The 72,089-nt window shown below is 42.5% G+C and overlaps 3 protein-coding genes across 3 annotated transcripts; 2 read left to right on the plus strand and 1 right to left on the minus strand.

Moving 5' to 3' along the window:
- Positions 1–1,301: 1,301 nt before the first annotated feature.
- LOC311318900 (sodium- and chloride-dependent GABA transporter 2-like) lies at positions 1,302–20,077 on the minus strand (the record flags this gene model as incomplete). The annotated part of the gene is made up of 15 exons (XM_084450334.1): positions 1,302–1,334; positions 1,527–1,697; positions 1,777–1,877; positions 3,957–4,059; positions 4,222–4,359; positions 4,549–4,661; positions 9,290–9,414; positions 9,510–9,613; positions 9,734–9,868; positions 10,036–10,168; positions 10,278–10,365; positions 10,541–10,678; positions 10,918–11,052; positions 19,559–19,613; positions 19,988–20,077. The coding sequence occupies 15 exons, from the start codon at positions 20,075–20,077 to the stop codon at positions 1,302–1,304; spliced, it is 1,662 nt and encodes a 553-aa protein (XP_084306460.1).
- Positions 20,078–31,926: 11,849 nt separating this feature from the next.
- LOC311318901 (odorant receptor 131-2-like) lies at positions 31,927–32,895 on the plus strand (the record flags this gene model as incomplete). Its single annotated transcript, XM_084450335.1, has 1 exon — positions 31,927–32,895. One exon carries the CDS (start codon positions 31,927–31,929, stop codon positions 32,893–32,895), a length of 969 nt encoding a protein of 322 aa, XP_084306461.1.
- An 8,303-nt stretch (positions 32,896–41,198) lies between these two features.
- On the plus strand, positions 41,199–42,031 carry LOC311318902 (odorant receptor 131-2-like; the record flags this gene model as incomplete). The annotated part of the gene is made up of 3 exons (XM_084450336.1): positions 41,199–41,589; positions 41,719–41,861; positions 41,999–42,031. 3 exons carry the CDS (start codon positions 41,199–41,201, stop codon positions 42,029–42,031), a joined length of 567 nt encoding a protein of 188 aa, XP_084306462.1.
- Positions 42,032–72,089: the final 30,058 nt, after the last annotated feature.

The following is a 72,089-nucleotide window of genomic DNA, read 5'->3' on the forward strand; positions in this document are numbered from 1 at the left end:
TGGAGTGATCCAATCGCTCACATAACCGTGGTTACCTACGTAACCTTTGTTCTATGTCCAACCAAGACTTCTGGACTCTGGGACACTCCCAGAAAGCATGTATTAATGAGTCTTTAGTTCCACATTTTAAACAGTTGTCTGATACACTACTGTACTTATGGATACTTATGGATTTTATCTCATGTGTGGTAGATTCTATACATTATTTTATATTGGATTAAACAGTAATGTCATTTGTAATATTCCAACACTTTCCATTTTAGACCTATGTCTGTTCTTCCTAGTTCTCTATTCCACATCTCAATCCTACTTTCTAAAAGTTTTTCAGCCGCAAAGGTCTTCTGTAGTGTTCTGTAGATCTTACCTATCATATCCAATGCTGTCCTAATAATTTTAAGTCAGAGTTGATTATATTTTTATATTGATTATATTTTTATATTGATTATATTTTTATTTTTAAAAAGCACTTAATAATTTACTGAAGGCAGAAATCCACAATATTGTAATTTCTGACCATTCCCCAGTGTCCTGCTTAATGATCCCGACAGAAAATAAATTAGCTGATAGAATTTGGAGAATGAATACAGCTCATCTTCAAGATCCAGAATTTATGAAATATGTCAACGACATAATTTTATAAGTACAAATGTGGAAGTAGATGATATAGATAATCCATCACCTGATATAATTTGAGAGGCTTTCAAGGCATACATTAGAGGAATGATAATTTCATATTCAGCGAGAAAGAAAAATTAATTGGAGCTTAAAATAAAAGAAAAAGAACAACAACAACAACAACATTTTGGAACAATCCCAAAAGAATTCTGATCAAAATCTAGAAGACGAGTTAGCCAAAATTAAACAGGAATATGATGTGTTGCTGTTGAAGAGAGTTAATAATTATACTGTAGGTCAAACTCTAACAAGATGTATTATTTAACATCAAATAAAATACAAGCTAAGTACGATCATTTTAAAAGATAAGGACACAAATGCTTTAATCAGGAATAATAGTTCTATTAGTAATATATTTATAACTTTCTATGAAAATCTGTATAAATCAGAAATAATAGAACCGAATCCAACCTCCTTTCTGGATTCCATACAATTAAAACAAATCCCAATAGACAAAAAATAATTACTAATGATGGCCACCTTTACTTGGATATGAATTCAGACTGTTGTAATTTAACAGTCTGAATTCAAATGGTTGTCAGCTTCTAGCTCCTGTATTCTGAATGGTTCAGTCTCCATTCTTATGGCATCTTGATGTCTTCTTTCCTGTATGCTTCCTGATTGGATCACAGGAAGCCCATCTTCAGGGTGACAAAGGACTGACAGACGCTGTCAACATAAACAAAACAATGTGTACATGAGATGTGTGATAGTTTGCAAAAGCAGACATAGTATCAAACACCCCTCCTTTTCTGGTGCCTTGCCTGTTGACTTGTCAAATGTTTTGATAGCCTGTAGGACAAGGACATTCAAAATGTAACTGCAAAATTAGCATATCCAAAAGCACTAACCTCCCTTAGGCTGCCTGTGCCAGCACAGATCTTGACAATCCCCCATGCTGGCACCAGAAGGATGGAGGAGAGAGCCATGGCCCAGCCCAGCGCGTATGCCCAGTCTGGGTACACGTACCAGTGGTTAACCCTAAGAGGCTTGTAGTCCACCAGGGAGAAGATCAAGGAGCCCTGGCGAAAAGAGGACATTTCTAAAGTCTAATCTATAAAATGGCATCAAGGTAAGGACACAAAAACAGTTGAGACATACCAAACACGCCAGTGGGGTGAGGTAACGCCAGCACAGTCTGAAGAGAAAACCCGGCCGCTGTCCAGTCATGTCCTCCACGATGTCACACACGCGATCAGCACCTAATGGCAACAGGGAGAGGACAGAACAGCACACTCACTTATTTAAATCGTTTTTTATTGTCATGTCAAGAAAATACTTTGTTGTTATGAAGTGTCACACTGCTCTCTCTCTCTCTCATTCACACACACACACGGTTTACCGCACGGGGAAAAGGTGCACATGCCCAGGGCCCCGGAATCAATAAGGGCCCTTGGCTTACAATAATAATAATAATAATAATAATAATAATAATAATATTGTATGACTATGAAATTGTTTTAATGTTTTGTAAATTAGCCAGTTCTGTGGGCCTGGGCCCTTGACATTGTATTCAGCCGATGTAGGAGTGAATTAATCACCTCCAATGTATGCGGGGTACTACATGCTGCTCATCAACGTTCTGCCCAAAAATCTTTAGGCTATGTCATCATCAATCACTTGGCACGCATTGTTAAAGGAATAGTAAAGGAAAAATGCATGTTTAGCCCTGTTTTAAGGTTACTTATGATCATATACAATGGTTCAGATCAAAACGTTGACAAAACTAGCACTTTTGAGAAAGTCTGATAATTGCTCTACCACCGTTTTGGTCATACAATGGATGTGGGTGGGCACCTTGACAACTCATTCAAAAAACATGTTAAACTCTCAATTTCAAAGACAAGAAACTCACTGAGGTGTTAGTTGGCCTTCTGACATATAATTCGCCATAAAGTAAGATTCTAGTTAATCTGGAAAGGATTTTTAAAAAATATTTAGCATTGAACTATTTAGTTGCAGCACATACATGTGTAAACCTCCGCAAACTAGGTAGCCTAGCAACATAAACAATAACAGTAGCTACCGTAAGTAGTTCCGCTTCCTGAATCCCCTCTGCGGATTGATCTACACATCTACAACGGTCGCTTCAATACAAATCAATGGATTTCATAAAATGATCAATAAAACCCTACAGGATTCATACTTTGTGGCGAATTTGATGTCAGAACACCCACGGACACCAATTACCCCTTCGGTGAGCTTCTTGTCTTTGAAATCGAGAGTTTAACATCTTTTTGAATGATTTTTCAAGGTGCCCACCCACATCCATTGTATGACCAAAACAGTGGTAGAGCAATTATCAGACTTTCTCAAAAGTGCTAGTTTTGTCAACGTTTTGATCTGAACCATTGTATATGATCATAAGTAACCTTAAAACAGGGCTAAACATGCATTTTCCCTTTACTACTCCTTTAACTAGATAAAAAGTTCAATGAACAACATATGAGCAGATACTATAAACACAAAAGTGGAGCTCAAAAAACAAAAAGAAAAGAAAAATCTGGAACAAGGAAAATCCGAACTGCCAAAATTAGACATATTTTGCTGGCCATCATCAATCTGAGGTTTGCACGGCCTTTCTGCCATTTCTCACTCCCCATCGTGACTTCCGAGCGAGCGCTCATTCTCCAAACTAAAACTGGATTGGCCATATTATTATAAATTTCGATCGAAAATGACTGGGTGAAGAAGTTAGACATCGGGCGCAATGTGGATGACTTTGCACAGTGTAGGGCTTGCAGAGTGCCCTTCCAATAGTGGTGAATTGGGCTGCTTGATGAACTGGCTGCCCATACCTACTACAGACAGGTGAATTTTTATTTTTATTTATGCTATTAATACATGAGTGGTGCTCAACTGTTGGGTGCGTGCTGTTGTCTATGATTTGTGCTGTGTGTGCAGGCTAGCATGTGGTGTTATTTGATTCCCTTGTTCATTTAACCAATCAAACAAATAAGACTGATAAACCAAAATGGTCTAGCATTTAGTCAACTTATTCTAACAATTTATGTATAACTCCTGAGAAAAATGTAGCAATTAAAGCTTGTTAGTGCGAAGTAACAAAGGAAAAGGTTTACTTGTTCCGGGGGCTAACTTGTTCCGCCACTGTGTGTAGGCTACTTTTTGCGCATTTAAGGGCCCAAGGTGAATTTGTGTCCAGGGCCTGTGCTCATGATCCGTCCATGCAGACACACACACACACAGACACACACACTCACAAGGTGTAATTCTTGTCATTTGTGCTTTTGACTTAATTAGTATTTTAGACAAAAACTCACCAAAGATCCAGCCCATGACCAGAGACTCAAACATAGCCAAAAAGAAAACACAAGCACCATTGCAGGCGTAGTATTCAATGAACTGGAAGGCGTAGATTCCTCCCTGCAGAGAACCCATAGACATGTGTGTTAACTCTTGATCTGCTCAGACTGTTTGTTTACAATTCATTACATCTGCTGTATTTACTCAACTGCCTTTCTCTGTCAGTTTTGGCTCTGATAAAAAATCACATCCTCCTTTCAAGTCAATGTTTTCATGTCTAACCTGTGTGATGAAAATCAGGTTTGTGAGGAGGCAGGAGACACAGAAGAAGAGGGTGAAGAGTTCTCGCCAAACTCTTCTTCGCAGCAGCGTGGGGAACAAGTCAGTCACGGAGGTTATAATGCTGTCAAAGATTACAAACTAAAGAAAGAGAGAGAGAGACAGTGAGATACAGGGCACTAGTCGTCTTAAAGAGTTAATGAAAATGTTATCATCTTGAACGTCTGAGGATGAAGAAGACCTCACTTGAAATCAAAAATTGATCGAAAGAAACAAGACATTTTAATCACATTTTTGATTCCTACCACTGAAGTCATGTGTCATACTCACCTGTGAGTCCACGCCCAGCAGGAAAAGCATGATGAAGAAGCTGACAGCCCAGAGCTGAGGCAGGGGCATCATGGCTACTGCTTGGGGATATACAATGAACGCCAAACCAGGACCTATGCAATAAGAGTATACAGGATAATGAATGGTATACAAATGTTCAAAAACAAAGCCAATGTTTTGTTCTAAGACAATGGGACAACAGGAATATGTTTCATGTGTTGTGATGTGAGCTGATTTGATTGTATTATTGTAAAACCTACATTACATTTGTGAAAATGCTGTTCAGACTATTACAATTAATTAAGAATTTAGATAGATAGACAGATAGAAGCCTTTATTTAGACCTGCTACTGTATGTGCCCTGTTTACAGACAACATAATACAGAGTACAGAAAAATACAGGAACAGTGACAGCGTGGAGACAACAATGACAACGTACAAACCTACAGTCAACGAAAACAGTAATCAGTGGCGTCCTTTCAGCAAAAGCCAAGGTATGGCAAGGTACCGTGGAAATTTTTTTTTTCTTTTTCAAATCAGTTGTGCAATAGTCAATTTTGTGAGTCAATACAATTCATTTTATATGACATTAATTAATCAAGGTAATGAATGAAGGAGTCAACTACAGTATTGAAGTATACTTATTTTTTAATTGAATATGAACAACAAGTGCTTCAGGACCTCATCCGGGTAATGAGCACAGATTCTTGGTCACCTGAGTGGATAACAGTTCAGTGGAGATGGAGCAGGGGCAGGACAGGTGCCATGTGGGTTGATGCTAGAAAGCCTAAATAAAAGGTGCTAGAAAGCCTAATTAACAAATAAAAACAAGATTTTAGGTTGTAATTTTTTTTCCCTCCAGAAACAGAGCAGTGTAAGAAATGTGTTTTGCCTTTGTGAAATCTAATAATAACAATATGGATCATAATATTTCTATAATTACAGTATATCATAAAGATCACCTTATAACAGATAGATGCATCAATGCATCAGAGGGTAACGACGGAGTTTCATCTTGGCGAAGTCGTCCACCAGATCATCCATGTTAAGAGATTTAACTAACTTCTGCTCTACTGCCATGAGCATGAGGTGAGTCAGCCTCTCATCGCCCATGGTGGTCCTCAGGTATGTCTTCACGCGATTGAGCACAGAGAAGAAGCGTTCATTGGAGGCAGTAGAAACAGTTAAGGTGGCCACAATCCTGAAAAGCTTCACCACTTCTGAGAAGGCCTCAGGCAGGGTGTTAAGCTTCGAGAGAGAGGCAAGGATGCCATTACCATCACCATCTTCTTCATCCTCTTTCTCCATGGATAGGAATGCTTTTGCTGAGTGGCACTGGGCCTGGAGCAGTGTGGTGTCAATATGGCTCTCATACAGGTTGGCAAACTCTGCAATAGTAGATGCATCCATGAACATAGGAGAGTTAACATCAAATGCCTGGATGGAGGAGATGAGACCCTCATTCTCAGAAAACCGCCGTGTGAATTCAGTGACGAACCGATCAAGGATCTCAAAGAACATATTCCTATTCTCGTCACCCTCTTCTGTCTGTCTCTGGCCAGTGGTGGACTCCAGGAGGAAACCTACCAGTGCTTTACTGACTCTCTGCTGTCGGGGAATGGGGGCGTCAGTCTGTAGGCCTACTTTTGAGGCAAATGCCTTGGCATCATGCAGTGTGGCCTGCCACTCACTCTCTGACCTCATGGTCTCGAGTAGGGCTTTGGTACTCTTTATGAGAGTTGCGGCTCTGGAGATGACCAGACCTCCAGTCTGAAGCTGCTCTGACAACCCATCACCGATAGGACTCTCTCCAGGGCATGCAGGTGGAGGACAACAGGTGGAGGACTTTCAACTTCAGCCCTGCTGCTCCTACCGAGCCTTCTGCATGAGCCGCCATTGTTGCATCCAGCACTGCTAGTATAGCTTCATACCGCAGCTTGATCTTCTGGACAGCTCTGTACCAGTAGAGCCACCTGGTGGTACAGGTGCGCTCCAGTTGTAGTACTTTTTGGGCAAGATGTGTTTGTGCTTCAAGAAAAACGGTGTGCCTAGTATTACTGTTTGCAATTAAATTGAACAGTGTTTGTACAATATTTAAAAACTCAGACATTTGAGGTATGTCACTAATAGAATTCACCAGTACGAGGTTCAGTCTGTGGGCATGGCAGTGAATGTACACTGCATGTGGCACTTCTTCTCGAATCCTGGCCTGCACTCCTCTAACACTGCCTCTCATCACACTGGCCCCATCATAACACTGTCCCACACATAGCTGCATATCAATGCCTTGACTGGATAGTTCCTCACATATGGCTGATGCCAGAGACTTTGCAGAAAGGTCCTGCATATGATATTTGCCAATAGCCCTTTCTTTTATGTGACCATGCAGTGTGTAATGGATCAATATTGCTAGCTGCTCCTTTTTGGATAAATCTTTAGTCACATCAACTAAGATGGAAAAATATCCTGCTTCTTTCACTTCGTCAACAATTATCTTTTTGATCTTCTCTCCAAAAACCTTAATCATCTCATTTTGGGACTCTGGCGATAGTGTCCATAACGTCTGTCCTGCCTCAGTGCCCCCCCCACCCTTTTTGCCACTCTCTGCTACCAAGAGATCAATGACCTCAAGGAAATTCCCCTTGTTGTCTGCCTCATCCTCTTCACTGTGCCCTCGGATGGGAAGGCCCTGACGACCCAGCAGGGATGTTACATTGAGCAGTGCTTTAAGGTGATCTGTTCTTCCGAATCTCCTCTGACCTGTTGGAATCTATAGCAGTTGCTATAGACTGTCTGTGCCCTGCACTTATGGCTTTAAAATCAGCCCATCCCACAACTGCACTGATGTGCCGCTTGCTTTTGCTGTTCTCTCTAAGTTGGCTCTGTATATTCTTCCAGCAGGAAAACCCCTCGTCGATAAAGACTCTGTTTCCAAGCCTGTCCCCTTAGGCAGTTGACACCCCACCAAAGTGCCTGCACGTGAAACAAAATACACTGTCCTTTTGCATGGAGTACTCAATCCATTCATGTTCCTTGTAAATCTGTGTGTTAAACCTTCTCCCTTTCCTCATAGGGAATTGGCTCAAAATGGGTTGTACTGGGTTGTTGTTTTTCGATTTGCTTGCTATGTCTTCACTGCCTTCAACTGCACGGTCACACTCAGTAGGCCTACTGTCAGCTGAACCTGGTTCAATCTCCTTTGAAACAAAACAGATTTAGCTATTCTCAACTCTATCAAGTATGGGATTACTGAATTGTGAACTGCACTGTTAAAATCACCATTATTGTAAGACCTCATCGTTGTCCCTGGACTTGTCTTTCCTGCCTTTGGATCTCCTGCTGCCCTCTCCTGACCAAAGAAGGTCCTTATGTTCTTTTCTTTTTCTTTTTTACCTGCCATGCCTAGCAGTCACCTAGTAAAAGTGAGACATCAAAAGAATGTTTGCACTGCACACATAGGACTATAACTTACTCGTACACAAATTTGTGTTAGGCTACTGGCCTCAATTTAGTACAATTCCTACTGTAATTGTTGAGAATAGACATGGTTACCATACAAACGTGTTATTTAGTGAAGAACCGGACCAATTGTGAAGCTAAAAGCTAGCCAGTTAGCTAGCTAGCTTGTCAATGTTATCTAGCTAGCTAGCTAGTTTGTTAGCTTCAAATCGCAGGTGACATTAGGTCAGTTTTTTCACTAAATAACATATTAGAACATGTTTGCATGACATGGACTTGTTTATTATTACATTTGAACCAACAGTATTGGCGTGTATATCATTTGTTTACCCACCTGGACATCGCAGGTGACATTAGGTCAGTTTTTTCACTAAATAACATATTAGAACATGTTTGCATGACATGGACTTGTTTATTATTACATTTGAACCAACAGTATTGGCGTGTATATCATTTGTTTACCCACCTGGACAACAATGAGGCTTGTTAACTCCAATATAGCCAGAGCAGAAATCTTGAGTTTTCAAAACGGAGGCTGGCAGGGAAAGCTCATGAATATCCAAAATAGGCTATAGGCTGGCTGGTGGTAAGCAAAGTTCATGAATATTCATAAGAGGAACGCTCAACTACAGTGGCTGGCTGGTGGGTGGGCTGAGATAAAGCCAGAACTTTGTTGTTGTTGTTGTTGTTGTTTTTTTAAGCCAAGGTATGGCGAGTGCCATACCTTGCCATACCCAAACGACGCCACTGACAATAATACAGTAGGAGTACGAAAAATACAAAAGTAGTGATATGTACATGGGTACAGAGTAGAAGAATTATTAAAGTACAGTAAGGAAATGACTAGCATCAATGACATTTGCAAACTACAGTCCCATAGGTATAAGTGAATAACTATGTGTGTTTGCAGGGGAATAAGGGATGGGAGCTTGTTTTGTTGTGTTTTTCTAAAAGGAGTTCCTGAGTTTAGAGCCCATAATGTGAAAAGCAGCGTTTACCCAATTTGTTTTAACTGTAGGGATGTTTAATGCTAGTGGTACGTGTGAGCTGGTGGGATAGTTTGAAACATGAAATGAGAAGAGCAGAATAGGTACAGAGGTGCTTTGGCAATGAGGGCTCTATATTTAAATAAGACTCCATGTTGTATTCTCAGTTCAAGGGATGGCCACTCTAATTTTTGGTATTTACACTATAAGAATCTAATTTGTAAATGTCTTTAGGATTTACACTAACTGTCCTAACCTATCAGAACACCAAATCAGAGGTTATTTTATTGCAATACCTGACTCTGCCACCATTTCCATTGGAACACCCAGTTTCTGGGACATGAATCCAAGAACTGAGAAGATGGCAAACCCCGCAACAAAACTGGTGCCGCTGTTCAGCAAGCTCAGCCACAGACAGTCCCTACACACAAAAGACAGTAGGCTTGTTAAAATTCTAACTAATCACAAAATATCTGCACATAATCTGTGTTCAGACTCATGGTTGTGTGCACTCACTTGTAACAGTTGTTCTTGTTTTTGTTAAAACTCCCCAGAACTATTAGGCTTCCTCCTCTTACACTGTATGAGAAGAATACTTGATTTCCAGCCTCCAACCACACCTGTTGGGATTACAGTTCATCAAGTCAAAGTTCATAGCCAAGACCATAACTCCCAAAACGGAAGTTGTTAGTACCCAATTTGAGATCTTAATCAGTTATGCCTTCAGACAGATGGGTTACCTGAGGGTCTGCCAGACGAGCCAGGTCAGGATAGAGGTAAAAGTAAATGCCATCCCAAGCTCCTGGTAGAGTCAACCCTCTCACCAGCAGTATCAAGAGCATCACATAGGGAAACGTGGCTGTAAAATACACCACCTACAAATAAAAAGAGAATAGAGAGAATAGACTAGAATCACTGAAAATTAGGTGGGGAAGGTTACAGACATTTGACAGATTGTATGATGATATGATTTATACTTTTGGAAATCCAAGGTTAGTGTTTTTATTTTGACTTTAAGTCATTTGAATGCATGGTTCTGTACCTTGCCTGTGGACCGGACTCCCTTCCAGATGCTGAAGTAGCAAGCAGCCCAGCAGGCGATGAGACACAGCAGCAGCTCCCAGCTCACACTGCCCACCTCCTCTATGCCCCCAGACATGGCCAACACCCGACGCCTGCGCTTGAGAACAGATGGGTTATGTGTAAAAATGAACAAGGAAGGGTGAATAAGAGTCTGGGCGAGGATGTTAACAGCTGCACATCAGATTCCTGATGTGTACTCACTCCCAGAACTCTGTGGCAGCTGATGTGGTGTTGACTGCTAAGGTCCAGTTGACTGTGTGATTGGTTGCAGTGAGGTCCACACATGTATCTTAGATCAACAGGGAGAATAGGATAGGGTTAACTTAATCAATTCTGTCTCGGTTCGCATTTTGGTGCAACTATGGGCATCAATCCATATCAATTGATTCAGGCATTACTATTACTGTCATTTAATGTGAGGGGTTCGGCAGTGCACCAGTGTTCAACCTGGAATAATATACTACCTGAGTTCCAGGTGTTTCCACAGCTGGCCCAGGGTAGTAGGGTTCTGAAGGAGAACACCAGGTAGAAGAGAGTCCAGGCTAGGATGATGATGTAAGCACTGTCGTAGAAATGGATGAGTAGCCACGCATAGCCCAGCCCTGAGATATGAATACAGATGTAGATCAAGTTGAACTTTGCATTTTGTCTCATATTATCTTTTGTTCTTATCTGGACATTTGCTTTCCATCGTTCTTTGTTCAGAAATGAGTGGAGCTGTTTGCACTGATTAACTGTACCCTTATGGTGAGAGTAGAAATAAAGACTGGACTTCATGGCTGCTCAAACCAACTGAAAATACATTCTAGACAATAAAAGGTTCATGTGGATCTCAACTCACCTTGTGCAAGTGGACAAAGTTTCTTCCAACAGGTGACAATGCCCTCCTGGGTGTACTGACCAATTGTTGTGTTAAGAAGGAACAGAGGTATGCCCAACACCCCAACAGATACCACATAAGGTAGTAGAAAGGCCCCTGAATATCATCAAACAAAGACAAGTGCACATTTCAGAAACACATCATGAAGCGTTGGAAGTAAATACGTAGAAAACAAATGTTGGAACAAACACCTGAAACTGTCCAAGCCATTGTTGGAGCTGGTTTAGGGAGTGGTGGACTCTCCAGCCATTCGTGTGTATGTTTCGGCATTGCCGCCTACCCAGTGTGATGTGTCTGTCTCACTGCATGACTAATAAAGATGTTTGTTTTGGAATGTACAGTATGTAGTTCCCTGGGCCCGGTACTACGAAGCTAGTTCAACATAACCAGGATAACTTTTCGCTAGTTCGCTCGAGTAAACCAAACAACCACAATCACGGATAAACGGTACCACGACAGTGGCTGTGAACTCGTTAAGTAGTAATCGGGCCGATTCTGGCTAAGTGTCAGCGCACTCAGCTGTGTTCTGGCAGCAGCTCACCTAAACTGACCCAGATCTGGCCTAATAATGGCTGCCAGATTTGGCTAGGTTTTGGGTGTGTGGTCCGGATTTTTGCCATTATTGGGCCAAACCATTTTGGCTACCTAGGTACCCAGCTGGTCCAATCTAGCTATGAGCTTGTTCACGGTAAAAGGGGAGGTATTTGCACTAAATGATCAATCGCATACCTTAATGGGTATTCGGACGTGGCCATGGACAGGCAAACAATACGCAATTCCGTCCACCGCATTTTACACAAGAGGAGCAATGTTATAGAAATTGTTATGTCTGATATTCTATTAATCAAACAAAGCATTATTACTAACTGTTGTCTCTTTATTCACAGGTGCTGCGTGCGGACACATCCATGGAACCACCAACCGGCTCAGCGGGGAATGCTGGGAACTGTAGTTCTAATGTTATTAACTCATAACATCACAGAAATGTGACCTATATAATCCAGGTGCAACAGTCACTGCTGCCAAAGGCAGGAAGGAAAGCTGGAAAAATACTACAGACTGCCTATGTTTTATCAATATCCTCATGAACACGAGGGTGTTGGCTAGATCTTTGGGCTATGTGTATTCTTATGGCGTGTAAAGTAATTGTAGCCTACATTAGATACCTATTTATCTTATTCTTTCAGCTGCAACCCAGCGGGCCTTGCAAGGGGCGCTTAAATACAGAAATGTAGGCTATAATTTTTTAATAGTTTCAGGTTGGAGTAGACAATATTAAGATAAAACATATTAGGATGGAAAAAGTGAAGCTGGAGGTGGAGAAGTAAAAAAGGTATTTCTGAGAAAAAAGCTATTTCAGTAGTCCTAGGCCTAAAACGGCATTGATTGCCAGGCATTGGTGCTATAACAACTCAACTTAAATGTAGCCTACTTCTCTTTGTTTGTTTGTTTGTCTAGTCTAATAGATCAACAATAAAGACTTTGAATAAAAAATGATTGTTTTTAACACTGAATTTAAAAAAAATATTGTTTTACTTGGTTCTCCAGTGTGCAGGACTGTAAACGCACAAGTTATGGCAAAATATAGCTCAAGCAGCTGACTAAGTCATCTGCAATCTTGATATCAGGAAAAGCCAAAGAGGGTATTCTTGGTCTGTAAAAAGTCTTCTTAAAATAACCTCTCATTATTCGCGCACTTATTTTTAATTCACACACTGAAGTTCCTTATGGGATCTAAACATCCATTATGGCATGCCAAGTAAATTGGTCAGTCAAAGGGCAGTGCTTCATACGTTTTGAACTGTAATCCGGAACTTCCTGCTCCGGAGCAGGTTAGCTCGGTAGCATAAAGTTGTCGCTCTAACCCCGTAATCCTGTTTTGTAGTACAGGGCCCTGTTGTGGAGCCAATATTTAGTTGAAAGATGAGATATCTCCAAATAAATTCAGACTAGTTGTAATTTCCGTTGAGGGAATCTCAAACTGAATGGCAACAGTAGTTCCTCCAATCATGCATACAGAGACAGCTCTATGGTTTAGGGGGCCCTGAGTGGATTTGGGCCCCCCATTTTAAGAACAGGGGCATGCATGCATAGTATAGTATATAGGGGTGTGCCCGAATACGAATACGGTATTCGGATGAGCACAAATAGTAGCTTTTTCCCGAATAGTAAATTCGTACGAATATTGTAAAAAAAAAAAATCGGGAGGGGGGAGAACAGTCAAATACTGTATGAGCGAGCGTTCTGTCTGCTTGTTGACATGACACGACGAGGGAGAGAGAGAATGAGATAGAGAGAGAGAAAGAGGCGCACGCGCTTGCAGTCTCGCACCTAGACGTCTAGACGTCACACGGAGAGGGAGAGAACGTTTGGAGCGCGCTGAGAAGCCAGATAGTAGGCAGGCAACGAACGTTAGCAGCACCGAAGGCTTTTCTCCCTAGTTAACTGGTTTATTGAGACAGTTATTGGATTTTGTTTTCTTGTCGTAGCCTACCTGCTGCAATAGCCTATGTGAAGTGAACCGTAGCGTTTGTTTGAGCAGAGGAGGACCGGTAGCTAGCTTGTTAGCTCAGTGTAGTATATCTATATACTACACAAGAAGAGATGTGTTTACAATTGTAGTAGCCTAAATCAGACACCATGCAGTTAGATACATTTTTGAAAAAGCCAGTTGACAGAATATCAAGGCAACAGGAGGAGGATTTCAGATATTGTATAATGTCCTCCAGGGTTTTATGGTTGATTGGATAAAACTGTGTAATGATATTGATTTGAAGTGGACAGTGGGACAACACATATCCTGTACCTGATATGGAGGCACTGACGTGCATTTCTCAGCTCCAAATTATAAATGCGAAGTATCTCTTTATAGATGTCATAATTAACATGGAGATATGTTTTACGCCACCTGCGTTCAGCTTTACTCTTTTTTCTATTCTGACCAGCGTGGCGTTTCTCCATGGAGATAATTTCTTACCAGAGACCACCTTCACCTTAGTGGGCTTAATTGCATCAATAATAATTTTAATTTTATAATTGAAATTATCTACAAGCTCATTGACTGAAACCCAAGAAAGGGCAGGTGTGGATGAGAAAGCCTGAGTAAATATTTCACTGGTGTTTTCAGTACCGTTTTGTGATGACCTCTGAACTTTTGTGTGCATGGAGATAGTACTCTCAACAAAAACACAGGAATGATCAGAGAGCGCAACATCAGACACCTCAACCTTAGAAATATTCAGATCTTTGGTAATGATCAAGTCCAGAGTGTGTCCCTTGTTGTATGTGGGCTCCTTCACATGCTGAGTCAGTCCATAGTTATCAAGGACACAACATAGTTATTTAGCCCCTCTGTCCTGAGGGATGTCAACGTGGATGTTAAAATCACCAACAATAAACACACTGTCAAAGTCAATACAGATAATAGACAGCAGTTCAGCAAAGTCATCAAAAAAGTTTGGACAGTATTTAGGTGGCCTGTAGATGTTGATGCATGAAATATGGCTTGAGAAGAGGAGTTCAACTGAAGTGCCACATATTCAAAGGAACCAACATTTCTGTAACACATCTGCTTACATTGGAGGTAGTCATTAAACAAAATGGCAACTCCACCTCCTTTCTTATGCACTCTAGCCTCACTCATAAAGCTGAAGTTGGGAGGGGTTGACTCAATAAGAACAGCTGCACTATTACCTTGGTCTAACCAAGTTTCAGTTAAAAACATGAAATCAAGATTGTGCTTGATAATAAAATCATTGATTAAAAATGTCTTTCCTGCTAGAGACCTGACATTTAATAAAGCTAAATTTAGTGTTCTAAAGGTATTATCTGCCCAGTTTTATGTGATAGTTTGTGGCTAACGGAGACAAGGGTGAGTTGGATGGGGTCTGGGGGGGTGAGGGAGATGGATGCTCACAGGCTGGTGCCAGGGGGAGAGTGAGGACTCTTCCTTGTGGCTCGGGTGTCTCCTATAATCAAAACTTTGTTGAGGCAGGGGCCGAGGCAACTCTCCTTCAAGGTTTCTGCCATGTTGTGTTATGTCTTCCTCCTGTCTTGTTGCCTCTTGACCTTGGCAGAGGGAACAGATGGATGACGCAGGACAGAAAAGGTTGGAGGTAAACAGTTTTACTCCTGACTTGATAAGGCAGAGTCCATTTGCCTTAAAAAGATGTCTGCGCTCCCAGATAAAGTTGAAATTCTCAATGAAGTACACTGAATGGATGGTACATGCAGTTGAAAGCCACATGTTCAGTGCCAACAGTCTGCTGAATCGCTCAGCCCCTCTTCTGACTGGTGGTAGAGGACCACTGATAAACACCTCAGCCTTCAGAGAACTGACTGTGTTCAACAGATCAATAAAGTCTTGTTTGAGAACTTCAGACTGCTGTTTCACAACATAATTTGTCCCTACGTGCACTATGATGTTTTTCACATTTGGATGTGTTGCCCCGATATGAAAGATTCTTTCTGTCATGTCAGCGACCATATCCTTGGGAAAGCAGAGTATTTTGGTGTTTTTACTGCACATGCTTCTTACATGTTTTACAGTTTAGTCACCTACAATCAGAGTTTAGCCTTTTACTTTCTGATTTACTCTCAGTCCTTACCCTGCTGTGTGAAGATGAGATGTGATCCAGGTCATCAGACGGAGATGCAGGTTCCGGCAACAGTGGGGCAAATTTGTTCTCCAGTTGTACACTTGGTTGTCGGGGAGGTTTTTTGCTGGCTCTGCCTTTTGCAGCTGTCCACGGTTGTGTCCTACTAAGGACAGGGGTTGAAGAGGCACTCTGCCTAGATGATAATGCAGGCCAGCCAGTCTCATCACAAATCTCCGGGCGCTGGGCTCTACCTGTTACCCCTTGACCACATGTAGTGCTCATTCCAGATGGGGGAGCTGCGTGAAACATATTGTTAATAAATGCAGAATAAAGGATTAACCTTAATAATGCATTGTCTCGCTTTAGATCCACTACTGCAAAATTGCATAGTTAACTGTTAATAAGTGCATAATAAAGGATTTATTAACCTTAATAATGCATTGTCTTGCTTTAGATCCACTACTGCAAAATTGCATATGTGCATAATTAACTGTTAATAAATGCATAATAAGTGCATAATAGCAGACTATAAACAGTTAACAAGCTTCTTATAAGTGCTTATAAATATATTATAATCCAACAATAAACGTGTTTATTATGCTATTATTAAACACTTGTATAGTCTTATTTACGCATAATAATGTCTTATAAGAATGTTATAAGGATTTATAAGGTTCCTTATTTCCTATTAACTAACGTTTATAATCTATCAATAAGCGTGTTTATTATGCCATTATTAAACATTAATATAGTCTTATTAACACAATGTTTTATAAGCATCTTATAAGGACTTATAAGGTCCTTATTACCTATTAATTAACACTTATTACGGATGGTTACTATAAAGCGCTTCCCACAGCTCTCATGTTTCTTGGTAGTCTTGTTGGTGCTAATAGCCGTGTATTAGCATGCTCTTGACAATTGTTTTGAATCTATGGTAAGGTGGTGTCATTCCAAGTTAGTCCATTGACTTCCATGCTCACTTCTAAACGGTTAATTTTGGTTTCCAGCACTGTAATCTTGTGCAGAAGTTTGTGTAAGTCCTCTGTGGAGAAGGGGGGCATCTTGCTGCCATGCTCACATTATGGTGAGAAGGTAATAAAATGTTGAAATATGTCAACAGCCGACTATATCTATAAAAAATTCAGTCCCAGTGATTCTTAAGGAGCCGCTGCTCATACAGTAGTTTCTTACAGAAGAAAAGTAAGAATATCAGCAGAAAAATGCTAGCAAAGGCGAGAGCAAGCAGGAAGCATAGGACTGGAATGAGTGCTGATAGCAATCATAAAAATTCCGAAGTACAGGTCTTGACATTAAAGGACAATGCTCGTTTTTGACAACCTGGACCTTATTTACGACATATTATAAGACGTTTGACTCACCGAGATCACTTTGGTGTAGTTCAGAGGCATTTAGAAGAAATGTAAAATCCAGCGCGAGCCAGTATACAGTATGCATGTAATGGTGGTGGTGGGGGCACCGAGAATGCAGTTTCTAAAAATCTATTTTCTGCCGCGAAACGGTTGTTTTCATCAATCTGTCTTTATGAATCGCTAGTTGTGCTTACATAGAGCGTAGGCCTGATTTTTAGAAACTGCATTCTCGGTGCCCCCACCACCGCCATTACATGGATATACTGGCTCGCGCTGGATTTTAAATTTCTTCTACATTCTTTATTTTTCCATTAAATACGGTGTTGTTATTAATGATTATGATAATAAGGCATTAATAAGGGCATGACAATGAGGCTACAATGTTTACTAATATTGTATATGCCCTATACAGTGCATTACCAGTAAAATAAACTTACTCAGGGAAGTCTGTGACAATCCCCCCCCCCCCCCCCCAATCTTTTACATGTAAATACCAATGTAAAAACAAATTATGCTGATTATGCAAATTGCCCAATGTGCAACTTTTAGCAACCAAGTTCAGTTTCATCCACTAGGCCTATAGATGACATTTCAGTCATTAAGGTTTAGGGTACAAGAAATTTCCACTAGACTACAAACCATCTGGCGGCATCAGTTTAACGCAGCGCCTCTCAGGCATCGAGAATGAGTCTGTTATACATTTTTATACTTTTCCAATCGGACAACTGAAGGAGGAATTCATTTTTGCGGATATTAATACATATTGATTCCTTTCTTCTTTTTTTTTTACTTGTCCGTCGGACAACTGCAGGAGGAAGTCCACTTGTTATGGCAGGTTCTATTCTATTCTGAAATGGACCATCTGCAAAGTCACCTTTCAGGTCCGACTGATATACATTTTTTAAAGGTTTTGGGCAGAAGAACATAATTCATGTGAAGCACTTTGAATTGCCTGGTTGCTGAAATGTGCTATACAAATAAACTTGCCTTGCTTTGAGGACAGTGAATAGTGACTAGTAATTAATAAAGTACTATTATCAAATTGTTTCCATTAAGACTGAAATATTTCCTACTTTGGAATACTGACTACTGACTAAAAAATGATTTTCAAAGCATTAAAATATCACATGTTATTTCTCAGACAGGTCATAATGGCAAAGTATCTAGCATGCTCACCTCCTCCGTTCCTATAGCAGAGATAGGGGAACCTCCATACATTCCCCAGGCCAACTATAGTTCCAGTAGTAGTTAAAATATACTCAGTCTTAGACCCCCACTGATCCCTCTTTTCAACATGATTGTGTTCTTCATCGTGTTCCACCTCGGCCATCTTCTCTCCAGCTCCCTGTTCTGCATTCTCTCTCCTGTTTGCCTCAGACTCTTATATAGAAGCCCATTTCCTCCCAAGAAAAAAAAGGATTTGTAACCTGGAAACAAGGGCAGGTCCAGCCTGGCTTGTGCGTGGCTGGCTTGTTTCTGTTCAGGACTGGTAGGAAGGAAGCTAGAAATGCCACTTCAATAGCTGTGAATTGAAATGATATGAAATAATGTCTGATCGATTAAGATAGGTCTTGTCACCTGGACACATCCGTTCCAATGCTAATCCAGCACAATAAGAGCAGGATAGCCAGTTATCTCATGGGCTCACAACAACTAGCAGCAGCTTCCATAACATTAATGGTAGCGGTCAGTGGCTAAAGCAGTTACACTGATGATTCCTGTAACATTAGCTGTTTTGCTGCAATTGGTTCAACTTCTGTTTCTGAACAAAGGTAAGGGATAAAAAGATTGGAGTGAAAGGATGAACGTGTGGAGGTTTGGGGAATCGTCCCCTAAAGTCATCTGTAACCCAGCACCCCTAGTGGTGGTACTGCACACAGATCTGTTATCAGTTATTATCAATAAACAGTGCACCAGTATTCTCAGAAGCCCTAGTTCGCTCTGGAGACAAGGGCGTCGAGCAGCACTAATGAAAGGAGACACACATACGCAAGGAATGTAGTAAAAGGTAAGAATTAAATAGTCTTTTAACAACCATAAAGATATGTCTCACATAACATCACAACTGCACACTTCCAAAGCACACAAGAAAATAACTCTTCTCTTTTTGATTTGATTCAGGTTTCACCTGTCAGTTAAGGTAAGTAAGTAATACTTTGTCCTATTTAATGGTTTCTATTATTTTGTGTTAGTTCAGTTTGATAGTGCCCTATTTATCTGTATTTAGTTTAGTTTTGTGTCCTATTTATCTGTGTTTAGTTTAGTGTCCTATTTATCTGTGTTTTCTCAATCAATTATTCAATTACAGTATATCACAATAACCAAATATCTCACAAGACAATTGGTATCTTTCAATAAAGGAAACTTAACACCAGTAACTTCAACAATCTCTAATAAAGAACAAATATATGCAACTGCATCAATGTCAGTACTGTACTCAAGGTGGGCTAGTTCAGTCCAGGCATTAACTAGTCTGGCTTAACGGGTGTAGGTTTTGGCAATAAACCTTGTCATTCGTTGTCACACTGCCCAATCAGTGGCGAGACTGGCGACGCAAATTAATCTGATTGGGATCAGGCATCTGCGTGTAAAGCAAGGGATTCTACCAAGGTGATACAAGGGTCACTAGACTCATTCTCTGGAACTTGTCAGAGTAGATGACAACCACACAGTACTTGGACCACTTCTGGCGTCATATGGGTGAGTCCCTCATCCTCAAGAGAATGGTGCAGGGTGAATTGATGAATCCTTTCACGTTCCTTTTGCGACGGAAGATCATTCATAAGGTCTCCATGGGGGCGTCTCGATAGACCGTCCGTGTCTAGGTTTTGTTTCCATGCGTGACCTCCAGGAAAATTGTCGATGATCTTTCTCTGCCTCGATTGTAGAGGGTGGATTAGTGGGGTTCAGGAGTTCCTCAAAGTGCTCCTTCCAACGCTCAACGACCTCAGTTGAGGTACACAGCTTGGATGGGGCCACACAGTGTCGGATGGTCTTCCAGAAACACCTTGGTGCCGACCGAAAGTCCTTCTCCATGGTTTCTCCGAACTCCTCCCACACCCGCTGCTTTGCCTTGTTCATGGCCGAAGCTGCAGCCTTCTGGGCCCGTCGATACCCTGCAACTGCTTCTGGGGTCTTCCAGCCTAACATGTCTCGGAAGGCCTCCTTCAGTCGGACGGCTTCCCTGACCACCGGTGTCCACCACGGTGTCCGAGGGTTACCGCCCTTTGAGGTACCTATGGCCCTCAGGCCACAGCTCCCAGCCGCAGCTTCAGCAATGGAGGCTTTGAACACCTGAGAAGCTCCGCCAGAGGTGGCAGTTGAATTCTCTCTGGATGTCTGGAGGCTCCTGTCCTCCAGACATTCCCAGTTTACCCTCAATACACGCTTGGGTTTTCCAGGTCTGTCCAGAGGCTTCCCCCGCCATCGAACCAAGCTCACCACCAGATGGTGATCAGTGGACAGCTCTGCCCCTCTCTTCACCCGAGTGTCCAAAACACATGACCTCAGATCAGATGATACGATAACAAAATCGATTATCGACCTTCAGCCTAAGGTGTTCTGATGCCAAGTGTATTTGTGGGCATCCTTGTATTCGAACATGGTGTTTGTTATGGACAAACCGTGACTAGCACAGAAGTCCAACAGCAAAACACCACTCGGGTTATGATCGTGGTGGCCATGCCTCCCAATCACGCCCCTCCAAGTGTCTCCATCATTGCCCACATGCGCATTGAAGTCCCCCAATAGGACAGTGGAGTTCCCTGCAAGAGCCCCAAATAGGACTCCACTTAGGGTCTACAAGAAGGCCGAATACTCCGAACTGCTGTTTGGTGCATAAGCACAAACCACAGTCAGAGTTTTCCCCCCAACAGTCCTAAGGTGCAGGGAGGCGACCCTCTTGTCCACTGGGGTGAACTCCAGCACAGAGGTGCTCAGCTGGGGGCTAGCTAGTATAGCCACACCTGCCTTACGCCTCATACCGTGAGCAATTCCGGAGAAGAATAGGGTCCATCCCCTATCCAGGAGTTTGGTTCCGGCGCCGGTGCTGTGCGTGGAGGTTAGCCCCACCAGGTGTAACTGGTATCGCTCCACCTCCTTCACAAGCTCCGGCTCCTTCCCCCCCAGCGAGATGACGTTCCATGTCCCCAGAGCCAGCCTTTGCCGCCCTTTTTCTACCATCGTACATATTGCTGTAATGCCCCCACGTCCCCATCTCTTAAAATCATCATCTTTCCCCGGATGAAATCTATCTAAATGAAACTATCGTGCGTTAACCACCTCAAAATCCTTATCTCTTTCTCTAATTTGTATTTGTTTACTACCATGTAGCAAATATTTAGCAATCCAGAAAAGTAAGTTAGTCGAATTGTCAAACATCGTTTGGAAACGCGTTGACATATCATCTGTGCATCTAAAATAATTGGCTTTAGAAAGGTGGAACATTTAGAACAAAGCCAATACATGACCAGTGACCAACAGGTTTCTGAGTGAGCAGCTTTGGAATATCAAGGTAGTTGGTCTGGTTCTCTGGTCAGGTTGTTGTAACTGGTCTGTAGCTGGTCTGGTTCTCTGGTCAGGTTGTTGTAACTGGTCTGTAGCTGGTGTATTTCTCTGGTCAAGTTGTTGTAACTGGTCTGTAGCTGGTGTGTTTCTCTGGTAAGGTTGTTGTAACTGGTCTGTAGCTGGTTTCTCTGGTCAGGTTGTTAACTTCCAGAGGGCCGGGTGATACTATGAACAACACCCAGTCAGAGCTGGTCGCCTTCTTCATCATCCAGGACCTGGTCAGTCTGGGGGAGAAGATGAGGGTTTGTCATCTTACTGGTGGCCTATGTTATCATCCTGGGGGGCAACAGCATAATCATCTTCCTGGTACGCAGATAGAAAAATAGACATTTTGTTCTACTTTTTCCAACATTTTGCTTCTTTTCATCTCTGTTGATTCATCCACATATTTTAGTAGAAGTTTGTAGGATTTAGCAATGCTACTCAATTTGCCATAGTACTGTATGTCCGAATCACAAAATGTCCCTCAAAATACAAACCATACTGTATGCATTTGTTCTAATGATAATGTAATTTGAGTTTGTTCCTACTGTCCCGCCTTCTGTGAGGTGACTGGTGTGTGGTAACACATGTGTACACATCATTGTTGATTTTCGTTGTCTTTTATTATTGTCCTTATCCAGCTCTGCGTTGTGTTTTGTTTGTTGTGGTGTTCCACGCCCCCCCTTCTTCCTTCTAGACAAAACTGTCTCTCTGGTCAATACGGCCTTGCAACCAAGATAGGCTGAGACGCCTGGCTCCCTAAACAATTGGTGTTTTTGTACCGCTGAGAGAATGTCACCCTTGGCCTATGTAGCATGTAAATCTATCGATTGGGAGACATGTCCCCTGCCTAGAACCCCCCCCCTGGGTATCGTAGTGACCCCCTGCCGTGACCTTCTTTTCCAGGAACCTTCGGACAGCCACACAGGAGCCACACACGCATAATTAGAAACAGCTTACACAGTATTCAGGTTTACATTTCTCTGATAACAGCCAGTTTCATCATCATCTTGTCACTGTCTATGGCCACTGTGCGTCTGCTCACTACGGGAACACTCATAATCCCTTCCTATATTCTGATTGGTACTGTATGTCTATAGTACGTTTAGTGGCCGATCAGCCTTCACAACATGTGCCGTCCACTAGACGGTAGTGTCCGTCTTCTATGGCTCTGCCTCCTTCGTCTACATCTCTTACCACATGGGAAACTTCTCACCAGAGGTGAGTGATGCTGACTGTCCTCCTCTCATCCCTCCTCTCTTCTCTTCCTTCATTTTCTCATGTCTCCTCCTCCTCTAGTATCTAGAACGCTCTACATCCTTGTATTACTGTGTGTGAGAAGTTCCTGACCTGTAGATGTCAGTGTTGCATCAGTATTGTTTGCATCTTGATGTGGAAATGCTTTTCAGCAATGAAATGTTGCTCAGTTTTTCTTTGTTGCTGAGGAACATACTGATGAAGTTATGTTGATGTTGCAGGTGTGAATCATCATGTCTGTGCTACTTACTCGGCTCTGAACCCTTTCCTGAACCCCATGATCTACAGTCTGAGGAATAAGGAGGTGTGAGGCGCGATCAAGAGAGTGGATCCTGGACTTCCTGTCAGACAGACCCCAGGTGGTGAAAGTAGGCAACTACACCTCACCCCCCCCTCACACTCAACACAGGAGCCCCGCAGGGCTGTGTGCTGTCCCCACTACTGTACTCCTTGTACACGCACGACTGTACTGCCACGTTCAACTCCAATGCCATCGTCAGGTTTGCTGACGAGACAGCGGTGATAGGCCAGATCACCAACAATGACGAGACGACCTACTTGGACGAGGTGAGGCTCCTGACCCAGTGGTGTCAGGAAAACAGCCTCCATCTGAACGTCAGCAAGACAAAGGATATGGTGGTGGACTTTGGGAGGAAGCAGGAGAGGAACTACACCCCTCTAATTATCAACAGAACCCCTTTAAAGAGAGTGGACAGCTTCAAGTACCTTGGCGTCCACATCACCAAGGACCTGACATGGTCAACACACATAGACACTGTGGTGAGGAAAGCACGTCAGAGACTGAGACTAATAGAGACTGTACCACCTCAGACAACTGAGGAAATTCAGAGCGTCCCACCAGATCCGACAGAGCTTATACTCATCCACGGTCAAGAGCATCCTGACTGGGAATATCACCACCTGCTACGGGAACAGCAGCTCTCAGGATCACAAGGTCCTACAGAGAGTGGTACGGTCAGCTGAATGTACCCTGGGGGGGCCACTCCCCCACCAAGAAGACATATACTTCAAAAGATGCAAGACCAAGGCCAACAGGATCCTGAGAGATCCCAGCCACCCAGGCAACGGACTGTTCTCTCTGCTACGGTCAGGGAAAAGATACAGCACACACAGGGCGAGCACATAGAGACTCAGGAAGTGCTTCTTTCTGAAAGCCATCCGGCTCCTGAATGACTAACGTATAGTACCACTATACCCAGAGGAGAAAGATATTATTGGAGCTACAACATGTACATAACTCACAAGAAAATTTGCCCACACTTGGACCATTCTTTTCAATTAATCCTTACGTGTTCTGCCAGGTCTATTGTGCTGCCTAGTGGCTAAGGCCTGGTTCATAGTCAGCGCAAGCTCCGCTGACGCGGCTGTGAACGCAGATCTACGCAAGTATTTTGGTTCACTCTGAGCGTGCGGGGTCGCTGCCTTGCATCAGTGTCCCTATCGGTTTGTGTGTAAATAGCCCTTGCGGTCGCATAAAGTTACAATTTTTGGCATGACACACGTTTCTACGCAAGGACGCGTCAACGTCACCTTGCGCAGCCTTGCGTAGCTCGCGCTAGCGTAGCTTGCGTTGACTATGAATGGGCCCCAAATGGTTAAGGCTTTGCAGTAATGACTTTTTGTCCCGGGTTTCTGTCTTTATGGAGATGTTGTTTTTTGGGGTTTTCTTTTTAGAGAACATTGGCTCTTCGTTAGAATGAGGAGTCAAATCAGCTTTAGATATCAACTTAGATATAAACTTTATTTGCTGTTTAAGCAACCAATATTATCGTATGTTTCTATGCATGTAAAACAAAATAAAATCTGATTCATGAGAAACAAATCAGATAAATACTGTATTAGGAAAAGATACAAATATTTTAGCCTGGATCCTGTGGTATTACATATAAATCATACCCAGTTTTTTTCCCTCTTCGTCACAATGAGGAGTCAAATCAGCTTTAGATAGATAGTTATCAACTTTATTTATTTTCTGTTTAAGCAAACATCTTTCTATGCATGTAAAACAAAATAATATCTGATTCTCATTCACTATTAGATAAACTTACATTTTCTTAGCCTGGATCCTGTGGTAAGCTATTACATATAAACAGAAGTGTTTCAACAGTTACACCATCAAAATGCATTAATATGCCGAGCCCTGTGCTCTCTGAGCACCCTTTCTAGTTTGGAATAGAGTATTAGAGTTTATCTGTATGAAGCATAATCTTAGAGCCGGCAGCAACATTTCACTGTGACATGACAAATAAAGGAATCTTGAATCATGAGAGCCTTCTGTAGACAGAGCTGTCTCACATAAGCCACGTAGAACATTCAACACAATCTCCTGATCTCAGCTGTCGGCAACCTTTAACCCTTAAACCTTAGTTACCCTGGCCTAAGGTAACAGGCAACTCTGTGTTTACTACAACCAACTATACTTACCTTAACCCTTAAACCTTAGTTACCCTGGCCTAAGGTAACAGGCAACTCTGTGTTTACTACAACCAACTATACTTAGTTTCTGATCATAACTTTCCCTCATTAATTTTATTTTCATGCTAATCAACAACTCAAAAACAGAGTTTCAAGGGACTTCAATGTGAATTTTCTGTGATGGATGAAGTAAGGGGTTGGGTTTGGGGTTAGAGGTGTTCAGTCTCACTGAGGGATGTTTCTATGGCAGAAAGTAGGACAATAAACCTTTCCCCACAAACATCAAAAACTACAAGGCCATGAAAATCATGAGACATGTAAATAATCTTTTCTAACCTCTGAGGATTATCTGATACAGAGAGGAAAATGTAAAGAAAGTTATTTTACTGCTGTATTGTACAGTACTTTAAATCGAGTTTATTTGTCATATGCACCGGAGAACTGACAATACAATAAAGAGCAATACATTATAATACAGAGTCTGGGTTTGCAGTTCTAAGCGTTTTTCTCTATGAAAACAATGTGATTTTGCATTATCGCCCCTATCAAAGTCTGCGGTTAACCCAGGATTTATCCAGATGGACTTTCTGAATTCCTTTTAAGATTACCACTGGATCTTTTTCATTCTGAAGCCGCTAAAATACTATTATACCTTTAAACCTGACAATAGTAATAACCAAAGACACAGTGCCGACTTTAAAAGGGGATAAAAGATCCAAGATGATGCACACAATCATAGTATGCACATGACATAATCATAATATTATTTGTTCAATAATGCACACTTGAGCCATAGAGAACAGTTCAAGGAGCTTTTATAATGGTCAGGGGAACCCTGTTGGCTGGGAGGTATACCAGCAGGTCAGTTCTGTTTGGGGTACCCCTCAGACTCCTAAGTACAGGTGGCAGAACTTGGTGCCTGTGTTTCCCTTCCTCCATCATCACCTTTGTGTCCTGCCTTCCACAGATGGGGTTGACTGACTCACAACCCCTGTTCTGCACTCCTCAATGGCCAGGCTGTTCCTGTTGTCACAAGCACTAAATACCTGGGGTTCCACCTGGACAACCAACTCAGTGGTGACACTCACATCGAAGAGGATGTGAAAAAGGCTTCCAAACGACTACACTTTTTGACTGTGATGTCTAGAAATGTGCTCCCTGTAGAAGACCTGGTTGAGATCTATAATACACTGATCCGACCATGTCTGGAATATGGGAGTGTGGTGCTGGTGGGCTGTACAGCCAAACAACACCACACCATGGACAGAGTTCAGAAAAGGGCTATCAGAATAATGACCAGGTTCACTAACACTCCTCTGCATCTCTCTGACCTCCAGACTAGAAGAGAGGAAGCTACTGTAAGGCTGATCAAAGACATGCACCAGCCTACCCATCCACTCCACAGCATCCTCCCTCCTAGCAAGGGAGAAAGGTCTGGCCGGCTTCTTAGAAACAGCAGTCAGTTGTCGCTCACACAAACTAGAACAAACAGCCTGAGAAACTCCACCATCCCCTGCGGCATCAGGCTTTATAACTCTCTCTAATATCATATGATATTTATGTTTTTATATGTGTTCGCGTTTTGTGTTTTATGCATCTCTGTATTTTGTATATTCTGCATATTTCAATTTGTAAAGATTGTGAGGCAGAATTATTAAACTCAAACTTACTTTACACAGTGGTTGAGGCAGCAGCAGACAAATATTGTGTTAATGGGTTTTGTCAGTGTACAAACGATTGTATGCTCCCTGAGAGAGCAACAATACACCAACGCTCCAAAAACACACAACCATAACAGACAATAATTATGTCAATATTTACAGAGAGCCTTAATTATGCTTCAAGTTAATGAGGAGGCAGGGGACTGGATTAGAGGGGATGTTTGTGATAGACACCTTGAGCTCCTCAGACGCAGCTTCTCTCATGGCACATGTAGCCTGCTGTACACGTAGAGAGGAAACTGCAACCTGCTGCAATCTCATGTGTCATCATTACTCATTCATCAACCACCAACCCCTTATCCAGTCATTAACAAACATTAATATTTGATATCATCATACTAATCCTTAAGGTCATCATTAATGCACTTAGTAAATATCAGGAGCAGCAGCATCTCACACACACACACACACACGAAACGCACAGACAAACATGCACACACACACCTCTGATGTCTCTGGTTAATCTCCAGAGCCTCTGGTGGCTGTACTGACACTGACATAATCCTGAAATGTACCAGCAGATAATTGTCTGTCTGCGCATGTTTCTAGTTTAAAAAAGTTAGCTAATACTTTCTTAAAACCAAAATTATTTCCTCATAGTCAAAAACTGTTAAATCCGAATAGAGTACTAAAGTGTGATGTCACTTTGTAGTCCGCACTTTGCCCAAATATGGATTTCCGGATCTAAGGATTTTTTCTCTGAGAAAAATGAATGGGTCATGATCACCCCTATTATTTTCTCTGGTTATCACAGGATTTGTAAAACTGGACATTTTGGCTGAAGTACATGTTTTAACACTGGATCATATAGACCTATTTTAGGCCAAGCATGAAAGCATTATTATAATGAATAAACAAAAATATGCACCAGACACACTGTAGGCTAGCAACCAAGGTAATTAAATGAGCTAAATATTTCCTATCCCATCTATGCATGAATGGGACTATGTATAGAAATATTTTTTTAACATCTGCAAATATGAATGAATACCAAAAATATGCACCAGATAAGTCATGTAGTGTAGATGATTATCTGAGCACAAAAAGTGATCTCAGAGTTGTGTCTATGCATAGCTCCCATATAGACATGCTTTAGACTAAGTAGCATACTAAATATTATTTATTATAATTTTTACAATGCATTAGCACCAGCAAATATGAAAAAATATGCCGGAGAAGACCATAGGCTACAAGATAATGCTTTATTTTTGCACAAGTAGAATAGTGATGTGTGAACTTTGATGTGCCGTAAACCCAGGAGTTTAAATGGAGTGTGAAGACGTACATGCATGGATTTCAAACCATCAAATATAGGAGAATCATCAACACGAATGAGTGCTATTGTCATGGCAAAAAAAGGTGGAGTACCATTTGCCATTGATTTTATTCACATTGTCAAAACTAATTAAAACCACCTGATATCAGATTGTTTCACTGAGCCATAGCGTCTTCTTCAATGACTCATTCCTTCCGGTTGCCTGTCTGTTGTTATTCCAGCATTTCTGCCTGTGTTGTCACTAGCTGACCCGTGCCTTTGCTCCACCTCCCGTGCCTTATGGCTCTGGCCATTCATTTTAGCCATTAGTTTGTAAACAAGACTCTAACTGCCATCTAGCAGAATGTATTGGTAAAATAAATGCATATGCATATTAAGTAAAATGTGAAAGGGATGCTGCATTAAACAATGAGACCCCACTTCCTGTTTATGTGGCGTTGCATTGACGTTGAGTGGCGGCCATGTTGATTTGTGCCCACTAACTCTTAGGGAGCATGCATATTAAGTAGAATGTCAAAGGGATGATGCATTAAGCAATGAGACCTCACTTCCTCTTTATGTGGTGTTGCATCAATGTTGAGTGGGGGCCATGTTAAATTGTGCCTATTCACCCTTATGGAGTATTCATATTAAGTAGAATGTTAATTTGTTCCCACTGACTCATAATGTGCCTTAATACTCTACCTGCAATGTAGAGTCAATGAGCGGGAGCAGTCTCTTTCTCTCATGAGTGAAATCTGACACCGCTGCTCTGTGCTTCCCACCACTCACTCTGCCTGCAGTCAACAACGCATGCAGGGACAGAGGGAGGGAGGGAGAAACAGACAAGCCTATTATAGGGTTATCAGGCTTCAACCATCAGCCAAACTAGCTGCGACTAGCAGCTCTATAGCTTGTTGTTGGTTGGTCAACAAAAATCAGTCTGGCTGCATATGCGCGCCTGTACATGCACGTGGTCGCAGCTATTGAGAATTTGCACTTGTTTCAGATAGGTATAATTCTAGTGGGTCGCAAATCTGAAGTGCTTGTTGAATCACAATTTCTGAATTTTGCTGCCCACAAAAAACTGACTGGGTCTTCTTATTTCAGTTTGTTAGTAGGCTCATCGGAGACCCAAATGTACTCTATGTGCACAAGCATTGAAAAAGTGAGTTATTCCTAATAGAGGACCTTTAAAGTAATTATTTAGCAGTTATTTGGACTAAAAAATAATGCATTTAATATTTGTTACCTCCACCCCAGCGACAGTGCAGGGCGAGAGGTAATATTTTTCGGTGGCGTGTTTGTTGGTTTTGTCACGCCCAGGGTGCAGGAATAACAAAAGAATGTGATTTACTTATAAACGAGGTGAACCAATGAATCTGTACAAAAAAGTAAGTAGGGTGTGTTAGTCAGTAAATCAGTAGTGTCAGTGTGGATGTGTGAAAGGTATGTTGAGTGCAGGGTGTTGTCTGGTGCTAAAGAAAAGACCACACAAACGCCAAACTGCCACAACAGAACCAAATGTGTGCGTGGAGAGAGCTCGGGCAGAATGGGGAGCGTAGGGGTTATACAGGAGCCACCGGTCCGGGCAGGTGTGTCACATCAGATCTTGATGACCAGTCCTGATTGGCAAAGCCTATGGCTAACCTAACTAGGCGTCAGGTCCGGACTGATGTAAAATGACATAAACAGGCACACTCACACAGGTAGGCCAGCAGCCATGACAGTTTCTTTGTTTGTCTGTTAGCAGGATTACTTAAAAACTACTAGAACGATTTTCACGAAACTCAGAAGAAGGGTGTAGTATGGTCCAACTTAGTAACCATTAAATTTTGGAGTGGGCGGAGGGTGTCAGAAGGGGACACAAGCCTTGTTGAAGAGGCTGATGGCCATTGGGAAGAATCTGTCTCTGTGGTGTGCAGACGAGGTCCTATTTGTCACTTTGTCACACTTAAAGAAACACGCCAACTTAAGATACATACCCTTATCTGTGTGGGCAGTAGGAAGCATTGAGACCCTTTTTTTTTATTTTCCAAATGTCATTATCATGTATTCATATTGACCCTATTATCATTCTGGTACCACTATAGTTTGGCCACCTTAGGTAGTGGGTTGTTTATACAATAGAGTAATAACTATCTTTAAGCTACAATATAGACAGGGTTACCAAACTATAAACTAGAGAAATGTAGGAAGACAAAAAAAATGCCAAAATTGATTCGCAAAACCAATTTGTGAAAATATCAGTATTGGCCCCTGAACTAGGGATATGGATCAATCTCCAGAATGATTTCAAGTTGAAGACATGAGTGCCATTAGGACAATTCACAAGACTGATCACAGGATTTTTCTGATATTTGTAATTGCTTGCATTTAAGCGTGTAGCGCCCAGTATATTTTATTTTTTATTAATGTGGATATTGTATTCATAATTGCATTCTTTTGTTTTTTTTAAATTCAATTCAATTCATTATTCATTTAATAAATTAATGTATTTGCTCAATTAGGGACAGTGTACATTGATGAACATTTTAAAACAAAAATGTAAATGCACTACAATTGCAGCCAAAAGGCTGATTGGTAGTCCCCCTGCCAGATGGTACAGGCTGAGTTAGGAGTTAGGCTACAATGCATTTCAGTGCATTACAATAATAAGTTACGTCAGTAGTTGAATACATTAATATACGGGAATATTAAAAAAAAGAAAATACGAAAAACAAATGCAGGGCCCCTTACAAAAGAAATGTCTGTGTCAATGGGCCTCCCTGCGTAGTAAGGTTAAATAAAATACCATAAGTCCTCACCCAGGACTAGCTTCCAATAGTCTTTATTCTTATGAACATGAAAGGACAGAGACTCACATTCAGTGCAGCCACTGTGCTCTTTAAGGCCATTAAGTAAAGTAGTGAAGAGAGTGATACATTTAGCAGGAGCAGCTGTAGTCAATGACATGTTAAACATCATGTAGTGTTTATCTTCAAATCTCTAACACACACGCACATGCACACACACACGCGCGCACACACACACCCACACAAACACTTCTGATGTCCCTGCACTAAATGCTGCGCTCTAATTGGTGGCTATACTAACAATTGAATAGTGGTACGTGAAGGAGGGGTAGACATTAACTTAAATGAAGTGGATTACATGCAAGCCTCTCAGATCATCTGATCTCAGACCTGGGGAGAGACCTCCCAAGCACAAGACTTTGACAAGAGATCTGTAGAGTATAACCTTTGTATTTCATTGATTATTCATCTAAAAAAGTATTATTATTTTTTATTTGTATTTGTCTTAGAAGTGAATGATCTTTTTTTTTAGCATTTTGCTCAAATGTGTATTTTTTCATGAGTGAGGATTTTCTCATTACTCCACCCAATGGTCTTAATTTACTTATATAAATGGTTTGTTTTGGTAAGTGGCTCAGCCCTTCTAAATTCATTTGCAGGCCTGTAATTTACTTCTGGAAGACAATTAAAAATGAAACCCATTCTTGTTGTAGAATACCTGTGAAACAGAAACAGATATTTTAAGCATTGACTGTCAACTGTGGAGAAACATGAAACAGTTTCTTGTAAAATGGTACTTTGAACTAAACTAATGAATACTGAATGAATCTACCTGATGTACCCATATCTTGTACATATGACAAATATCCTTCAAGGGTAACAGAACATGTGCTCTAGAGTAACAACCCTTCATTTTGGTCTTTGTTGGACATTTGTCCTGGTCTTTGACAGGATTTCTTTGTTTTTCTCTTCAGATGCAACTCAGACATGTCAAACTCAACACAATCCCAGGACAATGGAACCTTCAGTCAGCAGTATGAAACGGATCTGGGAAGGGGAGTCTCTGCGTTCTTGTCTCTGTCACCCTGCTTACTCTTCCTATACATCAATGGGGTCATGTTGTTTACTCTAAGGAGCAAGTCAGTCTTTAGAGAGACCTCTCGTTATCTTCTTCTGTATAATCTTCTCTTTGCTGACACCTTCCAGTTGGCATTGGGCCAATTGCTATACATACTAGCTACAGCCAGATTGTACATGACTCGTTATGCATGTGTCATAATTGCCATGTTTGGCATTCTTACCACTGATATTTCTCCCTTTAACCTGGCGGTGATGTCACTTGAGAGGTATGTGGCTGTCTGCTTCCCACTAAGGCATGCTCAGATAGTCACCATCAAAAGCACAGGTGTGGCCATTGCTGTGGTGTGGGCTCTGTGCACCATAAACACTCTGATTCGGTTTCTCATGTTGATCCTTCTTGAGCCTATTCCTCTGGATCGGTTCATGCAGGATTTTTGTGCTAAAGAAAAGCTTTTTGAATTGAAAATATTTTATGATTTTGATAAAGCATTTACTGGGATCACTTTTTTATCTGTGGGTATCATAATCATTTTCTCATATTTTGGTGTGATGATAGCAGCCAGATCTGCTTCCTCTGACAAGGCCTCCATCAGTAAGGCCCGCAAAACGGTACTGCTGCATCTGATTCAGCTCCTCCTGAGTCTCTCCACCACTCTTGTCTCCACAATTCTATCAGCCTTCCATGGAAAAGTGGATAGGGTTACACTTGTACGTATTCATTATGCTCTCTTTCTATGTGTTGTGAATTTACCCAGGTGTCTAAGCTCTCTAATATATGGCCTGAGAGACCAAACTATCAGACCCATCCTCATGTACCACCTCAGTTTTGGTTTCAGACACACTGTTATGCCCTCTGTAACTTCAGCTAAACTCTGATTACCACATTCAGTTAAAGGAGAATGCTCTTTTTCGACAACCTGGACCTTATTTACGGCATATTATAAGACATTTGACTCACCGAGATAACTTTGGTGTAATTCGGAGTTTCTAAGTATATCCATGTAATGGCGGCGGACGGGACCGAGAACGCTACGCTACGATCGGCTTGTTGTTGCCTGGAATATTGTGTGCAATATGGCTGAATATTTATCAGATTTTGAGGATATAGAAGATGACTTGGAATATGATGGAAGCCGATCATAGCATAGAGAATGTGAGCCGCGAGTGTAGCCTACAGACGGAGAATAGCCAGTCTGCGCGCTGTGCGCATGCATGCTGGAGCAAGTGGGGAAACTTTATTTCGTTTCTAAAGATCATATTACAGAGGCATGTGAAAACCACAACAAGCCCTCGCTCTATGGAAGCACAACTAGCGATTCATAAAATAAGATTGATGAAAACAACCGTTTCGCGGCAGAAAGATTTTTTTTTAGAAGCTGCATTCTCGGTGCCCCGTCCACCACCATTACATGAATATATAGTACTTGGCTCACGCTGGATTTTAAATTTCTTCTACAGGCCTCCGAATTACACGAGTGAGTCAAACGTCTTCTAATATACCGTAAATAAGGTCCAGGTTGTCGAAAAAGAGCATTCTCCTTTAATGCAAATACTCTTGTCTTTCTATGAAATGTATATTGTTATTTTTTGGGTGAATAAAGATGTTGATAGTGGTATGTTGACTGTGTTTGAGTGATGAGAGACCAATGTGATTTAAAACTGAAAATGTATGAATGTTAGAGCTGGGGTTTTCAACCGGTGGTCCGCGAGGGCATTGCATGTGATCCATGAAAATTTTTTATTTTCTTATTATTTTTTAATTAATTTATTAATTTATTAATTCATTAATTCATTTTCATTTCCATTTACGAGTTCTTGTTTGTGAATAATCAAATCCATCCAAATGTGAAATTTTGTGCAGTTTAACGATTACAAATAGCGATTGAGTCTTCGTAGCCTGTGTGTGCTCTGCCAATGATGATTCTGTCACAACGTCCCATCTAAAAAAAAAACCTTCCATCTTAACCAGAAGGACGTGAGCAGAAAATATCAGGCTACCTTAGGCCCCACTGTCCACAATTTAGCTGTTTAGCTACAGTGAATTTGACAAACAGTTCAGTATGACTGAGAGACAGTACACTTTAATTTAATTCTATGAATTAATTCATGTTTAAGGAACGTTTGGATGATAGAGACAGTAGTGCACTTTAAACTAATTCGGTTCATTCATTCATGTTAAAGAAAAAAAAGAAAGAAAAAAAACGGAATAAATATACATAGTCTTTCTTCCCAAAGAAATATACGGCCCCATCCATTACTAGGATCTGGGACAAATAAGTTTGAGAAAGGCTGGTTTATGCCCAATGCTTTTTGGTTACTGTAACCCCCACAGCTAAGCAAGTAGGTATTTGTGCTGTGAAATTGTGAAATTAGCAGGTCTATAGCTAATGAAAACGTGTACGTCCTATCATTGTGGGCATGCGTGCCACACCTGCACCTGGCAAAACAGTGTCCCTCATTTGGGAGTGAGAAAGTTGGCAACCCTAATCTCAGCCCTTGTCCCCACCCCCCAAAACAGTGGTTCGCAGGTTGCTTCTTAGTCAGGATGGTGGTACCTGGGACAAAAACAGTTGAAAACCCCTGTTATAGAGAGAATCGTGGAATAGGCTTACACGAAACTATGGAGAATAAGCTCCGCGAAATTCATTCGAATCCGAATTTCGCAGAGGTTTACAGCGTGAAGGGATGGCTGTTGTATGTTCAGTGAAATTAGTACTCTTTACAAGTTACTGTTGTTTCGAAATGCAGAGGCGAAAGGACCTAAGGTGTTTACAGGACGACTTCAGAGCTTGGTAAGCATAAACCATGTAATTCCTGAACTTGAAATCCACATATCATACTTTTTTTGATTGTGACCATAGCTAGCAATGAGCCAGGGTGTGCGCGCAGACGTTACTGACACAGAACTCTGTAGTCAGATACATGCCAGGGAAGCCAGGAATAGGGCTAAACATGAAATTCAGTGTCCTTATCCTTTAACCCTCCTGTTACATTCAGGGTCAAATTGACCCGTTTTAAAGTTTGAAAATCTAGGAAAAATACTTAAAAGGATTTTTTTTGTATGAAACTTCTTCTGCTTACCTTAATTAGTACTATAAAGATGTAAAATGAAAATGGTTCATGTCAGGTATTTGCAACCCCCACCTGCATGTTTATATCACAGAGATTGTATTTGGGTCAATCTGACCCGGCAGTGAAAGTGGAGGCTAAAAGGGGTCAGAAGTTCAATTGTGATGCATATTGTCATTTCATACTCCCTCCCATACACACACACACACACACACACACACACACACACACACACACACACACACACACACACACACACACACACTTTCTCCCTACTTGACGAGAACCGGGAAAACTTCTCCCACACACACACACCTGGCAGTGAAAGTGGAGGCTAAAGAGGTCAGAAGTTCAAATGTGATACATATTGTTATTTCTTGCTCCCTCCAATACACACACGCACACACACTTTCTCCGTACAAGATTTTTACTTGACGAGAACCTTTATTTTCCCGCGGGAAAACTCCCACACTCGGGCGAAATATAAAGGGTCTCTGCACTGGAGTACAACATTACACTCTGCAGGTGCAGTGATCAGTCAGAGCTTGATAAAATGAGCAACATCAGTGAAGAGAGGACAGCCCTGGGCTATCTGGAAAACATCCTCCATGACCACGACAGTGAAGTAGAGGAGAATGTCTCTGAAGATGAAGACCATCTTGAAGTCAATTCTGATGATGAAGATTCTGTTTATGAATCATCAGATGAGGAAACTGGGAGGAATAGCAATGAGACATTCATGTCAAAAAATGGTGAACTACAGTGGTCCTCATCCCCCAATAGACACCAGGCAACGCTGTCAGCAGCAAACATAATAAAGGCAGTGCCAGGGCCCACCAGGATGGCAATGACTCGCGTCACTGACATCAAGTCTGCTTTTGAGCTGGTAATTCCCAGTTCGGTACAGAAAATCATCCTAGAGATGACTAATCTGGAAGGGAGCCGTGTGTTTGGGGAGGAGTGGAAGGAGCTTGATGAAACGCATTTACATGCGTATTTGGGCCTCCTCATCCTGGGTGGGGTCTACAAGTCCAAGGATGAATCAACAGCCAGCCTGTGGGATGCAGACACAGGCAGGAACATATTTCGAGCCACAATGTCTCTGGGGACCTTTCACATTTTCTCCAGAGTTATCCGATTTGATAATCGTGAGACAAGAGCTGGCAGACGTGAGAGAGACAAGCTGGCAGCTATTAGGACAGTGTGGGACAAGTGGGTAGAGAGGCTTCCACTACTCTATAACCCAGGACCTAATGTCACAGTGGATGAAAGGCTGGTGGCATTCAGAGGTCGCTGCCCGTTCAAGCAATACATGCCTTCCAAACCGGCAAAATATGGCATAAAAATATGGGCAGCATGTGATGCAAACTCCAGCTATGCACTGAACCTGCAGGTTTACACTGGAAAGCCGGTTGGAGGAGCCCCAGAGAGGAACCAGGGCATGAGGGTCGTGCTCGACATGGCACAGGGTCTCAGGGGTCACAACATAACCTGTGATAATTTCTTCACATCCTACAACCTGGGTCAGGAGCTTCTGAAGAAAAAGCTCACAATAGTTGGAACTGTCCGAAAGAACAGAACTGAGCTCCCTGCTGAATTACTGCCCCAAAAAGGGAAAAAATGTGTTGCTCATGAGCACTCTCCATAAGAATGCTGAAATCAGCACCAGAGAGGATCATAAACCAAGCATGATCCTGGACTACAATGCCACCAAAGGGGGGGTGGACAACCTGGACAAAGTGACAGGGACCTACAGCACCAAAAGAATGACTGCACGCTGGCCTTTAGTCATCTTTTATAATATGATTGATATATCGGCCTACAACGCCTTCGTCATCTTCACGGAGATCTTCCCTGGGTGGAACAGCTCTAAGCTCTACAAAAGGCGCTTGTTCCTTGAGGAGCTGGGGAAGGCACTCGTCGTCCCTCATATTGAAAGGAGGAAGCACATGCCGAGGACCCCAGCCACTGCAGCCTCAGTGAAGGAGATCCAGGAGAGGGCAACACCAAGTACTCCTGTGCGTGAGGTGAGTAAGAGTGTGTGCGTGTGTGTCCTTGTGTCAGGATTGGCTAATTTGATCTACAAAGGAACATGACATCATAGATCAAAGCACAATAAATGTATATATCCTGTTTAAATAATGTTTGAGAGCAGTCCCTCTCTTTGTAGCAATGAATAAAGATTGTTCCTACATTTCCATGTTAGTGGTTATTACTATGCACTAAAAAGACAGTAAAGTAATCATTATCCTCATCTTTCTAGGTTGCTGCTGGGGGGAAAAGGAAGAGGTGCCAGGTGTGCAAGCCGTCTGATGACACAAAGACGAGCACGACATGTGTGTCATGTGCAAAATACATTGCACAAAGCACACAGTGACAACATGTCCCTCCTGTGCTGTGTAGACACAGACACATTCATTTTTGTTAATTTCTGTTTCTAAATGGCATGAATAAAAAATAACTTTGAAGAAAAATCCTTATGACTCATTTGGCATGATTTTAAATGAACAATATGAAAATTTTATAAAAAATAATATAAGAAAATGTATGTTATGCAAAACTAACGTAATATCTATGTTTTTGTGAAAAACGAGTGAATTATCCTAATTTGAACCATGATCTGTGAGAGGTGAATAACATTTTTTTTTTTTCCACTAAATATTGATTGAATTGATAGTAATAAGAGGTACAACAATGTTTATCTGAATTTTGAGGTTTCTGACAATTTTTGGATAATTAAATATGCACTGGGTAACATTGACCCGGGAATATTTTGGCTGTTACAGAAAAACATATATGACAGGAGGGTTAAAGGGTTCCACATATGCTAATTTAACCTACCTTCTATCTCTACCTTTGGTCCCGAAAATGTGTTTTATAATGTCCTTTGGTCTGAATAAACATGTATTTATTTATCAGGGCTATTTTATTATCCCCCCCCCCCCCCAGGCTGAATTGACTTGATTCAGAGTATGCTAATTATTTATTTAAATTAGTTCCCGCCAGGTAATGTTACCACCCACTTTGCTGTTTTGAAAAGATGGCAGCTAATTTGGTTCCTAACGATTTTGACCCGCCTGGCGATCCAGAAAAAGACAACCACCAGCCGTTAGGGTTAGGGTTGCCACCAGGTGCATCAATCAAATGCATAGATTCTATTGACAGGTGTCATTACAGTGATGCTTGTGCAATTTCGAAACAGGATGATGACGTTGCACAGAAAAAGGTCTATAGCTTACCAGCAACTTGTTGGCTAATGTACCCAAGCCTTTTTAGTTAAACCAGGAGGCTAAAATAGCAGTCACATAGGCCTAACGTTATTACCAAAATAGCAAATAGGCGAGCCAACTGTAAACAATCTAAGTGCCTGTTAGAATAATACTAACATTAGCGCGCCGGCTACAACAGCCACCATCCACACACACAAAGCACAACTCGTGGAGTTTGGTATTTTTGTACTTACAGTTTCAGCGTCTTCACGAACAGTTGGTATAGCATCGTTCCTTAGAAGCAGGAACTTTGCAAGTCCTTGTTCAAACTGGCCGAGATTTATTAACGATTCGCGAGTAAAGTGTGCAGCGCACACTAAGACTGATTTAGGAAGGGTTTCGGGAATATTACAATTATAAATCAAATTCAATCACTTATCCTTTCTTTCATTGTGTGGGAGGGAGTGGAGAGGCTTGTTTGTAAGAGAACAGCCAAGGACATGGCACCGTTTACCAAATTTAATGTCCATCCTCGTAGGAGAGGCTGGAGAGGCGAGGCTAGGTAAATGATAAGGTGGCCTACGCAACAATCTAAATATGCTAATCAGGGGCGAAGTATGCAAATTCTCAAAAAACATGACGTCAGGGCCCCCACTTCCGGAAAATGAAGCAATTGATAGGAGGGGGGAGGGGGAGAAAGCGCTCACGGGCAATACAGAGAGAGCAGCGAGTGTTAGGAATTGGGACTGGGCATATCAGTAAGACTCTCAAAAACCGAAATGAGGGTGAAAAATACATTTTCAGATCGAGTTTAGCATATGTGGAACCCTTTAACGGTAGTCAAATCGCATGCAAAATAGTGGGGGACTCATGTTTAATGAGATTGATTGGACATCCCTTTTATTTACATTTTATTATTTCATGTTAATATAGTATCCACTCGCGTATGACGTTAATCTGACATGGACACGCATTAGCTAACTTACCTAGGCTACTTTCGTCAATACTGACAGGAACTATCGGACCAGCTACTTTCGTCAATACTGACAGGCTCTACCGGGCCAGCTCAGAGGTCCTGGGGGTATCATGCGTTGCCGAACGGAATTGTGGTTCAGTTGTGTCGCATTGCTCGCGTAGCTTGCGAACAAAGTTCAACTTTACATTGCCGCCAGCCAATGGGTTTCATTCATGAGCCACTGATGTCACAAGCTGTTCATGCCTCTCATCCACCGCCATTACTCAACTGTTGTAATTTTGTCTGTACGATGGGTACTATGTCACTTATAAAAATGTTAATAGTTTTTCAGGCGAGAAAGTAACTATGTACATCAGTGGCAGCTGGTGACTCAAAAAACTGAGGAGGACAGGAGGAAGAGAGGCGAACCGCCCATGGGTGCCGGGGGGCACTTTCCCTCAGTCAGTTATTATTTGAAATATCAGCTTTAAAGTGGATTTACAGTCAATTTTAGCATATGGAAAACTGAATAACACTTTCTTTAACTACATGCAGCATTTATCATATTCATGAGAAAATATTACAAAACAACAATAAAACATTGTAAGCAATAGTTGTTGTAATGGATTGTACTCTTCTCTAAAGAGAGAAAATAATTGATATTGGTGAGGTGCTGGAGAGGTTAGGTGATATATGAAATTTTTTTTGATTAAGGGACACAGGTGTGCTGGCTCTCAAACAGTTTGTTGGCAAATAGAGTGCTGGAGCAAGTGAGGAAAGGCGTTTAAAGATCATATTACAGAGGCTAAAGACCACATATTTGAAAACCACATCAAGGCCTCGCTTTGGGGAATCACAACTGTCGATTCATAAAATCAGATTGATGAAAACCATTTATAGCCGAAAATAGATTTTTAGAAACTGTATTCTCGGTGCCCTGACCACCGCCATTACATGGATATACTGGCTCGCGCTGGATTTTAAGTTTCTTCTACATGCCTCCGAACTACACCAAAGTGATCTTGGTGAGTCAAACGTCTTATAATATGTCGTAAATAAGGTCCAGGTTGTCAAAAACGAGCATTGTCCTTTAATATTTGACATTATTGAACTCATTGTACTGTATACATGATTAATGTTCTTAGTAAATATTGACATCTTCTAGGTAAGGGATTAGAGTGATACATTGCTTTATCACACACACAGACACATCTGATGTCCCTGCAAGGGACCCTATGCTGCACTCCAATTGGTGGCTTTACTGACACGTGTAGTAGTGCTACAGTATGTCAAGGAGGGGTAGAAATTATTTTAAATTCAGTGGATTACATGGAAGCCACTCAGATCATCTGATGAACATGAACAACCATCATACTCCCCACGATTTTTGACTGGTTTCTGCTCCCCATTCTATTTTTGTAGAACTGATTTCGAGATCGAAAAGGTGATCTATCTGATTGATAAAAGGATACCTTATGGTTTTCCATCTTCTATTTGTCTTGGAGGCTAATTAGTTATTTTGTGCAAACAGAAGATGGCATTTTGATTAAATGTGTATTTTTCCACAAGTAAGTATTTTCTCTGCAGTGCACCCTATGGTCTCAAAAAGTCATTGTTGTTTGGGTAGGAGCCTCAAAACTTAAGTGAAACAGTCTTGCTAGGGCATCTTTGAGACCAAAAATTTAGACGGAATGAATTGTCAACTGTTGAGGAACATAATGATTTCTATGTGATTTGCTGCTTCGAAATTAGTATTAATGAATCGGAAAACTTGCTCCAGAGTACCAGTATTGACAGAATGTTTTTTTTTCTTCAGATGCAATTCAGATATGTCTAACTCAACCCAGAACAACGAAACACTAAGTCTGCAGAAATCAAATCTGAGAGCGCTCAATATATTCTTGTCTCTGTCACCCTGCTTACTCTTTCTCTATATCAATGGGGTCATGCTGTTCACTCTAAGGAGCAAACCAGTCTTTAGAGAGACCTCTCGCTATCTCCTGCTGTATAATCTTCTCTTTGCTGAAACCTTGCAGTTGGCACTGAGTCAATTGCTATACATACTGGCCATAGCCGGAATTTACCTGATTCGCTATGCATGTGTCATAATTACCTTGTGTGTTATCCTTGTCACTAATATCTCCCCTTTTAACCTGGCAGTAATGTCACTTGAGAGGTATGTGGCTGTCTGCTTTCCACTGAGGCATGCTCAGATAATCACCATCAAAAGCACAGTTGTGGCCATTGCTGTGGTGTGGACCCTGAGCACCATAATCACTGTAATAGGGTTTATAATGTTTATCCTTCTAGAGCCTATTCCTTTGGATCAGAACATGCGTGACATTTGTGCTAAAGGGAATGTTTTTAGACTGAAAATATTAGATGATCTGGATAAAGCATTCACTGGCATCAATTTTATATCTGTGTGTATCATAATTATTTTCTCATATTTTGGTGTGATGATAGCAGCCAAGTCTGCTTCCTCAGAAAAGACCTCCATCACTAAGGCCCACAAGACGGTACTGCTGCATCTGATTCAGCTCCTCCTGAGTCTCTCCACCACTCTTGTCTCCCCAATTCTATCAGCCTTCCATGGAAAAGTGGATAGGGTTACATTTGAACGTATTCATTATGCTCTCTTTGTATGCCTTGTGAACTTACCCAGGTGTCTAAGCTCTCCAATATATGGCCTGAGAGACCACACTATTAGACCCATCCTCATTTATCACATACGTTTTGGTCTCAGATGCACAGGTACGCCCTCTGGAACTTCAGATAAACAATGATTATCTGGTAATGCAAATGCATTTTCCCTTGTCCTCCTATTAAATGCATATTATTTTCTGGGTAATAAAGATGTTGGTAGTAGTATGTTGGTTGTGTATTCATGATAGTCCAATTTGATCGAAAACTGAAAATGAATGTGATATCTAGAATCATAGACAGTGTGAGGTTGACTATAATGCTGAAAGCTTCATGGAAAAGGCTTACATTACATTAGTCATTTAGCTGACGGTTTTATTAGCCTACTTTTAAGCAACTTACATCAATTGCATTTAACATAGGAAAAGTCAGTGTACTACTACTTGCCAGAACTCACAAGTGCATCTTCTTTCTAAAACAAGTGACTCAAAGTGACTAATGGTTACTTAAAAAAATATTATGGCAACAAAGTGACAATATAATTTAATAGATTTTAATCACCTAAGATTGTATGTATTGAATAAATGAACTAAATTTATGTACATGTTAATAGTTAATATAAAAAGAAACTCTTTCCTGTCTTTGAAATTGAGAGTTTAACATGTTTTTTGAATGATTTTTCACGGTGCCTACCACATCCATTGTATGACCAAAACAGTGGTAGAGCAATTATCAGACTTTCTCAAAAGTGCTAGTTTTGTCCGTTTTTTGATCTGAACCATTGTATATGATCATAAGTAAAACGGGTATAAACATGATTTTTCCCTTTACTACTTGCTTTGTAGAAAACGTAACGTTAACGATTTTAGTCTTTAGTTAAGTTAGGCTAGCTAATAAATAAATAAATAAATAAGTAGCCTAATAAAATATGGTAACCGACCGCTATTCCGAAGATTGATTTCCATTCATCGGAATAGCAGCCCCCAAGCCTTTTGGCAAAAGGTCCGCTACTCCGAAAATAAAAAGCGATTCTGCTATTCCGAAAACTAGTCAGCTGACAGAGGGTGCGTTTCAAACTGCTGGTTAAATCGTCGGCACTACACAGTAGACTATAACTATATATATATACAATAGGATCCCACTCATCCGAACTTCAGAAATGAATGTCAATATCACTTCTATAGAATGTTGTCTTTAGGATAGTGACTGTGGTGAGTTGAAGTGGTGATAAGAACCTGTATAAGTCAATATGTCTGTAGAACAACACAAATAAAGTTCTACTCACACTGTGTATTACATAGAATGTATTTTATTTATTTGAACCCTTAGGCAAAACAGTGTGGATCATTGGGGACAGCTACGTCCGACGTGCTGAGGAGAGAGCCAGGCACGAACGGAGAGGGAACCTCGGACTCGATGCGCGGGTCTGGTGGTTTGGCTGGGGTGGCCTGAGATGGAGGAACCTTGTCCCTTTCTTTCACCAGTCCCTGAGAGGAAGAACAGCCCCAGATGTCCTGCTCATCAACTGTGGCGGCAATGACCTCGGCAACATCACGGGAGTGGACCTTGTCGCCGCGATGAAGCAGGACCTGCAGCACCTCCACCGCCGCTTCCCCAGGATGAAGATAATCTTCTCATGCATCACTGAGAGACGCCAGTGGAGGGCTGCAAATCCGGGGGGCATTAACAGAGCCAGAAAATGGGTGAACAGTGTGATGACCACATTTGTTCGGCGTTTGGGTGGCAACAGTGTTGGGCATCCTCGCATACGGTTTAACTGCCCTGGTTTATTTCTGACGGATGGAGTTCATTTCACCACTTTGGGAAATGACATTTTTTTAAATAGCATCTCGCAGTCCCTTGAAGCTACAATCCAGAGTGGGTGAAGCTGCCAACTTGTGATGGTGATTGCAGTGTTCAGTCCAAGTATGGCCTTCTCCAACTCTGGATTGTAACTTCAAATATCTTTTTTCTGCAGAAAACTGTCATTAACAAACCAGAGCGTTATTCTTTATGTGATGATACACTTCCTGTTGTCATTTTCAAATGTATATGGTCATCACACTGTTCACTCATTTTACTGTTCTTCCTCTTTCCTTTCCCTCATTAACTTCTCCTCCCTTGGCCCCCTTCCCTCCTCCCCTTCCACTCTTCCTCCCGTCCCTCCTCCCCCTCCACTCTTCCTCCCCAGCCTTACCACCCCGTGGTGTTCTGGTCTCTCTCTCCATGTTGGACGTAGCTGTCCCAATCAATGTCAAATCATTGGGGGGAAGTCATACCACCCCCAAAAAAAGCTAATTCAAGCGGGACTTGTTTTGTTTGAATGTTGTTTTTTTTTTTTCAAATCCTTTATATATTTATCCTTAATAAAATCCCCAAAGTGAAAACCATCTCCTGGTCTCTATGTGCTGCTGCCAAGCTAAGGTCCTAGCTGGACTACACTCCCACTAGGGATGTCACAACTATTAGAAATGTTTAATTTTACTTTAATGCAAACAATGTTAGAGTGGGTAGCCTATCATTTTTAATTTCACTGTACAGTATTGTATATACACTGTATGGACAAAATAATTGGGACATTACACCTACAGGAGGTTTTATGACATGCCATTCTAAATTCATAGGCATTAATATGGAGTTGGTCCCCGTTTGCAGCTATAACAGCTCCCACTCTTCTAGGAGGCCTTTCTATAAGATGTTGGAGTGTGTCTGTGGGAATTTTTGCCCATTCATCCAGAAGAGCATTTGTGAGGTCACACTGCTGTTGGACTAGAGGGCCTAGCTGATAATCTCCGTTCTTCATGTAGTTCATCCCAAAAGTGTTCGCTTCGCTGGGGTTGAGGTCAGGGCTCTGTGCGGGCCAGTCAAGTTCTTCCACACCAACCTCACCCAACCATGCCTTTATGGACCATTGTAGGTTCAGTAATATGTAGGTGTCCCAATACTTTTGTCCATTTAGTGTAAATGAAAGTCACTTCTTTAGACCAACTGTAGGCCCAGCCGATATGAATGTTTTGTACATAAATACTCCAGCACTTAAAACAGGTATCAAATCTTAAACACTTGACATGTTTTATGACTGAAGGAGAGGAAACAGTCCAAGTTAATTGAAAATAAACTAAAGTTAATGTGAGCTCGTAGTTTTCCAAGAGTACATCCTTAGAACAGACTAATGAATTCCACGGTGGACAGGAGATCTCCAGAAAACAGCATTACATTAGTCATTTATCAGACAATTATAAAAAGCAACTTTCATTAAGTGCATTTAACATACTGTAGGTATGCAAGAGTACTGTAATGAACTTTGGTCTAGGTGTGGGTATTAACTGTAGGCAAAGGGGCTGCCACCACCTTTAGTCCCTGGTATGGTCCGGTGTTAAGAGAGCTGAGAACAACAACAGCACACTAGACAACAACCTAAGAAAACATGTCATTTATTGCACCAACTCATGAAACAGCAGGTTCTTTGTGGGCCTGATGGGAGTCTGGCCAATCGGTGACACCTCTCCCTCAGACAGGTCTGTCCATCCAGTATCAGAATAGCCACACCCAGCATCACAGCAATTCACCCCACGTAGGTGGGCACTCGGTATGGCACTCAACGTTTACACAAACACACACGCGCACACAAACAGTAAATTCCACACTGGATCACCCTGTATAGGCAGGCACACTCAATTGCAAACACACTAGATATCACCCTGAGTCGGCACACTGGTACATGGGCGCATAGTTTAAGCTGGGCTAGACAGGCATGTTATCCTCTCCCGTGAGTGCAAGTTAACAATTGCTTCGTCAGACTAGTTGCCCTGACGGACATGAAGCTCCGCTCCCCAGACTGCCCGACTGGCTCTGCTTTCTTAGTCCACCCCTCAGCAATCAAGTCCAGCTGAGGGTGATCAGAGCCTCTGTCAGCGTCCGCAGTTCAGGTGCACCCCATTAGTCTTTCATTAGTGACACTGCAGCTTCACTACAGTACCACTGCTCGCTAGAACTCATAAGTGCATCTCCTTTCTAAACAAGCGTCTAAGAGCTTAACCTGTTGCTAAAGACAAAGTACAAGAACAAATAAAATAGGTGTTAAAATGAAGGGTCCAGGGCACATCTTGAACAGGTGAATTTTCAGCATGCGGCGAAAGACGGGCAGCGACTCTGCTGTACTGACATCAGTGGACAGTTCCCACCACTGTGAGGCCAGGACAGAAAAAAGCCATGGCCACGCCAATCTGCCGTAGGGGGGCTTGGAGCAACTGGGGAACCAATCACCTCAAGGCAGCAGAGCTTGACCACAGCCTGGAGGTCGGAGGGAGCTGTTCATTTGCCCTGTAGGCTTGCACCACAGTCCTAAACTGGATAGGACAGCGCAGGGAGCCAGTGCAGAGAACGGAGTAGGAAAGTTTTGTGGAAGAGCATGGGGCCGTTGAACACCGGATTAGCAGCAGCTTTCTCCAGGAGTCTGATGGCCAACGCTGCAGGATGGCAGCAAGTAGGGAGTTGCAGGAGTCCAGGCGGGAGATGACAACAGCCTGGATGAGCACTAGCGACGAATCACAGCCAGATTTCTTTCCTAGCACAAAGTTTGATAAAAGAGATGAGTATTAGCAAAGGCAAGGAGAATGATTATATCAGTGTATAATGAGCTATGATGGGGAAGAATTACACTATTAATTTGATTTCCAGGCATGGCATATACATGGCATGCTTACTTGCAATGGTAATAATGCCTTCAGGTAATAACACTAACTATACTTGATTAATTTGATGTATAATGTGGCAAATGCTATAGTAGCAGCAGCAAGCATCAGCCCACTATAGCTAAATAATGCCAGACAAGATTACAGACTGTAATCAATGTATGAACAATGTCACATTGAGCATGCTCAACATTATGTTAAAATTGAAATACATCTGAGACCTCTGAACGTAACGTTAGCATTAACTAACGCTAACTAAAGTTAACCCTAAGCCGTTAGCATTAGCTACCGTTAGCATAGCTACCTAGCCTATCAATATAGTTGATGTTAATATAAAGAAATGTAACATTAGATAATGTTAGCTAAGTTATTCAACATTGACCCACTTACCCTCTAGATCTTTTCCAACGATGTCCTAAAGTAACCACATGTCATGATCATTTGCATCATAGACATACGTTCATATCTATGATTAGCATGATCATAGCAGCTTCATTGCTAAAAGCATAGCAAATGTTAGCCGACGTCATTGCATGACTTTCTTAAAACCATTCAATCAGAGGCAGAGTAGGGCGGGTCTTCCTATGGTGATGTGTTTTCCGCAGAGTTCGCAGGACTCATGAACGCGCGACCAGCGTCCCCGAGGCTCGTGCACAGCACATGTTTCAAATGGCTCGATACAGGTATTGGTGGCTTCAAAAACCCCAAAACCCCATTGAATTAAAAGTTTATATTGATTAGATTGGTCTCTGATGCTGAATGATACCCAGAAAAAAATTGTTTTCCTTTTCTAGCCCTATCTATCATAATCCACAAACCATGGGAAATAAGAGTCTTGGGCCGCATGCCGTCACGTGACTTGCAATACCGAGCTTTGGCCACTACGTCAAATGGCTTCATGCGCCGGTGAGCAACTTTCATTGAAATGAATAGGCAGCCATTTTCAATGCCGTCTCCAGTTATATTATACCTCCATGGCCAGGAAGCGATTTACTTCCTGAAACATTTTGATCAGCGCCATCTTGCCGAATTGACCCCTTTTGACATGCGCAGTTGTGCTTTTCTCAGACCCCGCCACGTTCACGAACAGTTTGCACGTTCCTGTGGATTTCCAATGCGCATTCACAGCTCCCCCCGCTCTGTTAGTGTGTTTGAATTAGCATTAAGAACTAGCTTGCGTAAAATACTGATTCTGTCAAATATATCGTTTAGAAAAATTATTTCTTTATCCAGGCATCTTAGTTTTAACAGTTTCATTATAGCGGAGCAGGTTATATTTGCTCGTATGTGGTATTTTTTCTGTTCACAACTTTGCGATCGTACAGCCAGGCTACAGAGCTCCAGAACCCCCTATGCCAAGCCGAGCTGCATCACATTGTGGCCGGCCCAGAGAGCTCCTGTTGCTGGTACAAGCACAGGGCTAATAGCTCAGTTTGTGGGGCTATTTTCCATTCGCTGAGTACGGTTATGATAATAATATTAAGAAGAAGAATCAGAATGGATATGTTATAGATATGGATCTGTGTTAGGATTCATCAAGGGCGAATGGAAAATAGCACCACAAACTCCCCCATTAGCTGCGTTCCTGTACCGCAACAGGAGCATTCTGTTCCGGTCGCTCCTCTGCTATGGCTACGGTTTCTGGAGCTCTGTAGCCTGGCTGTACGATCGCTTAGTTGTGAACAGAATAAATACCACACACAAGCAAATATGACCTGCTCCGCTATAATGAAACTGTTAAAACTAAGATGCCTGGATAAAGAAATAATTTTTCGAAACGATATATTTGACATAATTGTGATTTGATGGCTGGTACTTAACAATGCTAATGCAGGGACACGCAATACAGCGGGGAGAGCGGTGAACGCGCATTAAACATCCACATGAATGTGTAAACTTTGTGGACGCGGCCGGGTCAACAAATCACATGGTTAAAAAGCAGAACTGCGCATGCCTGTGATGCAAAAAAAACACAACTGCACATGTCAAAAGGGGTCGGTGGACCCTTCAAAAAGCTTCACTCTCAAGAACGAGGCGTCAACATAGTCACCGCATCCAATTCTATTAATACATCCATGGAGCCAACTAGCTATCACGGTCTTATTGTGCAACTTTACAGCTTGCTATTAGCAGACGGCACCATACAAAACCACACTTGCACATCATTAGAATTTAAGCAATTTATTTGGGATTCAACATTCAAAACTGAATACTACCTGAGTACATTTCAACCTGCTGCCAGTGCCATCAGTGCTCGGTTTGTTTACATTACGCACGCTGCTTGCGTCCATGAATATCCGACGGAATGACGTTCCATGTAGTGTCCGAAAACCGTTTAATCATTCCCTATGTAGTTCACTATATGGGGAACACTACATAGGGAATAGGAGTGAGTGAACGATTTCGAACCGTTTCGAACACAGCTACTGTTTACTTACGTGTTTACCGTCGCTCTGACGTCAAACAATGGAGACGAGCAATAAAAGACTGCAGTTATCATATCCACACGCAACTGCTGAAACCGGAATTGTCCAAAAACTTCACCCTGGACTCCGGTTTCAAACAAACATGGTTTCAGGGGCCCGAAAGCGCGGTTGCATGTGGACGAACAGTGCAACCGCGAAGACAAATACACGGTTGCAAAAGTACACGGGCTCGTGTGGACAGGGCCTTAGACATTAGGCCTATAATTGAAGAGTAATAGGTAGCCTGCTATTCTAAAGCACAGTTCAGTCCAAAGATTCACAACAAGGGCAATAATAATTCTAACCCTATTCTATTGTCGCTTATTGCATGTCGTTATGCGCGTCATGCTTTTCCTTATAATGTTGATAATGCGCTCCTAGACGGGGAAGCACCTCAGGGCGGCCGAACCACAACGAGATGCACATGAAAACCTGCTGGTTTGAACAAAGAAATATATATTTTTTATTTTCCTTAAAGCAATAACTCAATAATCAAAAGCCGTAGTATACTACGGATTTAAAATCAGCTTTTCGGAATAGCGACCTTGAAGCTTTTTCCGAATAGCAAACCTTAGGAATAAATAGCCTACATTTCGGAATAACGACAGGTAACCATAAAATATAACGAAATAATGTAAAAGGAGTAGAAAAGGGAAAATGCATGTTTAGCCCTGTTTTATCACCAAAACAGTGGTAGAGCAATTGTCAACTTTCTCGAAAATGCTAGCTTTGTCAACGTTTTGATCTTAACCATTGTATATGATCATACGTAACCTTAAAACAGGGCTAAACATGCATTTTCCCTTTTTCCTTTAATGTGCTTGGCTGGTCAACGTTAACTTCTTGTCCTCTTGTAAAGTTGTTTACTGTTAACGTTCAAACAATACCAATACCTACTTCCACAGGGTCAAATGAGGAGACGAAGGTCTTTATTAGGCGCAGGGTGGCGACACCTCGCCATTCCGAAATACCGCCATTCTGACAAAATCATCGGAATGGAGATGTACCTCGCCATTCCGAAGGTTCGCTATTCCGTTCGGAATGGCGGCCCTCATATCCTTTCAGAATGGCGATACCTTTCTGAGCAGTGAAAAGGTGCGCCACTCCGAATTAACGAAAGTCAATGATCGGAATGGCGGTATTTCGGAATGGTGAGCCGACCCCGCGCAGGACAGCCTCTTCACGGGGAGGAGGAATGCGGCCAAAAGTGGATGGGAGTAAGGTGCTGTTTACACGACAACGATCCCTGCAACTGTCGTTGCGGTGTGACCTTTCGTCTACAGCAATACACAATTCTTGCGAAAAAGGTGACGACACGGCCCTACTTTGTGTCTAATAGGCATGCGCGAATGGAAGAATATGAGGGATATAGCCTACTTTACTGCTCACAGCTCAGTGCAAGTAGATAATGAAAGAAAAATACATATAGGCATAAATGATACAAATAAAAGGAGGACAAACGAAATATTACGCCAATTAATCTAGTGACTAGTGAGTAAAAGGATTTGTCTCTAATCATGCAGGTCAATTTTACAGCTAGACCTAGGCCTAATAGATTCTGAAGATGTGAGCCCATCATTCTTACTGCCGTAGGGCAGGAACAAAAACCTATCAAAGGCAAGTTACCAGCGAGAAAAGGCCAAGATTAGAACAGTTAACTGGAGCATCTAATCCAGTTGTGTCATGCCAACCAGCATTTCCGTAATATCGGTGTCGGTCCATGTGTCCGGGAAGCGTGATTTTTTCCCCCAACCAACTTCTGCCATAACCACGCCCCCGCGAGTTTTCATTGGGTTAGGGTTAGGGATAGGGTTAGGGTGTCCAATGAAAACTCGCGGGGGCGTGGTTATGGCAGAAGTTTGTTGGGGGAAAAAATGACGCGTCCGGGAAGCGAGATTACTTTTCGCAAACCAGAGTTTAGGGTTAGGGTGAGGGTCAGGTGTAGGGTTAGGATATAGGATGAAAGCTACTTTTGGTATCAGTCAAAACGTATTTGTTTTTTTTTAAATTATCTTTCGAACGGAAGGTGATAGAGACCTGGAAGCTTTTTCCACCCCCACCCCCTCCCCATAGTTGGGGTCTAGCTTTCCAACGCGCCCGGCCGCGAGTCTCTACAATTCCGGGAAGTGGGTGAAACTTGCAAAAAAGCGAAAAGACTGACATGGTTTTTGGTCGATATCTCCCGAACGGAAGGTTGTGGATCAAATCTGTTTTTTTCTGCCTGCCCAATATCGTATACGATCTTTCCAGTGGTAAAATCTTGAGTCTACAACCTTCTGTTCAAAAGTTATAGCCATTTCAATATTTCCAAATTGTGTTTCAACAACTTTCTGAGATCGGAGCGACTCCCTGTATGTGATTTAGTGGGGGTAGACGTTGGTTGTGAGTCGCTGCGACCTTCCGTTAATTTCGCCCATTGAAATGAATGGAAGTCAAATTCCGAAAATATTACAAAGTCCAGACCCCAAAATCCTTCCCCTGGAAAGTGTCTAGGAGTGCATTTCAGCTCATTTGGAGTTGATCGGAATAGGTTTGGCGTGACCTTTTTCGGGTTAGTCCATAACCCTTACTCTAACCCTTGAAGACATTAGTTTCACTTAAGGGCATGCAACCTTGCAACTACCCTTTAGTTACTCACGGGGGAGGCCACGTGGAGGCTGTCTTCATCTCCCCCCAAAAAATTGGGTCAGCTTGCTGGCTTGAGCAAAACAATGCTCAGCAAACTGGAAAACAAAACAAAAACTACCCCTGAAGACAACAATCTACTTGCTAAAAGCAAGGCTCAGCTGCTGGCTTGTAAATCCCGCTCGGCAAACTGGAAAACAAAGTAAACCTGAAAGAAACTCGAACGCTACCATACCTCCCAAACTCAGACATCCTCCATCATCTCAATACACTTTGGAGCAAACGCCCGAAGGGTACGCACACAAATTCGCATTGCCTTGCATCCATCTATGTACTCCTTGTACACTTCTCTGCGGGTCTTGCTGCTGTCAGTGTTCACCAAAGAAAGTTCCATGCCACTCCAGAACTTCTTGTAGTTGGCCGGGTGATACTGAGCCGGACTCCTCATGCCCCTGACTCCTTCTTCAATCTCGTGGCTCTGGACATCTTCAGAAGGCTGCTCAGGGATCTTTTGCTCTTCAGGTCGCTGTGTGCTTTGGGGAAAGGCAGGTACGTTGGGAGTCACCATCCTCCACCTGATGTCCTTCAGCCTATAGACGGTCACCCCCTTTACCTCCAGCAGCAAGAAATGATCTTGCACCTGCCACTGCTGCAGCTGAGCCTGACTCGCTAACATGTCCCTGATCAGTGTAGGAAGCTCTGAGAATGTGACATAGGCCCCATTCATCACCATTGCCACACAGGACACAAAGGTCAGAATGAGCAAAGTCATATGCTCACCAAGGTGAGATGGCAGACGAGCTTTTGCTACCTCCAGCCAGGGCATGCTGTGCTCCCTGTAGACCTCCAGGTTCTTAGCCCACAGCAGTGACCGCCTCTCCATCTCGGTGCAGATGTCTCCAACCATTGAAGCCGCAATGGCCTGCTCAGAAGGTCCTTCGCAGCTCTGGTGAACCTCAACAAAGTCCTTGAAGTTCCAAGAGACCTTCCTTTGCCTCTTCAGAGTTCAATACTTCAGATGGGGGAAGTATCAGATTTTGAGGGCCTTGAAGCCACTCACCAGGCACAACTCTACATCATTGCCGGCTTGCAATGCAAGAGTCCGTGCACTGGCAAAGGTGAATCGGCTCGGGAAGGTGTCCCTTGATGCAAGGCTCTCCACCGATTCTGCTCCTTTCAGAGTACCTGGAACAGTGTTTTCCTTCAGCTTCTCAAGCACCGTTTCTTCGTTGCACATCCTGAGATCCATGAGAAGCACACGGATCAGGGCAGCACCGCTGACATGAGGCTCTGCTTTGAGCGCATCGCACACGATCAGTATACGCTCGATCCTCAGCTTCTGCATTGGGTCCCTTGTCCAGTTGTGGGTTAGGTGCTCGCAGGTTTCCGTTGACCCGGCGTGCCACGATGTCCGAGAACATCAATTTGGTCTTGGGGCAGTTGGTTATTATCTAGCCAAGATCCTCTCTCATGCGGCACATGAGGCTACACCCCGATTGGAAACCGAGATTGTTCCCTCGGAGATGGATCACCATCACGTCAGGATCAGGACCAGTGGTCCTGCGGAGGAGTGGCAACAGGTGCTCCCATCGCATACCACCCCGTCCCATCCATCTGATCTGGCAGTCCAACCCGAAGGTAAACTCCCGTGACCTGGTCTGAATGATGTGCTGCTCCAGTCTGGCAATGAGTGAGCTCCCAATGATCCACACACGCGGTGCAGTGCTGCTGCCATCCATGGTCAGGGTTTGGTGCTCGCTGGTTTCCATAGACCCAGCGTGCCACGATGTCCGAGAACATCAATTTGGTCTTGGGGCAGTTGGTTATTATCCAGCCAAGATCCTCTCTCATGCGGCGCATGAGGCTACACCCCGATTGGAAACTGAGATTGTTCCTTTGGAGATGGATCACCATCACGTCAGGATCACGACCAGTTGTCCTGCGGAGTGGCAACAGGTGCTCCCATCGCATACCACCCCGTCCCATCCATCTGATCTGGCAGTCCAACCCGAAGGTAAACTCCCGTGACCTGGTCTGAATGATGTGCTGCTCCAATCTGGCAATGAGTGAGCTCCCAATGATCCGCACACGCGGTACAGTGCTGCTGCCATCCATGGTTAGGGTTAGGGTTTATAGCATGGTTAGGGGAAACCCTAACCACTTTTTTGAATGGGTTTAGATGTGATTCCGGATAGCATCGGTCTGTTTCCGGACACAGGTCCGAAGTTGGAAGGCTAATGTATGGGAATAGATCTGTTTCCAGAAGTGTATTTCCGGAAACCCGGATTTGGAATCTGGAAATGTAATGGCAAATACATTCCACTGGGGGGCGCTCTCATTTTTAGATACAAATCCAGAAATGTATCTAAAAATTCCAAATTCCATCTAAATCAATACTACGTGTCGAGACAAAAATATTTCGAAGTCCAACATGAATGGGTTTAGATACGGTTCCGGATTTGTATCTACAAATGCCATTCGAATCTGGAATGGCAGAATATGGTTCCGGATTTCTATCTCATGAAATGGGTTAGATACGGTTCCGGATTTGTATCTAAAATGCCCTTTAATCCGGAATGGCGGATACCTTTCCGGATTTGCATCTACTACTTCAACACAGTCAGGGTTGGGTTATTTCAATCCAGTTTAAAAGCTGACGCCATTGAGTCAATTATGGCCAAGTGGGGTACTACATGCAAGTCGATGTGCTGTGGATATTAGCCATTTAAGCAGGGTTGGGGAGTAACGGATTACATGTAACGCCGTTACGTAATCAGATTACAAAAAAACAGTAACTGTAATCCGTTACAGTACAATTTAAAATATGTAATCTAGATTACAGTTACATTTGCATAGTAACGGGGATTACAGGCGTGATTACAATCACCCCTCGCCTCCTCATCAGTTTTACAAAATAGCTTTAAAAAAAAAAAAAAAAGAAGTAGGCTAGTAATACCAATTGCGCGCAGCACGCCAACAAGATTCCCACTGATGTGCTCGTTGGACCACAGCTGCCAGACAGACGGCGAGCAGCATGGGCATCGTGGCAGAAATACTGCACTGTGCATTAAAATCCTGGAAATACCAGCATTTTTTTTATTTACCTGTCACAGAACCACAACAATATTACAGCACAGTGTAAACTATGCCTCCCAGCCACCTGCCTCGACGGCCAAGGACTCAATGTCCAACCTGAGAAAACATTTGCCGGTAAGTTAACGTTAGCTAATGTAAAACGTTAGGGTAGCTAACGTTAACCTTACTTCCACTGACAGCTAAATAAGCTAGCAGTAGGCTTCTACAGTATAGCACTAATGTTCAACCAGAAAACCAGACCCAAGCGCCCATTCAGATTATTTTTCACTCAATAGTGCCTGTCGGTGTTATGGTGCGTTCGTTTGTGGTCGGAGGTGGCAAGTCGCAAGTGGCAAAATACCTACCTCCGACCTGTGTGCATTCGAGCTACAGTATAGCGAATGATACGATGATGATATTTTATTTTATTTAATCATTCCTAGTAGCAAGTCGCAATTTGCCACCTCCCAGTTATAAACAAACTCACCATTAAGAGCTATAACTAACTGCCTGGGAAAACTGGTCAGTGGGTGCTTTATCCATAATATATAAGGCTGTGTGTCCACTGGCAAGCTGTATAGCTGAATAGTGCCAATCACAGCTGCTTATGCATTAGAGCTGGAGTTTAGAGCTGGCTCCGACGTTTACACCTAACGTTAGCTACATTAGCAACGAGTGTCGTGTTTTGCAGACTGCAATTAACTAGCCAAGGCAAGATGACACGCACCCTAACCTCTTGGCATTAACACTTGCTCTAACTGGGCGGGCGCTGGGCAACTGCTGTTTAGCTATGTTGTCAGCTCTAGAACACAGAAAAATAATAAATAATGTAGGATTTCTGGTGAAATACACAGTACATTTTATATCTGGTGAAATACACAGTACATTTTATTTAAAGTAATCCAAAAGTAACTGAAAGTAATCCCATACTTTTAAATTGTGGTAATCGGATTACGTTACTGACTACAATTTTTCACAAGTAACTTGTAACTGTAAGGGATTACTTTTTAAAAGTAACCTCCCCAACCCTGCATTTAAGTGTACAAATTTGCCTTTTACTTGAAAGGTTGGGGACTACAAACTAGCGACCTCAGAGAAAGGCTTTCATCTATCCAACGACGTGTTTACTTTGGTGAGTAACTAAACGGTTTTGTCTGTAGTCTCGGACGACCGGGCCAAGGAAGCGCATTCATAGGTAAATTGCATTGAGAGTAACAGGGTGTTATCTGTAGGATATCGCCCTGGACCAGGTCTAGTAGGCCTACCTATGCCCTAGCTCCTCTCCCATGGCCATCAAACAGAGCATTTGTGCACCCAGGAACTAATTCATATATTATTATTAAAGTATAGGTCCTATGTTCCTAGATTTGATAGTAAAGTGCACATAGAATAGCCTACAGAAACGAAATATTATACTATTATATTATATATATATATATAACTACAGTAGCCTAATAGCCTTGATTGTTGTTATATGCTATGTAAATTAGACATACAGTATAAGCCTATAATTGAAGAATAATAGGTAGCCTGCTATTCTAAAGCCCAGTTCAATCCAAAGATCCACAACAAGACTGCTTGCAATAGGCAATGATAATTCTAACCCTATTCTGTTCTCGCTTATTGCATGTCATTATGCGCGTCATGCTTTTCCTTATAATGTTGACAATGCGCTCCTAGATGGCCAAACCATAACGAGATGCACATGAAAACCTGCTGGTTTGAACACACAACTAAGATATATATTTTTTAATTTCATTAAAGGGTTCCACATATGCTAATTTAACCTACCTTCTATCTCTACCTTTGGTCCCGAAAATGTGTTCTATAATGTCCTTTGGTCTGAATAAACATGTATTTATTTATCAGGGCTATTTTAGTATCCCCCCCCCAGGCTGAATTGACTTGATTCAGAGTATGCTAATTATTATTTAAATTAGTTCCCGCCAGGTAATGTTACCGCCCACTTTGCTGTTTTGAAAAGATGGCAGCTAATTTGGTTCCTTACGATTTTGATCCGCCTAGCGATCCAGAAAACGACAACCACCAGCCGTTAGGGTTAGGGTTGCCACCAGGTCCATCAATCAAATGCATCGATTCTATTGACAGGTGTCATTACAGCGATGCGTGTGCAATTTCGAAACAGGATGATGACGTTGCACAGAAAAAGGTCTATAGCTTACTAGCAACTTGTTGGCTAATGTACCCGAGCCTTTTTAGTTAAACCAGGAGGCTAAAATAGCAGTCACATAGGCCTAACGTTATTACCAAAATAGCAAATAGGCTAGCCAACTGTAAACAATCCAAGTGCCTGTTAGAATAATACTAACGTTAGCGCGCCGGCTACAACAGCCACCATCCACACACACAAAGCACAACTCGTAGAGTTTGGTATTTTAGTACTTACAGTTTCAGCGTCTTCATGAACAGTTGGTATAGCATCGTTCCTTAGAAGCAGGAACTTTGCAAGTCGTTGTTCAAACTGGCCGAGATTTATGAACGATTCGTGAGTAAAGTGCGCAGCGCACACTAAGACTGATTTAGGAAGGGTTTCGGAAATATTACAATTATAAATAAAATTCAACCACTTCTCCTTTCTTTCATCGCGTGGGAGGGAGTGGAGAGGCTTGTTTGTTAGAGAACAGCCAAGGACATGGCACCGTTTACCAAATTCAATGTCCATCCTCGTAGGAGAGACTGGAGACGCGAGGCTAGGTAAATGATAAGGTGGCCTACGCAACAATCTAAATATGCTAATCAGGGGCGAAGTATGCAAATTCTCAAAGAACGTGACGTCAGGGCCCCCGCTTCCGGAAAATGAAGCAATTGATAGGAGGGGGGGAAAGCGCTCACGGGCAATACAGAGAGAGCAGCGAGTGTTAGGAATTGGGACTGGGCATATCAGTAAGACTCTCAAAAACCGAAATGAGGGTGAAAAATACATTTTCAATTGAGTTTAGCATATGTGGAACCCTTTAAAGCAATAACTCAATAATCAAAAGCCGTAGTAGAGTATGGATTTCAAAATCAGCTTTTCGGAATAGCGAACCTTCGGAATAAAGACATTTCGGAATAACGACACGTAACCCTCAAAATGTGACTATCCCATATCTAGCCAAACCGGAAATTCGTGTTGTGTACAGTTGATAGGATCAGTGGAGCCTTTTAGCAGGGCCTCCACTGCCGTCTTGGTGTTAGTCTGTGTTTGAACCTTTTCTCAGCCCATCCCATGGCTATCTGTAGTCCTAATGAGTTTTATGTACGTTGTGTGTGTGTGTGTGTGTGTGTGTGTGTGTGTGTGTGTGATATCATGTATAGTCTGTCTGTAGTGTGTCTGCAACACTACTATTATGTTTGTCACCCAATCGGGCGTGCATGCAGCCACCTACGCTCTAGTCTCCTCCGTGGGTGAGGCCGGTTTGATCAACTCTGTAAGCCTATTTACTTGGGGAACATGTCTATGTTCCCCCCCAAAAAGGGTTCTATGTTCCCCGGGTCCTATGTTCCCGGGGTTCTATGCTCCCCGGGTCCTATGTTCCCCCCGAAAAAGGGTTCTATGTTCCCCGGGTCCTTCGAAACACGAAAGAAAAACGTGATTATGCCATCGCATGTTAATGCCAAGAGGGACAGATTATGCACATATTTTAGAAAGGTTGCATTTCACCGCAATAATCGCCGAATTCCTTTATAAAATAGGCGCATTATCTGCCCCTTTTGGCATTAAGTCATGCGATGGCATAATCACATTTATCTTTCGCGTTTAGCGGGGAACATAGGATCTGGGGAACATAGAACCCTTTTTGGTGGGGAACATAGGACCTGGGGAAAATAGACCAACGCATTTTAGGTCCTGTGTGTGGTCTGTATGTTATATGTTCTTGTATGGGGTGTTTGGTGTTGTGTAGCTGTGGTAATGTGGTATGAGTGTCTACGATTGTAATGTTGTTGCTGTCCTATGTGTGGGTAATTAAGACTAGAATATGGTTGTATGTTGGGTGTGGGTAAGAGTCCCTGTCTAGGCCTAACTCTTCACATTGCTCTCCCTAAAACCATATGCAGCAGTGCCCTGTCCTTATTCACAAAAGAGTACATGGCAAAGTTTTTCTCAGTCAAACCAGGCCTGAGCATGAAACCGGGGGGCCTAGGTGTAATACGGCCGCCGGTTTGTTTCTCAAGCCCACGTCCTTACCCGACCCTCGACCGCTGACAGCTCCGGAGCTCCGACGGCATCCTCCTCGATTGTTGATGAAGTTGGCAGCCTGTGGGATCAGTCTTTAAAGTTGGTGCAGTTAGTCCTTGTAGGCAAAGAGGGTCCTTTGTAAAAGCAGTGATATTAGGTCCACAGGTAATCCTCATAGAATCCAAGTTGGAACTTCCGTGTTAGCTAGCGGCGCTACAGCAGCGTTGGGGGGCGATGAGAAATCTCCCCAAAAAAGTAAAGGTTAACTAAAAACAACTTCACCACTTTATTAAATTAAAACTTACATAAAATCGAACTGAAAGCTCCAAAACGAGCAAGCCATCAATGAGTACAGAGTTAATGCAGATGTATCCCTGACGTTTCGTGAGCAATGTCACTTCCTCAGAGGGATGGTTGGTGTTAGGGTGGATTGGGTTAGGATTAGAGGACAGAGTGGGGGTGTGGTTAGGGTTAGAAGGTTGGGTTGGGGTATGGTTAGGATTAGGAAGGGGGTGTGGGATAGTATTGGGATGGGCAGACGGGGCTAGGAGAACCGGTGGGTGTCGGCCCAGTCCGTCTGGGGTTGTGTGTCGAGTTTGGACCCCAGGTGGTAGGAGATGGGGGGGGGGCTGAGTCTCCCACATTAGGACTGATAGGGCTATTTTTTTGTGGAAGAACCTCAGCCTGAGCCTTCCACGTCCAGAGCGAGGTAGTCCCTTAGCCATTGGTATTCATTTGGCTCAAGGCAAAACCTTGCATGCCTGTACCTGGCGTTTGTCTTGTGTTCTGCAACCTGGGAAATGCATAAGAAGTACTGGGTTAAGGTGAAAAAGAGTAAGCGATTTAGGATTCTAAACCCAGTACCATACACCATCTATATTTTTGGCAGGAAATTTGAATTCAATTTTTTGGAGGGAAAGGCAGTTGCTTTATGGCCTAAAGCAACTAATGGCCATGGACAATGCTGAGTTACATGGTGAGGAAGCCATAGAAGCGACTGCGATAATTTGTGGCTCTCCCCTCCGGCTGACTTAAAGAAGACCTGGAAGAAAATAGAAACATTAAAGGGTAAGTACTTATGAAAAAAATGGGAAAGGGCTGCCCGCAAATCATTAATGAATGCACCCAGCATCTTCGGGATCTCGATTTTGCATGCCGCCAAGGCCTTCTGCATCTGTGGCATGACCTCCTCTGCTTGCTCTGAGGAAGTTGAATAGTGAGGTAAGTGTAATGGGTTCTATGACATGTATAAGGTATGATATGATTTGAAATCTACTTGATTTCACTACCTTGATCGTTTGGCGGTGGGTGGCCATCTCTTTTTGTAGCTCTTTTACAAGAGACCGCAGGAAGTTGTCGATGGTGCGGATTTGGTACTGGGGGACGCATGCGTGGGGGCCATACCTCTCGAGGAAGCCAATAAAAGCCAACATGGCATATGTGGCTCTTTATGGTCGTATGCTTTTTTTGGTCCTGCTTCAGAGATATGACCCACCTTTGTACGAAAACACAAGAGACAATTAAAACCCTTTACATATACATACACACTACCACTTTACAACAGGTCATCAGATGATAAGGAAGACTCTTGCAGCCTTGGAACGTTCTCCAGAAACTCAAAGGATCGCTTGGTGCTGTAATCAACATCGCACACAAAGGTGAGGCACCTTTTGATGGCAGCAATCCTTGCGTTGTCGACCACCTTGGGCTGGTCTTTTATCCCCAGGCATTCAGCCTCAAATAACTTTAGGGCCTTGCCTGTAGGTGAAAGAAAGGGTTTGAATAAAGGATTAGAGTAACCTCTTATTCTACATTACTCAGTTATTTTTAACCCTGAAATATTGCAAACTCACCGACAAAGCATTGAATTCGAGCAGAGCTGGAGCCAGTTTGAGCAGGCTCAGTCCTGGTTTTCGAGCCTGCTCTAGCTGGTGTGGGTGTGGCAGAAGCACTGGATCCTGAGCTGGCGAGGGGAGGCAGAGACTTGTTGAAGCTGGAGAGGGCCGGCTGCCCCTAAGTGCCTGGACCTCAGTCAGCAAAAGGGCAACCGTCCTCTCCAGCTTATCGAGCCTCTGCTCGACAGACCCCGGAACAGCTTGGGCAGGACTGGATCCGTCTGGGAACCTGTAAAAGAGTGGAAGAAATGATGAGCAGACTTTGAGATTTGTATGTATTCAGTTAAGTTGAGAGATTAAGCGTCCACTATGAATCATTAAAGAAATAAAATTGGTTTACGTCCTTGTCCCATGTCGTTGTCATCTACATCAGAGATGAAAACAACATCCTGCTGATGTTCTTGGCCGCCACCACCAAGAACATCAAGCAGTGAGATAATTTGGTTGGGCGGGTTCCTCGGCTTCAGTGCCCGCAGCTCTTCTACAATGCGATCACGCTTTGCCCTCTGCAGCGAAGATCGCACGTCCTGTGAAGATATAATTCACAACAAGCCAGAGAGCAGTTAACTATAATGATTGTGATAAGTGTAATAGAAGAGAAAAATGGAGACAATAGTCATCATCATCAACCTTTATTTTGCTAGGCAAGTTAATTAAGAGCAACTATTATTTACAATAACGGCCTAGGTGGGGGTAAAAGCCCCCTAGGGGATGGGGAATAAAAAATAAAAAATAAAAAGAGGTAGAACAAGGAACAGGATTAAAAAAAGACGACAAGTACACAAATATAGGTATCACAATCAGTGGCAGGATTAAGACAGACATGGCACATAACATTCATGGCAACACCAAGCGGCGGCAGAAAAACATGGGCAGACCAAACAGAATTACAGAAACAACAAACATTCATGGAGGAGATACTTACGTAACACGAACCGGGTAGTAATAATAATAATGTGTTTACCTCATCATCCATTTTATGGATCAACTTTAGGTGCTTGTCCAGTCTGCTGACCTTTTCAGGTCGCAGACTGGACAAACCAGGTCCCGTCTGCATCTGGAGAAGTCAAGACAGTAAGTAACACCCACGCAGACTGCGGAGCGTGGGCACAGAATATCACATCACCCTAACAACATAACAGAACACTGGCTACACTTTCTCTAATCCCTTACCAAACACTAATCAGAAAGCAATTTTATTTATTTATTTCATAAACATCACACATATACAACAGACATTGGACAACAGGTACCTAGCGCTCCCATAGCGAAGGAGCAAATTCTCCTCACAGTTCTGCACCACATGCTTAAACGTAAGATGCTGCCGAAGGTTGACAGTTATTTTTACATAAGCTGCAAAGCCTGGTGTCTGAGCTCATCTGTAGGAGGTTGGGTTAGTTACAGACTCATCTTTAGGGGTTTGGGTTAGTTACAGAATGTAAACCGCTACCAGACTCAACATTGTTAACTTTGAGGTTTCCAGCAAAGCGGTAATGATAAATAGTGGGAACATCACAAACTAAGCTTAGACTGTAGCTGTAGTTGTAGGCTAAGAATGTAGTTGTAACTGTAGCTTAGACTACCCTAACTCTGCTAATAAATCTGTATTAGATTTTTTTTTTTAAGATTAGATTTGGTTCCAGATTTGTATCTAATTACAGTAATGAATAAGGTTAGATACGGATCTGGAACCAAATCTAATCCAAGTCCAATAACAAAGAGTAAGATTAGATACGGTTCCGGATCTGCCTACCTAAGGCTAGGGTCATGCTAGCGTTCAGCAGCTAGCTAGTTAGCTGATCGAATTCAGCTAAAAACACTTAAGATTACACCTTAAAACGTACTTTCGACCGCATATTTTGTTGCCAACAGGACAAAGATACCTTTATCTATAATTTTCTGATGGAGAATTGCATCCATTAACACAATTTCAATGCTAATTTATCAACATAGCTAGAGAGAAAAATCGTGCTTACCTTGCCATGTGCTCTCGATCAGGAAGGGTGAAGAAACAAGAAATAGGCAAAAGGAAGTAAGCGTGGACATGGGTTGGCGCAATCCAAATTCAAATTTAATTGGTCGAGGTACAAATGCCTATAACTTTAGCTATAGGCATTTAACCCTAACCCTAACCCATCCACGACTGGGGGTCTCCGGTGGGCACCAAACACGCCTAAATTCAAGAAAGAAGGTAGGTATGGGGGTCTACTGTTGTGAGCCGAGGAGGGATATCAGGGGCCGGGGGGCCTGGAATATCATCAGGAGGGAGGACACGCCAAGATAAAAGTGCTAGGAATAAGTGCTAATCCAAAGTGCAATAAAAAGTGCTGAGGAGGGTCTCATCCCTAAATACATCCCCCTCTAACATATACAAACACTCACACAAGCACACTAAGATATAAATATAGATAAATAAGGGCGTTCCCCCTCCATCCAGGTTCCCTCCCGGGCGTTCCCCTTCCATCCAGGTTCCCTCCCGCCCAGAATCTCCCCATGCTTCAATGTTCTAATTGATTCAGACCCACAGGGAAGACTGTGCCTAGTTTTTGGATCCACTGTCTCCCTAGCGAGCCTCTGCGCTCTGGACCATCGTACCCCAAACTCAAAACCCGAGATACGCAAGTTGATGCTACCATGTCTCCTGAAATGATTGTACAGCAAGGTGGGTTTATCAGTTTTATCAATTGCGTACAGATGTTGTTTGAGCCTCTGTAACAAACTGCTTACGGTCTGCCCAATGCACAGTCTGCCACAGGTCTCGCACTTGATACTGTAAACCAGATTGGATGACCCAGGCTCCACGGTCTGCCACACTGGTGAGCCCAGGTCCGTATATCGGTTCCTTAGAAACTTTACCCTGCTAAAATACGTTTCAAATTTGTCCTTCGGACTTTTATTCAGGGAGGCATGTACCAGATAATCCTTCATATTCTTATTCCTTCTATAAGCTGCTATCACTCTAAAGCCGGTTAGAGGTTCCATTCTGTCCTGTACTTTCAAGAAATTGTTTTTGATTTTAAAATTCAACCTACGAGAGGCGGGGGAGAAGGTGGAGACGAAGGGGACCAGATGTTGAGAGCCCTCGTCCCTCTCTGGTCTGGGTTCCTGCCCAAAGCTCGCCCTAACATCAGCCCTGATGTTATGCAGGAAGGTTCTCTTATAACCTCTAGTTCTAAGAACCTTAAAGAGCGTCTTTGTAGCCAACTCCACATCTGCTTTTACTGTGCAAATACGATGGAATCGAATGAGCTGCGATTTAACTATCTCCCCAAACGTATGCTTGGGGTGATAGCTGGAGCAATGCACCAGTGCATGTGTGTCGGTCAGTTTAAAATATACCCTAGTCCCCAGACCAATGTTTCCCTCCCCTCCCCTCACAAAGAACACCTCTGTGTCTAAAAATTATATTCTCTCCTCCTGCAGGTTGAACTTCACCGATATAGAACGGTGGTGACTATTGAGGACATCAATGAAATCCTGGAATTCCTCCCTCGAATGGCTCCTAATGCCAGATATATCGTCCAGGTACCGGACATACAGTATCGGGAGTTTGCTACATTTGGGGAAGATAGTTCGCTCCCAGTCAGCCATATAAATATTGGCATACGCGGGAGCGAAATTCTTCCCCATAGCCGTCCCATGCACCTGGAGGAAACATCTGGAGTCAAAGACGAAGTCATTCCTAGTCAGGCCTAACTCTAGAAGGCGAAGCAGCGCCTCATCTGGTCTGGAAGGGTCCGGATATTTAAAAAAAAAAAATCTCTCTCACTGCCTTAAAGGAAAATGCTCGTTTTTGACAACCTGGACCTTATTTACGACATATTATAAGAAGTTTGACTCACCGAGATCACTTTGGTGTAGTTCGGAGGCCTGTAGAAGAAATTTAAAATCCAGCGCGAGCCAGTATATCCATGTAATGACGGTGGACGGGGCAACGAGAATGCAGTTTCTCAAAATCTATTTTCGGCCGCTAAACGGTTGTTTTCATCAATCAGATTGGATGAATCGACAGTTGAGATTCCTCAACGCGAGCCATTGTAGTGGTTTTCAAATACGGGGTCTTTAGCCTCTGTAATATGATCTTTACACGCCTTTCCCCACTTGCTCCAGCACGCATGCGCACAGGCCAGCGCGCAGACTGGCTATTCTCCGGCTCACATTCTCTGCGCTACGATCGGATTGTTGCGGACGAATGACGACGACAATATTCTCGGCACCAACAACGATCGTAGCGCAGATAACGTAAATAAGGTCCAGGTTGTCAAAAACGAGCATTTTCCTTTAAGACCCAACAGGGTCTCAATATTAGAAAAGAAGGATGATCCTGGCACTCGATGAGGGTAGATAAAAAGCCTTTATTAATACATGGCTAATAAGTTAAATAGAAAAGTCTACATGTTTCGACCAAAACTGGTCTTCATCAGGACTCAGGGGTCTCAATATTAGTGTACAGAGAGTCTATATCAAGTTTAAGTTATAGGTATCTTTAATAGAGTCCGACCGATTAATCGGTTAACCGATATATCGGGCCGATATTCACACTTTTACAAATATCGGCTATCGGTATAATAAAAAATAAAAAAAATCATGTATTTATTGTGCAAACTCCAAGACATGTAACAAACAGTACAAGTCAGCAGTAAATGGGAAGTTTGACAGTTTTAGCATATCAATAAGACAAAAGCAAAAACAAACACAAAAATGAACAGTGCTCAATGAACCGCTAAACTAACCCACCCACCCAGTTTACCACCCACCCACATGTCCCAGGAGGTACAAAGCACTTTTCCTTAAATGACAAAAATAACAAAAACAAAATAAATGTACAATAACTAAGTAAAAAGTAAATAGCTAAAGGACAGAGAAATAAATAGAGGTATTGGTCAGAATTAAGTGTCTATTGAAGTTAGAGAGGTAACATGGGAGAGAAAGGGGTCCCAAGTTCTGTGGAATCTTTGTAAAGATCCTCTGACCGTGTGTTTCATTTGTTCTAGATGCAGAAAATACACATTCAATCTTTCAACCAAGAAGTTGTGCCAGGGGGGTTAGGACTTTTCCAATGTAGCAATATACGACTTTTGGCTATGAGGGATGCGAGTGAATTTAATATTGTCCTCCACCACCAGAATATCGGCCACCAAATATTGGGATATCGGCCACAAATATCGGCCACAAATATCGGTGTCGTATCGGTATCGGCCACTGCAACGATCCTGAAAATCGGTATTGGATCGGCCTTAAAAAAAAAGCATATCGGACACTAATCTTTAATATAACTGTCATGTAACTGTGACAAGGGGTTTAAATAAAAATCAATGTATTCGGCTATTCTATAAGATTCACTCCCACAGTCCGACACGATCGGCCTCCCGGGGGGGACCTGATGTGGAACCACGTCTCCGGATCCTTATGGATCTTTGGTAGAAGATAGAATTAATGAGGATGCGGAGGATCTTCGCCAAACAGGTAAGTCATTTGTTTTGCAGATATCATTTTCTCTTCATACAGGTTGGAAACCATAGCTCTAATCTGCTCCTGGGTCTCCAGTTGCAGAGAGCTGGTCAGAGGTAAGTAATGTTTTCTGTTGTTTAACTGTATTTTTCCTTCTGTGAGGTATTGATTTTTATCCATTATAATAATCTTTGACCCCTTGTCAGCAGGTTTAATAACTATATCCCTATTGTTTTTGAGTTTGTTTAATGCTTTTCTTTCCCCAATTAACATGTTGTTTTCTTTTTCACAGGTCCAGCGGATCCCCTCCAGGTCCCGAACATCCTCCCTAATCAGCCTCTGGATGGAATCTGAGTCCCAACTGGGGTCCCAGTTGGAGGGGCTGATGAACGGTTCCCGGGGGAAATCCACCGAAAACTGGAAGTGGTCGAGAAGTTTTAGTCTGCTGTGATATTTTGCTAGATCTCTATATAACTCTTCTCTATCCGTTCCAGATGGTGTAGGAATAAAAAGAGGCCTCTCTTCAGTAACCCTCCAGACTTAGGGGTCTAGGTTGAGGTTAGGCAGAGAGCCATTGGTGTGTGAATGTATGGGTGAATGAGAGGCCATTGTAAAGCGCTTTGGATAAAAGCGCTATATAAGGGCAGTCCATTTACCAGTTTAGAGGTTGGGGTCAGGGTTAGAGGTTAGGCTTAGGGTCAGAGATTAGGTTTAGTTAAGGTTAAGGTTAAATTGAGATATTATTTTCTCAATAATAGAAGGCCACTAAGCCTTACATTATGACTGTTAACTAGGATATTAATGGCTTGTTTTTTTCCACTTTTTTTACCTAGTTATGGCACTGATGTGGTTTCCCTTATTGAATCATACTTTAAATAACTGTAAATAATTAGTTCAATCCAGAAAGAGAGAATGGCTTACGGCATCCAGGATGTTGGTTTATTGTTAAAGCATTATCACAGGATGAAGGGCAAACAATTACACATGCATAGTACATCATACTAGCTAGCTGAAACAGAGGGTTTCAGCCATACATATAGTCTTAACAGCGTCACTAAATATATCAGGTAATAGGAAGATTGCAATCGTTCGCAGATACAGCAACCAAATCTTGACCTGGTCAGCAGCCAGCCCCGATTAGACCGGTTGCCTTGGCAACAGAACATTCTAGATGGTTGTGTCCAGTTTAGTGCCTGTACCTGTCTTCAGACCTCGTGCCTGGTCAGGTGCTTTCTAAAGTGAGTGGTCAGCGTATGGCTTACTGGGGGTCAACAGTAGCTGGCGAAATAGCTCCAGGGGACCTGGTCCCAGGCGAGTTGAACAGCTGTCCACCTAGAGACGGGATTTCTCGTTGCGGTATGAAGTTCGCGGCTAACCCGCCGAGCTCGAAACAGAATGAATATCACCTATTAGCAAACAAAACATGTTCAGTCACAATTATACTGTTAAAACTAAGATGCCTGGATAAAAAAAAAAGTTTTCCAACGGATATATTTGACAAAAGTAGATTAATAAGCAAGCCGCTTTTCATTGCTAACTCAGAGCAGGGAGAGCCATGAACGCGCATTTGCATTTCACAATCTGTTCGTGGACTACAAGAACGCGTCATTGATACCTTTGACTGCGCATGTCAAAGGTATCAGTGACGTGTTTTTTTCAAAGATGGCGCGGTTCAATAGGGCTTCACATTAGATTTCGAATCCTGGGGGCCTGCTCTGTCGATGCAGTCGATACAGCAGCTCCATAATGACATCTGCTGGTCAATTCATGGTATGGCAGCTGTATCGACTGAGTCAAGTCCTAGAGAAATTTGGGGCAAAATACAAATGAGCCCACCGTCATGGAACTGTACTAGAAGGGAGAAAATTGTTTTGACACAACTCCGACTGAACCACAGAGGATTGGGTAGCACTTTATTTATGATGGGAAAGAGGGATAGTAATAGGCTACATGTGTGGCCTGTGGTGTGGAAGAACACGTTGAGCACATTCTGTTATACTGCACCAAGTTTGAGGGAGAAAGGAAGAGACTACGGGATGAAATCAGAGAGGCAGAACGAGATTGGAGTCGAGGGGGATTATTGGGCAGTGAAGGGGTAAGGCTCAGCAGGAAGGCACTTTTCACATTCTTGGGTGTCACAGGGCTCTTGAAAAGATTAGATTAGTCTTTATTGTCCTTTGCAGGAAATTCATGTCTACTGAACTGTACAAGTGCAACACACAACATAAATCCATTATTCCCAAACCCCACATTCAATTTCACATTTACACATATACACCAAGACGAATTTACACATACCTATACAGTAACACAGTAGTGTGTAATGGCAGAGGGAACAAAGCTCTTACTGAAATGGGCTCATTTCCAGGCCAGGGCTCTGTATCTGCAGCCTGATGGAAGCAGAGTGAAGTGTGGGTGGAGGGGGTGACTGGGGTCATGTGCTATGGTGTGTGCTTTGCGAGTGATGGCTTGGTTATTGAGGTCTGAGAGGTTGGGGGTGGGGAGGCCGATGATTTAGATACGGAGGAGTTTGTTTTTGTTGGGGGCAGTGAGCATGTTGAAGAAACGGGGAGCAGTAGAGGAGAATGGGCTGGATGGTGCTGATGTAGAGCAGCAGCAGGAGGTGGGGGGCTATAAGGATATAGGAGCTAGGACTCCTGTACATTAGGTGGCGGCATGCACATCTAAGCTGGTTGCGGTCCTACATAAAATGCAAAGAAGAAGATGTCTTGTTCAGGTCTGACAGTGGTGTGGCCAGCGACCCCTGTGTGGGTTCTGGAACCAATGGAGGTGGACTTCACATTGTTACATGTTGAAGTAAGGGAAGCCAATGCAGATTTGGTGTCTGAGTTTTATACGTATACTGACAGTAAATATGCTGAGTGTGTGTGCAGGTGTTTACGGATGGTTCCAAAGAACCGCTGTCTGTGGTTCTGCAGTTGTAGTCCCTAGTCATGGAGTTTCTATATGTCAACTGACATCTATGTTCTTGAGTGTTTTTACAGTTGAATTGTATGCCATTTGGCTGGAGTGGGTTGAGCATCAGTTAGGTACGTCTAGTAGGCTACTCGCCAGGACCTGCTGTCCGAAATTATGGAAAGGCATTCCCGAGTGCGGAAATTGGGTACGGTGGTTTCCTTCCTGTGGGTTCCTGCCATGGATGTATTAATAGAACCTATAGGCATATTTGTAAATATCATGTTGCATAACAGCATTCCTAGCGGACATAAGGGGAAAGTTCATTTTCTTACCCCTATCTACAAGAAGCGCACCATGAACATTTTGCAACAGGACAGCATGGATTCGGAGTCAGAATATGACTTCAAAGATCTAATAAAGAAAAATGCCCTTTTGCTTGACATGTTTGTTAATGCTTATTCCCTTAAATAGGAACACATAAGCTGAACGTAGGCTGCAGCATCACGTTGATAAATTGGCAAACATGTAAGTTACAGGCTACGTCCGAATAAGTGTGATCTGGAAAGATGTTCAGGCGGTAGCCTACAGTAGGGGTACAATGTTGAAATTTGTATATATACAAATTTTTATATATACAGGGGCCAGTCTTATTATGAATCAGGCTAGTTCGTATGGTAACGTTATTTCAAATCACCACATGCTATGACAACCACACAAGAGTCATCAGATTTCCGTGCGCGTAATAATGACCGACATCACAATGGCTATAATTCTATATAAGTAGGCTAATTCCACAGAGTTGAATATTGTTTCAGAGTTAACTTCACATTGACGGACAACCGCATCCTTATACAACACGATTAATCAGCAACTTGTAAATGCAATTATATGTCGAAGTAAGTAGATTGATTTTTGAATCTATGTGAACTTCTTTTTATTTAAAGTTTACAATTCATATTTGAAGACTTTTTGAAGATATTTGAAGACTTTTAAATATAACACCACCTGTAAGTGGTAAGTACGTTTTATTTATAAACCATGTGCTGTACAATAGGAAAATCTAAGAAAATAGGAGTAAAGGAACAATATAAAACATTACTGTACAGAAAAAACTATACAGAAGGCAAACACACTACAAAACAAAAGTGTTTACGGACCAGACATGTAACGAGGACGCAGTGGGGAACAGAAGCTGTGGCGCGCAGAAAATAATTGTTTCTTGCACTCTGTCTCAACAGAGCCCCTATGGATTCTAAATATATGGATAATAAATCCATGGGTGAGGCCTCTCCTTCAAACGGTTCCAACTTGCAGGAGGTAACCTAACACTATGTAACATCATCTTACAAAAATTATATATATATATAGGCTATATATATATATATATTCCAGTTGATCCATTGACACAGTTTTGTCATCATTGAACCTGTCTTGCAGAAAAAGCCGATTGAGCTCGTGAATGGCCAGAAACAGGGTGACCATAAGCCCATTGAGGAGGTCATCACGGAGGACATTGTGGCCCCCAAGCCCATTGATGAGGTCATTGAGACCCCCATGGGCATTGAGGAGGCCAGTGAGGACCCCGAGGACATTGACGAGATCTTTGAGGTCATTAAGGAGGCCTTCAAAGAGGTTGAGGGGCTCATGGAGGAGGTAAATGAAAACCCCAAGGTCCTTGAGGAGGTCATTGAGGCCCCCAGGGTCATTATGGAGTACATTGAGGCCATCTGGAACATCATGGACGCTATTGAAGCCCCCACCGTCATCGAGGATGTCATCAAGGAGGCCATTGAGATCCCCAAGACCATTGAGGAGGTCATCAAGGAGGACATTGTGGCCCCCAAGCCCATTGAGGAGGTCATTGTGGCCATTGAGGTACCAAAGGTCATCGTGGAGGCCATCAAGGAGGCCATGGAGCTCCCCAAGGCTATTGAGGAGGCCATCAAGGAGGCCATTGAGGAGGCCATCAAGGAGGCCATTGCGGTCCAGCAGTCAGCAGGTTAGACATTTTGGGTGTTAGGGCATCTATTTCTATATATCATAATATGATCTATATTTCATATCAAACAATTTTCCTTCTCTCTTCTCTACACAATACTCAATTTAGAGATCATTTTTGCAGAGGAAGTGAACAACAAGAAAAATATGATGATGAAGAAGAAGAAGAAGGGGGTTCGTAAATTCTTCAGCGGCCTCTGGAAGATCATGACCTGCTCCTCAAAGATCCCAAAGGATGACTGAAGTTGACTGAGAGCAGCACCAGCAACCCCCCCCTCAAACAATATCCATTCAATCCTTCCAACCAGACCCCAACCACCCATGCAATCCATTCAATCCCCCTGCACAATCCTTATGCCTATCCAAACCTCCTCCACTATATCAATATACTCCATAAATATATATATATAAATCAATAAATATGTAAATCAATAATAAGTCATTGTTCTTTTTTCCAGATGTCAATGCCATTTTATTTATATAGCACTATTCGTAAAAAGAGACAGATAAAAACATAAATCATACCAACACAGTGAGAACAGATTTAAAAGAAACTATAAAAGTAGAAGCATTTTAGGATAGTGTGAAATAGAATAAAAACTATAAAACAGAATTCAAATTAAGAGCACAAAGATATTAAAACAAGTAAAACTATGTGGTAAAAGCAATGTTAAAAAGTTGTGTTTTAAGATCTTGCTTAAAAATTACCTGCCTCTTAGTCCTGGCTCTAGGGACCATTAAAAGCTCAGTGTCAGAGGACCTGAGGGCCCTACTGGGTGTATATCTTAAAGCATATCTGGTATGTATTTAGGTGCTTGATTATGTAATGACTTATAGATTAATAAAATAATCTTAAAATCTAAAACTGACAAGTAACAAGTGCAGTGTGTGC

The sequence above is a fragment of the Borostomias antarcticus genome (assembly GCF_949987555.1).
Source record: "Borostomias antarcticus genome assembly, chromosome: 15".
Classification (NCBI taxonomy): domain Eukaryota; kingdom Metazoa; phylum Chordata; class Actinopteri; order Stomiiformes; family Stomiidae; genus Borostomias; species Borostomias antarcticus.